General features: G+C 40.0%; 1 protein-coding gene across 2 annotated transcripts; it reads left to right on the forward strand.

The window, feature by feature from the left end:
* Positions 1-4,276: 4,276 nt before the first annotated feature.
* Positions 4,277-38,747, forward strand: mroh1 (maestro heat-like repeat family member 1). 2 transcript variants are annotated; one of them, XM_072679487.1, is made up of 43 exons: positions 4,277-4,541; positions 5,703-5,786; positions 8,346-8,491; positions 9,629-9,760; positions 9,873-10,035; positions 10,369-10,467; positions 10,593-10,744; positions 11,741-11,881; positions 12,584-12,676; positions 13,138-13,216; positions 14,684-14,797; positions 14,998-15,077; positions 15,168-15,290; positions 16,620-16,727; positions 18,436-18,580; positions 19,155-19,198; positions 19,442-19,583; positions 19,833-19,885; positions 19,994-20,101; positions 20,997-21,116; positions 21,661-21,783; positions 22,856-23,002; positions 24,828-24,854; positions 25,776-25,898; positions 26,672-26,751; positions 27,101-27,239; positions 28,376-28,471; positions 28,558-28,662; positions 28,890-29,025; positions 29,320-29,432; positions 29,696-29,848; positions 29,959-30,113; positions 30,256-30,421; positions 31,105-31,310; positions 31,556-31,693; positions 31,923-32,037; positions 32,324-32,470; positions 33,144-33,332; positions 34,491-34,640; positions 34,760-34,894; positions 35,902-36,004; positions 36,176-36,241; positions 36,713-38,747. In XM_072679487.1, exons 2-43 carry the CDS (start codon positions 5,756-5,758, stop codon positions 36,787-36,789), a joined length of 4,962 nt encoding a protein of 1,653 aa, XP_072535588.1. In that variant the 5' UTR covers positions 4,277-4,541; positions 5,703-5,755; the 3' UTR covers positions 36,790-38,747. The 2 variants fall into 2 exon arrangements, with proteins under 2 accessions (XP_072535588.1, XP_072535589.1); XM_072679488.1 differs by lacking the exon at positions 24,828-24,854.
* Positions 38,748-72,089: the final 33,342 nt, after the last annotated feature.

Consider the following 72,089-nt stretch of genomic DNA (forward strand, 5'->3'; position numbering starts at 1 on the left):
CCTGAGCCATGCCGGTTTGCCATCGGCAGCCGAGAGACTCAATTGGCTATGCTCTGTCTGGGTGGGACGATAGCACTCTCTGTCTCCTCATCCCTCAAAAGCGATGTTCTTTCGAGTGTGTCGGCGGCCTGGCGATGCTGCATTAGCACCAGTTCGAAAATAGGTGGTGGCTGGCTTTGCATGCACTGGACAAGATGTTAAGGAGGTGTTAAGTGTTCTAGTTTTGGTAGCATTGCTAGTGCTAGGGGGAGCTATGAACGGGTGGGTCAGTTGGCAGTAACAAAAAAAAGATTTGACAATTTTAAATAGGAGATATCATTATGGTAGAGGAATTTCAGACCCAAAAATGTCATGGCGCATTGAGTAACTTCCCCTTAAAAGTCTGTTTTAGTAAGATTCTAGTAAAGTCTCAAAAATTCTATTTTCGTGTTAGGCTTTAGCTTTTTAATTGTAAAAAGAAAAAACTTGTTTTTGATTAGATTAGACTTTTAGACCTACTAAAATGCTAGTCTCTCATTAGCTGAAATATTACAAACATTTAGCACTATGATAACAAGAATTTAAGGACATCTTAGACTCTTACAGGTATGCCTATTATGTTCTACTAAGTTTGGTTTTGAAGATTCCCGTCCCACTAATCAAGAATTTCTATTTTGTAGATAACCAGCTAGCTGTGGTGATGCACTAGATAGCTTTTAAGCTAGCAGTGAATGTATGGCATAGACACCATAGTCCAGTTAAACTCGGCCTACCTGTGCTTTCCATGTAGAAACCCACAAAAAAAAAACATTGCTAGAGTAACATTTAGACTGTGAATTTGAATTTGGCTAACTGAATTGAGTGGATCACAAAGTGATGCAATGGTGACACAATGACACTTGAAGCCTGAATGATGATTAAGAAGATTACTGTAAATTAATGTACTCTTTGAAAATTATTCACCGTCCAGTAAGACACTCAATAGGTAGAATAGCCTACAGCCCCATCCACCTGTCTGTCTCACATTAGATCGCTATGATAATAACAGATTTGGCATCCTCACACTGTTTACATCACCCACTCTTTTACACTGGCCGTCCCAATGGGGGATACATTGATTGACTGTAATACTTCACATGCACAAACATGCACATGTGCAGGGCAAGTCTTCTCAGTGTTGTTGCATTCCTAATTCAAAACAGTGGCTGCCTGTTGGCCTCACATGTGTTTAATGTTGTTTAATAAAGCTGGAAAATGTGGGCTTGTCTTGTCCTTCACAGTCAAGCTTTTACTCATGTCTCTGGCAGAGCCCAAAAATTGGAGCCTCCAAATATTGCATTAGCTTTGTAAAAGATGTAGTGTGAAATTACAACATTATCCACACACTAGGTCTCGCAAATCTTCTTACATAATATGTCCATTTTAAAAGTAGGCTGTCTTGGATGGTCATTTGCTGGATGGACAATATTTCTTTTTCAGCCAGGAGAAATAAAAACGCACAAGTAAACGTTCTTAAAAATAGAGGCAGAAGGGCTGAGCATAAACGAGCGAGCTACACTTGGAGACATTTAGGTGTCATTGGATAAGGTCTGAAATGTACACCTAGTTCCATAAACATAAAGCGGATTATCCAGAGTGTCACAGTGAGAAGAAGAAAAACATGAAGCTGCCCTGAAGTAAGATTTCCTGGGCAATTTAATGCCATTTGTCACAGTATTTTAGGTTTCAGTCAACCATATATTACAAGGTTTATGTTAAAATACACACACACACACACACACACCTCTCGTTTCTCTCGTTTTGCTTTCTGATTATACAGGTATGTATTGCAGCCTCACAGAAGTTCCCCAGTAATTCCACTGCAAATAAGCAGCTGTAGAACACAGACTTTACCTCGGATGATTTCCATCATTACCTGCCTGTTTGTTTTTTCACCACTGTGTCAGACATTCAGAGTTTTTTTGGAAGTGTTGAAAGCCAGTGTTAATTGTGCATATGCATATTCTGCTTATTTCCATAAAATGGAGCCATATAGACTACACAAAGGACCCAGCCAGGGTGCTGATATTTCACCTTTATTAAACAGTCTCACACCTGATTGAAAGCACCAAACTATGCTAGACACTCCTCCAGGACTGGAGCGTCATGACCCTGAGCTGTGTGTCTTCATGACAAATATAGTAATGAAGTACGGTCACTCAGGCATGATCCACTCCTGCATCTGTGGAACACCTTGGGTTCAGTTATTCACTTAATGCTCACCCTGCTGCCTTCCACTACAGCACCCATAATGATCACCAGTTCAATCAGTGGTATGTCTGTAAAAGGAAGATGCTGAAGGCATATGCTGAAAAGAACACCTTGCCTACAGTTAAGCATGGCGGTGGCTCGGTAAGGGCTTGGTGATGCTCTGGGGCTGATTCGCTTCCTCTGGCACTGGAAACTTGCAGTGTGAGCTGGACAAGCTTCATGTGTTCTGTGAGGAGGCGAAAGCTTGGGCATCACTGGACCTTTTAACATTATAATTATCCCAAGCATACCTCAAAGTCCACCAAGGCTTGGTTTTAGAAGAAGTCCTGAAAGATTCCAGAGTGGTCATCACAGTGGTCTGACTTAAACCCCATAGTGAAATACTGGATAGGATTTGAAGTAGGAGGTTGCAGCAGCAAAGCCAAGACTGTTAGTGAACTGGAGGCCACTTCCCTTGAGGAATAGGCTACAATTCCTCAGGAATGCTGCCAGAAGCTGGTGTCTGGCTATATAGCATGTTTGCAGCAGGTCATAGCAGTAAAAAATGCTCTACTAAGTACTAAAGAGGCTTATCAGGGAGGGTTTGGGTAATTCTGAGATTGCTGTCATCATTTAAAGTGGCTTTTTGTGTCAAATACAGATAAAGCACTAATGTTTGATTGGTTTATTGCAAACAGATAACCATTTGTACATTTTGCTAATAAACTTTTGCAGTGGGGATTAAATAATTTCAATTTCAAGTACAATTGTGTATTTTAAAATGTTAACCACAGCAAATGATGATGATATGGGCCTAACATCAATGAAATTAACACATTGACAAGGAAATAGCATTAAAATGACATTACCCATCTGCAAGCTGTAATGTCCCCAATAACAACCCCAGTATGTGTTCGATTTGACTCTCTTTCTACAGTTATTTATGGCATTGGTCATACAAATAGTCTTTTCTATGGGATGTAGAGGATGTTCCGCAGTCCTGTTCTGTTGAAGGTTTATGTGTTAAGAGCTGCTTAGCTCCCTCTAGTGAAGTTTAGGGGCAGCAACAATGTGTGTTCAAGTTCAGTTCATTCTGACTAGACACTTGGAGAATGCCCTGACCACTTCAGCGTCTCATTATAACCCTTGGTAGGAAACGATTTGTGGGAAATCTTAAGGGAAAACTGTTGTTTTGTATCAAATAGCCGTTTAAATTAGCCGTTAGCAGCTGTGATCATCAAACCAAGCCATCAATTAGGAAACTTTTTGGGAAGTTTAAGGTTGAAGTGTTAAAATATCAAGGAGGTAAGAAGTTCACATGGTTGCTAGAAGTGTGTGGGTATATCCTAAACCCAGCACTCAGGTCATCAAATGCTGCTGATGTTCTTAATTATACACTAAAATGAGCATCTTTTTTTAATGCACCGACAATGCTTCAGACACTGCATTACTGGAATACATATAGTCCTGTCTTAAACAATATTCCTTCATTTATATCTTCTATACATGGAGTTTCCCACAGAAACACACTTCTGATGATTGTTAAATGCATTGTATTTACATACATTTACAATACATGTTTTACTTTGTTTTTAAGCAAAATGGACTTGGTTATATGGAGTTTATGTCTTACATGTGTTTTGTGTCTATTTAGGAGAAGCTGCACTGACTATTACTCAGTGACTTACAAAATAAGAGTTCTAATATGCAAGTAATTGAATTATGAGTGTTGTTAGTGATTATATATATATATATATATATATATATATATATATATATATATATAAGATTGTGATAATATGGTTATAATGATAATATAGTGTTTTACAAAATAAGAGTTCTAATATGCTATTAATTTGATTGTAATAATATAGTTATAGAGATGATGCAATTGTAGTCATTTACAAAATAAGAGTTCTAATATATTAGTAATATATTAGTAGTGTGTGTGTGTGTGTGTGTGTGTGTGTGTGTGTGTGTGTGTGTGTGTGTGTGTGTGTGTGTGTGTTCGCCTGTTCTTCTTCGGTGGTGTTTGGAGGACTCTGGCACGCCCACCTGAGCCGTTCCTGCTGACCAAAAGCACATGATTATCTGTGTTTACCTGCAGTTGCTCTCAGTGCCACGACACACAATGGACCCTGTTTAGGAGTTCTGACCTTTATATGTCATTTCATCGCCCCTTTAAAAGCGCGAACGAGATTTCTGAACATTTTACTGGACATAGTGGACCTGCGAGGAGTCGAGTCGAGGACGTTAACGTGAGCGCTGCCTTATGCTGTGGACCGAGGAGCCTCGCTCAGTGCCAGCAGCGAGCTAACGGGGGAGCTGCAAAGGTAGCTAACATTACAGACCTGGCTGGTCTACTACATTGCACAGTGTTGACATGGTGGCTATGGCTGTGTATCGCTGCTGTCATGAGGAAGACGCTGAAACCTGGCCGTCACATTAGCTAGCTAGCTAGCCGAGGTCAGTGTCATGTTTCTTTCAAGTTCAGATCGACTGACCAGGAAGTCTACAGACTGTCTGGCCACCTAAAGCCTGAGGGGTTCTCATCTAGTAGCTAGGTTCAGTGTTGCTGTGCTGGTCTTTGTACTAATGCGCTATTAAACGTTAGAAAGGTAGCTAGCTAGCATTTAGCCAGCTAAAGCCAGAAGCTCTGCCCTGCATCCTTGGTGTTGATGGTTCTCTGTGGTTCTGCGAAGGGGTTCTTATACAGGTAACGGTGTTATATAAAACCATCTTAAAGGTGTAGCTAAATATGTGGAAGAACCCATACAAGGTTTTCCATCGATTCTGAGAAGTATTTAACCATTTACTGAGCTGTCAGAGCTCTACATAGAAGGCTTACTATTGCCTGTAGTAAAGAACCCTTTGGTTCCTTTTAAAGGCTGTAAGCACCCCTTCAAGAGCTGAATAGCAACACACTCATTTCCAGGATAAATGATGGGGTGGGGGACTGACATTACAATATACTGTATATATCTTGTTGCTGTCATTCAAAAATCTTGCATGTCCATTTTTTGACATAATATGAAGTTGTTTTTTTATATTGTATTGGAATATCATATCCCTCGATATATCCATATCCATATAAGTGTGTGTGTGTGTGTGTGTGTATGTGTCTAGATAGTTAGGTAGGTAGATTGATTTTTACCAGAAGTGATCAAACATGTCATGATATTAATAATGCACTCAGTTGGAGTAAAATGCATGATTGATATACACATGTAATGGAAAATGAGAACATTTTTGCACCAGTAAGTTGTAGCATCACATTGGTTAAATTGGGTAAATTTGTCTTGCGTGACGTTGCACATCCTGCGATGTGACTGTTGCACATGCACACATTGCCGTGACTATGCTGAAACGAAATATTGTGCAACCATAGTGCCAGTGTGTCTAAATCCTTTGCAGAGGACTGTATCTTGTTTATCATGGTATTAATACATGATGTTGCCCATGCCCATTTCTACTTTATTTGTATTTTTTTCCAGCTCCATTATTGGGACTCACACATGCACCCCTGAATTACCTTCTATTGTTTGTCATGGGGGTCATTGAGGAGACCGATGTGGAGCGTGAGTACCACTCTTGTCTACACCCAGTTCACCTCTCATCTGTGTTTAGTTAGTAGTTGCCTTCAGGTTTGACCTGCTATGGCTAGTTGGGCTGTAAAATAACTGGATAAGAGTTGATTGCATTCAGCCACATTTAGTGGTGCTCTAGAACGTCAGAAAATCTGGTTCCACTGCCCCACAGCCCAGTGGCTGATCCAGAGTATCTTTTTCTAACTGTTTTAGTTGTGGTGAGAACCTGATAAAATAATATGGTTTCTGAATAAATATAGGCTGCAACTAACTACTATATTCATCATTCATTAGTTGGTCCATTGGTCCATTTTGATTAATTGGGAAAATAAAACTTGCACTGTCTTTCAATTAATATTTCCAATCAAACAAAGCACCTATACATAAAAAGCTGCTTTACTTAGTATGAAAGAACTACATGACGTTGACGTTGAAGTATGGAGGCTGGCCTAATTCTGCTAGAGCTCTGTATATGTTGTAGCACTTCGAGCCTCAAGTTTGGCTCGGCTTGACCCGCCATCCCATAAGATCCATTGATGACAAACGTCCAGGTTTTTTTTCTGTTCTGGCACCGAAGTGGTGTCGAGCATTGTGGTCTCCATATTAACTTGTGTTTAGTAGTGTCTAAGCTTAGAGGTATCTAATAATTCTAGTTTATTTAAACTATCAGAGGTTATTCTTGAGTAAACAGCGAAGCACTTTAGTAATTTGCTCTGGATAAGAGCGTCTGCTTAATGCCGTTAATTGAAAGTGTGTCCATTCAAACTGTTTTCCAATGCATCCCCATGCAGCTCATCAACAGGCCCAGCTTTTTCACAAACACCCTTCCACATGAAAACACAGAAACACAGAGAGTTCTGAAAACCTGTCTCCTGGAGAGCAGCTCCAAAAGTTTTCAGTGACTTAAAACACATTGTTAATGCGGACAGCATCGGAGCAGAAAAACGGTATTCAGTGAGCGTGTGTATCCATGTACCTGAGCAGGTCTGTCAGCATTAGCAGCCCTGATAACTTTAGCTGCACAGTTTGGCCGAAAATGCAGGCTATGTTTAACAGCAGGTATAGCAGTTATTCACTGTGCGTAACGTTCCTCGCATTTCTGCTGTTGATCTTATAGCCAACCTATAAGTGATGTTAAATTTCTGTGTTTCTGTATTGCTTTTGCACTGCTGTATCTTTCATCAGGTGCTTTCTTCATTCAGTCATTTGATGTTAATGTATAACCCTAACCCTAACCCTAACCAAGCCAACTAATAGATCCTCCATAAACAGAAAAAAGGAAACTAGTTGATACAAACTTTTTATTAATTATCAGTAATGTTCCTTAATTGTTTCATATGTAATCTGGAACGAATTACAGTATTACCCTGGAACACCAGTAAAATTAGCCTGATTTGAACCTGGGAATTGTAGTTTGTTGCTTTACAACAGCCTTTACATTCCTGTAATCTCAAAGGTCTTCTCAAGACATGATGGTAACGGGAATAGTCCACAGTTCTTTTAGTCATGCAGTGTTTTTAGCTATCTAGGCTATGGCATATCTCAGAGTAGTACCAATGAAGGTTTAAATGTGTACAGATTAACCCAATGGACAGAGTGAGTGAGTGAGTATACAAGACCGCACATGTTGAGCCATTTTCCCAACATGGATTAACTGTAGCCTTGGACTTCATTGCCGTGGCAGTGGTGGTTCACTATTGACCCATTCTAGTCTAGGCTTGGGCTTAATCTGGATATGGGAAACCAGCCCATAGCATCCAGGATTGAAGCATTTTTCTGCCACAGGCCAGCATTGTCCTTTCCTTCACCTTGCCAAACAAATGGGTTTGCTGAGTTGCTGTAACGATTTCCTGTCCCTGTGAGCAATGTGTTTAGGAAAGAATTTTCTTAAAGAAGCATTTGAGTGCTATGACTGCTTCTGAAGTAGCAACACAGACCTGAGTTAATTGCTAGAGGTCGTGTTACATACTTGTAATGGTAGAGATTCAGAGAATCCATGTGTGGAACTTTCTAGTTTAGATCAAAGCTTTAAATATTTAGTATTAAAGAACAAGAACAAGTTCTCTCTGTAAAAATGCTGGCTCGTGCCACACAGTTAATCATCCTAATCCATCTAGTTAGCTTGAACATCTAGAGCCTGTTAAAGGGACAGTACATAGAGCCTTCCTGTATTTTGCCTGGCAGCCACTAACCTACAGCACATTAGTGACTGCTAGATGGTCACATGCCTTGTTGTCATGAATTTTGAGCAGGAACTAACATAGTGTTTAAAATCAGATCTTTGTCAGATTACCAGTCAGAGACATTGCTTTATGGCATCTTGTGACATTCTAGACATACTGCTGCATGGTAAGATTATTTTTCTTTACATATGAGTTAAAATGCAGGTGAAGAAGACCTTTATATGCTTTCATATATACTGTAGAAGTCAATTTTATAGAGTTAAATTTCCTAACTGAATATTGAGCACTGGACCTTTAAACTAGGTCATATACTTAATAACTGACAGGCTCGTGAAAAGTGTGTATGTGTGTCTGTTTGCCCAATCAGAGGTGACCCTGGCCCTGCTGGATGCAGCCAATGACAAGGATGCAGGTGTGCAGGAGCAAGTTCGGAAATCCATCCTGACGTTGGGGAACCAGCAGCCAGATAAAGTGCTTTCGATGTGTCAGGACTACCTGGTTAAACACTCCAAGGTCAGATGATTTTATTGCCTTAATGCAGGGCAGTATATACTTTTTTCATTGTTGAGAGCAACTGACTGATGACATTTTCTTTAGGTTACCTAGTAATTGAAAATTAATTGTTTTTGAGAATTGATACAGAATTGCACAATTTATCTTTGTTTTCTTACACCTAATAATACAGTGATGTTCCATTAATGCCATCAGCACATTTTTAAGATCCTAGTTATTTAAAAAGATTTTTTTGTGATCATACTTTATTTTGATGTTTACTGTTTATACTCTATAAGAACAGAGGCTTATTTCTGATATCAGTAGCTGTTACCGCTATAGATGGCTAAATTTCTTATTATTAAGCTGTTCAACACGGATTCTTTTGCTCCAGATTCCAACACACTTAATCTAGGTAATCACTGTTTGATAGCCCTTGATTACCAGGCTCAGGAGGATTTGCCAGTTGAATAAAACAAATGCATCTACAGGCTGCAGTATTTAGGATATATACAGTACTGTGCAGATTTCTTGGCACCTAAGCCCTTTATATAAAAGCATTTCCCTCAGCAAAAAGTGTTTTTTTTCCCAACCAGATGATCAACTGTTTTATTCTAAACCTTAATCTAAGCCTAAACATGGTGTGTCTGTGTGTGTGTAAGCTGGCAGCTCTACCATGAACCTTTTCATGGACACTGTGTCATTTCCTTTTTCTGCTAATGTGACTCAGCATGTGATCCCTCTCTGATGGTGTGACTGATATTTTGCATCACATTAGGCACTATACAGTGATCTGTTTTTATGGCAAAAAGTGATGTCACATGGGGTGGCTTTGTACATCTGATGTTCAGAAATTTATGGCTAGACTGCTACTCTTGCCCTGAGACGACTGTGTAGTATTAAGTGGATGAATGGATGGATGTATTGACAAATATTTAGGCTGCTTGGCAGCACATAGCTTGTGTCTTGTCCCAAAGAAACAACCATGTGGAATTAAAAAGTAAAAAGATAGCCCAGATAGTTAAACATCCAAGAAATTTGCAGAGAAAAGCTCTTGTATATTTTTATGATTCAGGGTTGGATTTAATAATAGCTTTGATGTAGCCAATTTCTATAGAACTGCATGTTATGTACTTAAGATGAATCTCTCTTGTGTAGCTGGTTGCAGGGCACAGAGTGGTGGTTCTGCAGACCATAGAGCTGGTGGTAAAAAGCAAAATTGATGACATCAGTTACCCTAAAATAAAGAGCATCATATCACTGGCCTCAGATGAGATGACCAGGTCTAAGGTAAGTCATTGTTATCTTTCCTGAAAAAAGAATAGGCACTTTTGTTGGTTAGAGAAAGCAAATCAGGGTTTTATATATAACATATTGGTTGACTTATTTTTTTTCTCTATAGGAGGTTGCTGCTGACTGGCAACAAGCAGCCAGTAATATTTTGGTTGCTGTTGGGAACAAATACATCAATGACATCATGGAGGAGATCCTCAGCAAGTTCCAGCCTGGGGTTCTACCTCACTTTTTCGTAGTCCAGACATTAGCCAGTCTGTCTGACTCTAATGGTAAATATTTTCCTGTGCCTCTTTTCTGTTCAATTAGATTTAAAGTATCATCTGTTTGGATATATTTAAATGAATCCATCCGGTTCCTCTACATTCATAATGTAACTTAGCACTTGCTGCACCTGCTCTGACTTGGGAAACCTCAAAGGTACGTTGCTATATTAAGGGGGCCATTCAGTTGGTGGAGCCTTTGTTTCAGTTCCTCTCTCAACCACATGATCATCACACTATAGTTTGGTGGATTTGTTTCCCTATTTTACTTTACATATTGCCCCTTTCACTGCTGTACAAGCATGCTGACTGATTTGTTGAATGTCTTGTTTATACTTTCAGTCTATGGAATGGTGCCGTTCCTCAGTGCAATCTTGGGTACCATGTTGCCAATGTTGGCCATGGCCAAGCAGGACAACATGAAATGGGTCTTCTCCTCTGGTAAGCTTGCAGCATAACTTAAAGGAAGACAGATGCATAGTTGAATCTTTCTACAGTCATATATTCTCTTTATTTAATATATTTGTGTCCTTTTTAATAATAACTAACTAATTTTCATATGTCAGCTCTTTACCGCTTTAGTGAGAGCATTCTAGAGTACTTAGCCAACCTGGACAAAGCCCCGGACCCCACTGTTCGCAAGGACACTTTCTCCAGTGAAATCTACGCTGCCTATGACATACTTTTCAACAGTTGGCTGCAGAGCAGAGAGCCCAAGGTACGCGGAATGAGAGAGAGCAGGGATCCAATTAGCGCTAACTCAATTTGATGGTCAAAGAGAGTCTGTTGTTTGAAAAGAAGTCACGACACTGTGCCCTCTGCGCCTTTTTCCTCTCTGACAGAAAAGGAAGTAAATCTAGTTTAACACTGGAAGCAGATTTGGCTGCTTAAAGGCCGTGGCAAAGAAGGGCTAAAGCCTTCAGCCCACAACAAGAATGAGCAAAATTAGTTATTTAGTAAATCAAGAAGCAAAAATGAATAATTCTTTAATATTAAAACATACAACATTTAGTTTGTAGATTATATACTATGGTACGAATAGGAAAAAATACTAATTCCTCAAACTAATTTTTTTATAAGTTTGTTCTGTATGTGTTCACTCTAAGGCTGCTAGTGGCACACGCCATGACCGGGAATTTGGAACCAGTGATCCTCAGATCACAATGGCAGCGACTCAGTCCGTGCCTCAGTGAGGGGATGTTTAAACCAGAATCATCCCCTTTACCTGTTTAGTTTATAAGATTTGTTTTTGTAACAAACCAAACAAAACCACAAAGTATTTTGATGAATGTCAGCTGCATCGGTACAGGAAAAACTGCTGTTTTTACAGCTATGGTGTAACATACCACGATGTATAGTACAACCACTGGATCCAGTACAGTGTTTCCTATACTTTTGTGTTTTTCTGTAAGTCACCTAACCACACTCAAGCTTAGAGATTACCTTACGAGTTGTATCAGGTGTGTTGGATTACGGGAAATGGTAAAAGATGCAGAGCATTGGATAGGATTGGAAAATACTGGGCTAGACTTTTGGAAATTTGCAATTCTGGACTCAAAGAGAGTATTCTCCCCACTATGGAAGGCCAAAGAGCTCTAGAGGACAGAAATTTCCAAACTCCTGAGCTGTGTGACGTCTTGAAGCTTACATGTAAATTGCTCTTTATTTACTTCACTGGTTAGGTGTGATTAATCGCTGTGTGTGCACATTGCAGTTGCGTCTGACTGTAGCAGAGGCTCTGGGGTCGATGAGTCACCTGATGGCTCATGATAAGCTGGAGGAACAGCTCCCCAAACTCGTCTCCACAATACTCAGCTTGTACAAGAAAAATCCTGAACACTACATCATCAGCAAGGTTCTGCTCCTCTTGGCCTCACTCACAAAACCTCACTTCATTTGAGATGATTTTAACTGTATGTTTACTGTCTCAATCAGTTTCACATTGTCTTACTCATTTGTTTTGCTTTAAGATGTAGAGATGTCAAATTCACTAAAATGGAAAACTATCATGGAAAGTAATCAGTTTTTTATGTATTTATGTATTTGCACACCTTGTTTGGGAACAGTTAGAGACTACAACTCTTCTGAGCACTGTGTGTGTTAGTCCTTCCTTAGTGGTCAGGACCACCATTAGCCGAATGCTTTTGGTTGCCTGGCTATTACAGCAGTGCCAGCTTTTTTATTTTAACAATATTGAACATTTTGTAAATAATTTATAAAATGTAATTAATAGAAACTATAGCATTTTTTCTCTTGGAGGGAAATGTTCTATATATTTTGTGTATATATAAATATAATATAAATATATACTGTATATGTTTTTCATGGAGTGTCCTAATTCTTACATGACGGTGCATGCCACTACCATGTCAGTGCCATTACTGTGCTGAGAGTTCTCCACCACCTAAGTAATATCTGGTCACTACAGTGGTTTATTTCCATTGATGGACAGGGTAGAGGGTGGCTGAAAAATAAGCAGCAACAAATGGGCTACTCTTAAAGCATAATATAAGCTGGCAACTCTAAGTTTTTGTGTGTCATTGCATGTGTGTTTCAGAGCCTTTGCCAGGTGCTGGATGCCTCTGTGAATATGGGCAGCAGAGTTCTTGAGACTCAGATGGACAGCCTGCTCTCTGCTCTGCACCAACAGGTCAGGCAGCCCTTTTTTCTTCTTGCTGTCTTCTCCTTGTGTTTTATGCAGTGCTCTGCATCTCTTGAATGTGCAAAACACACTCAGAGGTTGTGTCAAATTAACTCTCTTTAGCAAGTCGACTCTTATTTAGTCACTGCTGTTGAACAGGTTTGAACTAGTTTTCCCAGTTTAAGTAAGCCCACATAGTCCCAGCCCACATGTGCACACCTGCCAGATCTCAATAGTGTGTAAAATGCAGAGTTTGAATGATGAAATTACTTAATCTCTGCGTTGGTGTAACACAGTATGTAGCTGCAAACAGTAGCTGTTTATTTTTCCTGATTAGGAAGGGAATTTCACATTTCACCTCCACAAGATGTCAAGACTAGAGGCATTGTTGCATTTCTGTCCTCTGTTTTGTGTTTGCTTTTAGTATATACTTTTTGTCCTCAATTTTCACTCATTTTGTTTTCTTTCAGGTGTGTTCACCTGTGGACTTTAACAACCCCCCAACTGTGAAAAATCACAACGAAGTACTGCGATGCTTCACTATCCTTGGTACATCTTTTTACCTTCCTGTGGAAATATAAACGGAAATCCTAAAGACAATATAAAAATGGGACCCTAGAATGCATAGCTGTATTTATCTTGGTATAGTTTATTAATGGAAGTGACATACCGTAAATAAAAACATCCCACTTCCACAACCCTACTATTTCCAAATGCTAAGAAAAGGGGTAAAAGCTAATTCTAGGCCGACCAGGTCAAGCATCGCTCAGTAGAATGGCTAGGCTAAAAGCTACCAATCCAAAGCCTAATACAATCTCTTAAGCTAGATAACCGCAGATCATGTTAAATAAGAGGCAAAAAAGATAGTTTTAATAGGCTTGTAAACTGGATAGAGCATGTTTCACCCCAACCAGAGTTACATACTTACTATATGTACATCAAATAACAGTGTAAAATACAGAATCAGTGTACTTTATGGCACTTTTAACAGTATATTACCACATACAATGACAAATGAACTCTAGAGCTTTAATGACATCTCACTATTGGTGAACAATATTGATGATCCACAGTTTTAGTGGCAGTGAAAATAGTGCGCCAGGATTCAAATTTGTGGTCTTGCACTAATACCTGAATTAAATCCACAAAAACAATAATTTAAATGATTTTAGCACTTATTCACAGTATTGGATATCAATTATTAGCCTAATAACTTAGTCTATGGGTGATTTGATTGTGAAAAGTCAGACTCAGTAAGTCTTTCTTCTGACTGTGATGAGAGTTCCGAGTGTGCTCATAGTCAGGTGATTTGGTCTAATGACTTGGTTGAGGGGAAAGGAGATTAAGTTACAGCCGAGTTAAGCTTTAGACGCCTCGTGTCCTGCCATCACTGAAATTACATTTCACATGTAGAAGTTTGGCTTAGCCTTCAGGCTTTCCTTGAGCTTTTATAGTTTTTTTCAGTGACGACAGCCAAAATGGTTTGTCCTGAGCATATTATGTAAACTGATCGACAAGCACGTAACAGATCTGCACAGCTCTGGCACGTTCTTCTTGTGTTTATTTAGTCTGAGGTAATGATTGTGATTCTTCATTGAGACTCTACGTTAGAGCGCATCATGATAGCTCCATATGCAGTAGTAATGGTCACCCAAAAGCAGGTGAACACACACTATTTATCAAAGTAATAATGGAGCAGTGGAGCACTTCAGACTGGTCACGTATTTCCTCATGACCTTTCACTTAAATGCAGAAGTCCGAATCATGATTTTGATTAATGTGCTGTTAATTTTGTAGACCTATTAAACCGCTTGGGCCTGTTTCCCAGATGAACTTAACGCCTTTTGCGTGAAGGATTGTCACTGACTGTGTTATTTAGTCCAGGGGAGCACTTAATACGGGAAACTGTCTATATGCATTGCAGTCTTCTGGGTTATGAAACACAGCACAGTATTAAAGTTCTTGACCATAATTCGCCCGAGTGTGATATTTTATGTTTGTCTGTTTTTGACACAGCCAACACGTTCCCAGACCGGCTGATGGTGTTTGTCCTGCAGAGGCTGGAAAACAGTAATGAAAGAAACAGAATGGGCTCCCTGGCTGTGCTTAGACACCTCATCAACTCAACAAGTGAGACCCACGTTGCCACTAAATTGCACACTTAAGAGGGCAATTGCCTTTTTAAAGAGTCCAGATTCAGCAAGCCACTGTTATCTGACATGTCGCTGGAAACAGATGTTTTAAAGTTTTACCAAGTATAAATACTTTGTTGTAAACATATTCGTAAGAATCAGAGAATTTGCTTTTTTACTGTTGAAACACTCTGATAGTTCTAGCTTCCATAATGGAAACCAAGAAGCTTCTCATCCTTGCCAGCATCAGACAGCCTCTAGTAGACCACAGCAATAAGGTAAGCTCTCACTAGTATGTTTATATTGGCATTTATTTAACAAAATCATTTTCATCAATTTCAATCTGTTCGTTTGTCTTTTTTGTGCAGGTAAAGAAGAGGGTTGTGCAAGTGATCAGTGCTATGGCTCACCATGGCTACCTTGAGCTGGAGGGTGGAGACCTGCTTGTGCGCTTCATCATTCAGCACTGTGCTCTGCCTGACACCTACTACGTATGTGCCTCTCTTTCATGTGTGTCGTGTAGGCTGGTGGCTAAACAAAATAATCTAACTGAAGGATATAAATTGTACTATGTACAAAGCTAAAACTTTAAGACTGATGTGGTTCTTTAGTTAGCTAAACAATTAATGATCCTGCACGTGTGAAAATCTCTACTCTGCCATAATGCTGGGTGGTCTTTTTCAGGAAGACTTTGGGATTTGATTTGCATTAAAATGTTAATTGTCCTCCTGAACAGTTTTTATTTTTTGGCCTATCTGGAAACTATGTGGAAGATTCATTGGCGATTTTTAAGCAGCCCATGAGAGTTTTCCACAAGGATTACCAACATGCATAATGTTGGATTTTTTGCAAAAGAAGGATATTGGCAGGGATAGTGTGCAGTACCTGTCTCTTTGAATCTATGCTGTGAAAAGTTCCATCATTTGTCAGTCTAATGATGGTAGTGGTGGAAAACTAAATTGCCACACTAGATTTTCCCATCAATCTTCTATGCTTTCTTCTTTGCTAGTTGTCTATTCATAACTTGGAAATAAGTTGGTACATTAACATAGGTTTTAGTATTTAGAATGTTAATATAACAGATCACTTGAGAATATTAGGTTTGCACCGAAATACCTTTTAACCCTTGTTAGTGTAGTTTGTTTTTTTGCGTAGTTTAAGCTCCGTCATTATTTAAGCCTTCCTTTCTTATGTCAGAAAATGACAGACATGCCAAAACAAGTCTAAATATAGCTTGGTAGTTTGGTAGTCTAGCATGTTAGACAGAATTTCTAAACTTCTTTCAATGAGCTAGTAGACATGCAATATGCTTTTATGATCACAATTCATCAGGGTTAAACAAAACCAACTATTTTATTGAAGCTATTTTATGTTTGTGGACACCCCTTCTAATGAATGCTTTCAGCTGTTTTAAGTAGTACCCATTGCTGACACATATGTGCAGATGCACACACACCGCTTGTGTAGCCCCTGTAGAGAAGTACTGTCAATAGAATGGGCCTCCCTGGAGCAGATAAACATAAACCTTTTGGCACCATAGGCAATGCCAGACATCGGCTGGTGGGTTATAAAGCCACCCCCCCCCCCAGCATTGAACTGTGAAGCAATGATGCAGCTCCAGATCACACTTTTGGGATGAGCATTCCCTGGACAGTTTTTTTTATTATTATTTTGGCAGAAACATTAAATTAGCAGGTGTCCCAATACTTTATGGAGTACTCCATAGAGTTTAGTTCACATATAAGCAGTGACTGTTTTGTGCAAGACCGATATTGTTAAGGTCTGTCTGTCTAAGATTAGCTGTTGGAATATATTTGCAGCGGGGGCAACGTCCCTCAGACCCCGAGGAGGTGACCAATGAGGCACTAAGAAGCATGTGTGACAACACGCTTCACCTCTTCACTACAACTGTGGGCCGCCTGACTGACGTGAGATTACACACACACAGACATATAAATGCACTATAAATGACTTTTGTATGTATTTGGATGTATTTCTATTGACATTTATACAGTTTTTGACAAACAAAGGCTGGAGTCTTTAATCCGAGATTGCAGTTCTGTTTATACTAGGCAGACTAATAAGCCCTTACAGATGTGAATTGGGCAAACGTGCCGGCTAATGTAAATTGTTGAAGACTGTGTTTGCATGACAGTATGAAAGAGGGACCTCATAAACACGTTTAGCAGTAAATCAACCATTCAGCCAACATCAGGAGCACCAGACCTGAACAGCAGTGTGTGTGTGTATTTCGTCTGGAAAAGTTTAGCTCTTTCTTGTGTGGCTCCCAACATTAACAGTATGTGGATGATCGGGTTTTGTCATCATTCTAACACTCCATTTTATAGAGATGATTTCTGCTGTCTGTAAATAATGACAGAGGGCTGCACACAGAATTAACTATTTTTAGAAACTTTGTTTTGAAGCAATGTTTATCGATAGATAAAGTTTCTGTTAATTAGTACCTTATTTGTATTTTATGTCTGATTTATAGCATTTAGCTGATGCTCTTATCCAGAGCGATTTACAAGGTTACTCTTCTTATAGAGGTGGGCCAATGTAGTATTAGGAGTCTTGCCCAAAGACTCGTATTGGCGCACCCAGACTAAGACTCGAACCCCGGTCTCCCACATAGCCTCCTATTACAATACGCACATACACAACAACAATACATTTAACAGATTAAAAAAAACAAAAACATTTAACTCTTTCGCAAGCAAGTTCTAGCTACTTGTAGTAATCTGTTTTTGTAAAGATGAGTTTCCTTTCTGTAGCATCTGCACCATTTTAGGTGAAATTGAAGGTTCCTGCATTTTAGGGATGCACTGTATGTTGTAGAAAGACTAAGACTAGTTGACAGATTTGATGAATCAGTAGAATTAAAACTGTTGCATCGGATTCAAAGCTGAATGTTCGGATCTCACGGGTGGAACCGTTCTTGTGTCAAGGTTAATATATATTTTGTGAAGTGTAAGAAAAACTAAATAATCAGCCCCATTATAAGAGCATATAACATATAATTTGAATCTGTTGATATTCTGTAGCCATCATTCTCAAGTCCAGTCCTGCACAGTTTATTCAGTGCCCTAACACACTCATTCAGGCTATTTGGTAATTGCCAGGCTTGTCAGAAGTTAGATCGATGTTGAGGCAAAGAATACTCAAAAATGATCAGAGCAGCCCCACCTAGGTTTGGGCTGTATAACGGTATTACCATATACTACAGTATTTCAAAATATTGACAGTATTTCAAAATTACAACGTGTCTGATTTGTGTCAGAGTTCGTTTCTGTATCTATATAGTATCTATATAAGCTCATTCCCCATGTGCATTTAAGAAACCTACAGGGTGCAGGCGCTGTGGGAGCTTGCTGATTGGTGATGTTCGCTCTGAAAAGCAAGCCTAACATAGTTGCGAGTTTAGCGACGTGCTGAGTTTGAAGGGGAGTTAACATGGAACATGGATAAACTAGCCACTAAATGTGCCTGAAAACTGTCAAAAACACCCCTAAGACCATTCGCTTAACATGCTCTCGGATATGAAGCTTTATCCTCTAAACTTGCTGAGCAGAAGATCGTTAGCTGTATGCTGGCTTTGATAATAGGCTGGTGTTTTGCATCCTGTGTGTGCTATAGGTGCTGTGGCCGATGCTGCTGTGCTATCTAACCCCAGCCCAGTACTGCAACGCCACCACTCCACTCTGCAAGAGCCTCATCCTGCTGGCCAATAAGAAACGAGCAGCCCAGGAGCCTAATTTCAGCATTGACTTCACCGCGCCAGGTGAATACCCCATACACACACATACACACACGGGCACACGTGAGCTTATGATATCACCGATGAGCACAGCTCCAGACAACTTTAAGTGCAGAGGGCTTTTCCACTGGCTGAGCCATCCCGCACCAGTTCATGAGGCCACTGCGTAAACACACTCTGTCTCTTCAGCAGCTCACAGCCCTGGCCAGCTACTTTTTTTGGTACTTTTTCCACTGCCTTTTGGAAGCGGAATTTCACTTGCAGACATTTTGTTTTCATTAACAAACGTTTGCTTGGCCAACACTGTCTGGTTCTAATTAGTCAAATGAAAAGCCATATTTATCATGTGAATAAAGTACTGAGGTCCTGGAGGGGACGATAATTGTTTCTCACAGCGGTGATGATGAAGCTCCGCTCTTAGCAGGACAAATGACATCCCGGCTCGCTAATCATTTACACGTTAATTGTAATACTTTTGGATTGGGTGCCGTTGTTGATGGCTTACCCTTGTCTGCCCTATTTTCCACTAGTCTTTTCATCCCTTTTCCATGTTTCTTTCACCCCCCCTCCCTTCTCTTCTCTCTTCTCTACTCCATAGGTTCCAGTCTTCCATCACAGTATATACTAATGATAAGGCTCTTGGTAAGTCAATGTACATGATGTCTTTATCCAATGTTTTAATAAAGAGTTATTAAAGGGAACTTTTACTAGCAGCACCCAGAGTATCTGGTTTACTATCACTGTTGTCTGTGCTTGAAAATGGGAACTACAGAGTAATATATCTTGCGTGTAAAGAGTCTACAGTTATGCGCTTCTCATGATGGATGTTTTCAGTTGATTTTGTATGAAAGCATGACCTTATTAAAGGTTTTCATTCTGTCCCAGGTGAATGCTGCCTTTCCGTTCCGGTGTCGAGGTCATGGTGCACCATCACTGAGTCTACTACATGCCATCGTACCCAACATCCACCCTAAAGCAGAAGTGCTATGGGGCACAGAGATTCCCCTACTTCTTAGCCGTCTGGAAGGTCAGTGTAACTAAAGAATGTGTATGTGTGGATAAATTATATTCTTGAACTGTCTTAAAAAAAGGGAAGCAAACCTTTCTTCCAGAGTCAGTGTCCTATTGTAATATGCAGAATGACATTTTACCATTTTTACTCATGAAATCATGTACTCTTGTTTTAAATAGTGCTAAAATATTTTATGCTGTAAAGAACTGAGATCACTGACCGGTTTAATGTTTAGTTACCCCCAATCTTTGTTTCCACAATCAGAATCCACACAGGAAACTCTGGATAAAAAAAACTGGGAAGATAGCCTCCTTCAGGTAAACAATTGTAGATCTTTCTCAGGAATCACACTATCAGCTTGCTTGTTCTTGTGTTCTCTGTCTGCTATATTTTGATGACTCTGTTGCTATATGGTTTCTGTAAAGTTCCTGTCCAAAACGCTGGTAGCCATTGACGATGGTCAGTGGAGCTGTCAGTTGGCAGTTGAGGCAACCCGCTATCTTCCCACCTACAGCAACTCTATGGAGGAAAAGGTGAGGATTAGTTGTTCAATTCTCTCTCCTTTTTATAATGCAACTTTGCACCGGACTATGGACCCAGATTATTTAAGTATGTCGTACATCGATTTACAGTTAAGAGCAAATAGCATTGCTATTATAACATTTTGGCATTTTATGTTGTGTTGTTCTCTTGCATTTTCCCTAATCTCCAGGTGCTGTTAACCATATTAAAGCAAAAAATGGATATGAACTTCTTTCAATCTATAAAATTGAGGATTTCATGTAATTTGACCAGGAGTGCCTAAACATTTCCATAATACTTCTAGTACTTTATTAACATGTTAACTTTGTTTATCTTATATGTAAATCATGTGTACAATTACAAAAGCGGTAAGGAGAGATTGGCACAGCACTTCTGGCGTTGTGACCTTTTTAAATGAGACTTATTAGGGCACATTTATGCTGATGTAGTTGTATGCAGAAAATGCCAAAAAAACATGCTTTTTATATAGTCAATGTAAATCCAAAAGTGATCCTGTCACTAAAACATATTAATGTAAACGGGCTCTAACTGTGCACAAATGTTAAGAATCTGGCCCAGTAGTGTGTTGGGTGGAATTCAAATAGTGTCAGAATTGAATGTAAAGAATGAACTGGGGAATAAAACAGAGGTGGTGAGGGATATGCCAGAAATTGAAGACCACCCTCTTTTTAATGTAAGAATAAAATGATATTTGTAAAATATTAACAGTGTACTCAAACACTTATTAACATAATGACATACTTTATCACAATAATGATTTATTGTAATACTACCCAACCCTACCTGTGTGTGTTCTTGTGGAATTGTTCAGTTATCTTGGGCAAGTTACTCAGCTCATTCTAAATTGGTCCATTCTACAACACTATTGGGTTCTTCCCTTTCTAGAGCTTCCTGTACAAGTGCATTGGTATGACTCTCCAGCAGTGCACCAATAAAGAGCTGGTGAGAAAACAGCTTCAGGACATCCTGGTCAGCGCCCGCCATAATGATGCCACAGAGAGAGCGGTACAGCAGAGAAAATGCATTACACACACACACACACACCACTATCACTATGTTTATTTGCTTGAATCTCCTTTATCTGTCAGCATCTCTCTGGCCTCCTGTTCACTATATTGAGCAAATTGAGCAAGATCCTCATTCTGTATTCTTTCACAGAGCCATCTGCTCACATCTACATGTGTACGGTAACCTTCAATGTAGATTCCTGTTAGAACAGCCAAATAAGTACAGGCTCTTCTTTGTGCATTTCATTCCTTTTGCTCAGTGAGATGTGGTCTTGTGACATGAATGCATTTAAGGCTGTCTGTTTATTTTCAGAAGGAGGTCGTGCCTTAGCTCAAAGCCGTAATTTCTGGTCTTGGTTCAGCATTAAGCTTTATCACTGAGAGATTTGATTAGGGGTTGTTGGACTGACAGTTTCTAATTGCATAATAGTGCATGCTGATGATTACACTGGTCCACTGTTTGGAAATCTGAGGCTTAAAAATCCATTTAAAAGCCACTAATAGGTAATAATGGGAGTAATTGGGAATGATTGGTTTCACAGGGAGTAGCGATGGGTATTGGGCTATGTGCCAGCAGTCATCTGGATGGCACTCTGACCAAACTGGATGAGTTCGGGAAATCTGATGCCTTCAAGAAAGCCTCAGGGATCTTTGGTCTGCTCAAAGTAGGTTCTGCTTGCTTGCTTGTTGAGAAAAAAAGAAAGGTCTCCCAGGCATATATGTGAAATTTGTGGTAATATATAGCCATAGTTAGTAGTTAGCTGTTTTGTCTAATAATAAATCACATTTGGTGCCTTGCAAAAATGGTCAACCTCCTTAAAAGTCACCAGCTTTTATGGATTACAAATGACACTTTGCTGTTGTGTTGTCATATTTTATTTTAGAAGTCTGACCCAAGAAATGGATTAGTAAAAAGACATGTTGAATTTAAGTAAGAACATGTTTGTGTGGAAAATGCTGCTTGCCTAAGTATAATCTGTGTGGTGGAAGCTCCAAAAACAGCTAAAAGCTTGTGACTTGGAAACTACAAACAAGCTTACAATCATTTTGAAGGAGCTACAGTTCAGAGCTCAGGGGCTGCGAATAGGGTAAAGGTGTACCAGTCAACCATATTAAGAGCTCTGTATGTAACTGGCCTGAATGGGAAGGCGGCTAGAAATAAACCATTCCTTAGGTAGGCCTAACTAAAACAAATACCATCCCAACAGTGAAGCATGAGGGTGGTAGCATCACAGGGGATTAGTATTTTTCTCACTGGGTATTTTGTTGTAACTGAAGGATGAAAGGATGGTACAAAATACAGGGGAATACTGAGAGAGAGCCTGTTTCAGTCTGCTAAAAACTAAATTTTGGAAGAAACATAACCTTTCCAAAACAAGGTCTAAGCCACACAGGATTGTATGAACAACAGTTCTACAGTAGCCAAGTCTAAGTTCATATCTTCCATACACTTCCAAACTGATAGGAAAACCTTAAAGCTCTTTTTGCAGACAATTGTGGTTCTACTTAGTCTTGAAAACTTATACAAGCTCACATGCTGCTCACAAATGTATACATTTTGACTGAGGTTCCATTTTCAGAGTATGTTGGCTTGCAGCAAAAATACTGTCTGGAACAGTCTACACGATCGCCAAGATCGCTACACGTAATCTGTCTCAGATTTTGGTTGTGTGTGTTCTTAATGGTGCTGTTCTTGTTACTACTGATGTTCTGTTGAATGCATCCCTCATCAAACAGGATAAAAACGATGTGGACGTGGAGAAGATTAAGAGCACTTTGATTTTGTGTTACGGTTATGTGGCACTGCACGCCCCAGAGGACCAGCTTCTTAATCGACTCAACAATGACATACTACGCAACATTAGCAAGCACTTCAACACCAAGGTAAAATGGCAAGCAGCTTCAGTCTGAGCTAGACCTCTGCAACTTGAGCACTTTGAGTAGAAAAGAAAGAAAGGGACCTAGACTAATACTTTTAGACAGTTCCAGAGTAGAACAAGGAACAGGGTTGTGTCTGTGGTGTGCTGAAGAACTACACTTATCTAGAAACAGCTCCCATTCAGTTTATATGTGCAGGCCCATATCCTAGATCAGCACTCCAGCAGGCAAATAAATTGCAAATATAGGCTTTAAAGCCTTGTCAACTGAGAGGTTTCAGTATGAGTCTAAAATTACACACAATTTTGCTATCTGTTTAATCATTAATAGTCTCTTCAAATATTACATTTAAAGCTTTCATTTTATGTCCAGAGGGTACTTCTGTGGTTTGAACAATCTTTTTTTCTTTAAAAAAAAATGGTGAGGTGTACAGTGGTTACCACAGAGTTGTAATACTTTCCTAAATGGAATAGAAAAAAACCCTCTGTGGTTCAGCATTGTACTTGGAGAGGCAGCCATGCTTAGCTTGGCACTCACCCTGAATGACCTCATGTCAGTGGGATCCTGATTGAGCTAGAACCCACTGAAAGCCCTGATCAGAAATTCTGCAAAGCTCACCCTTTTCAAAAGGAAATTGTACATTTTACTTCTAGGGCCGCTTTCCCGGACCCAGATGAAGTCGAATCACCATTACAACATCGTTGCTTTTACTAATTATACCAATACTAGGGTTAATCCATTAGCCTGCCCCAAATGTAATGCTTTTTGTTTTTGTGTACTGGTGTGTGTTCCTTGTATGTGCTTTCTAGTAAGTGTTCTATTGTGTTGGGGCTGTGCGATATGGTAAAAATATATCACCATATTTAAAGACATTTTGGCGATACTCGATAATTATTGTAATACATGTGATTGCAGGTCACAGAAGCGACAGATTCTTAAAAGCTACTATGCAATAATCATCCAATTAACCAGGAATAATTACACTCCCTGTAATAAGAACATAGAGCTCATTAGGATTCTTGTATATTAAGTGTATACAATTTTGCAATGTATTACAGAAATACACTGATGTACAACATAATCACAAACCACAGATGTGTTGACTATGGCCCCCTAAATTTTGAGTATAATGTTTATAGTGGGTAAAATGCTCTATCTTTAACCTGTCATTGTTCATTGGTGCTCCATACATTGAATATATACTATTTAGTATCTACACAACTGTTTAGAAGTTACAATGTCTTTTACAAGAATGAATTTATAATTAGTTTTATTGATTTGTTCATTAAGATTAGTCTTTAGTCATTTTAATATATGCATCTTATGTGTAGATCTTATGCCAGTAGATCTTAGTCATTTCTGCATCCTTGTTAACCATCTACTACTTTCACATCAAATATGTGTATGCCACAGCTACAGAAAATAAATTAGATGTACATTAGAGTCTCAAGCTTAGATTTTTGTACTTATGTTATGCCCTGTGAGATGCAATAGCCTTTAGGGGTACAGCACAAATAATGTGTAATTGTTAATAGTGTAGAATTAATTGTATTCTTTTACAAGATTAAAAACCCTAACTAGTTTTGTTTTATACTACAAGGTGAGTGGGGTATATACTACTTTGCTTTCTTGTGTTGATTTTATGTGTCCAGAACACTATTATTTGTAGTTTTTAACGAGGCATACATATATCACAAATCTGCCAAACTTAATTGAACTTCTACTAGCTATGTGATGATCCTTGCTGGAGGAAAAAAGTTATTATTTTTTTTTATATTTGTTGAGTTTTATACTGCTCGTATAATTCCATCATTACTTTTATGTTGCACAGGTTCTGGGAATTAAAGTAGAGACCAAGGTATCGACCGCGGAGCCTCTTTCTTTACTTTGCTCTATGAAGCTTACACTAAAACCATTTCTTCTTCATTCTCGAGGTCTCGATTGAAACTTCCAAGGTCCAAGGCTTTCTGAACTTCTCCAAAGTGAGACAGAAAAATAAAATAAACTTTGTAATTGTATCTGTCTGTTCAAGTGTGGTCCAGTCTCCTCAAACAAGAGAACATTTAAACATTACAATCACCAAGACCTTCACATGTTTGTGTATAAAAGCTCAGGTACTGAGTGCAAAATCATCTGAGGATTGAGTTCTCTTGGCATCTTAAAAGCTATTTAGAAAAAAGTGGTTCTGTTGTTTAGAGAAGTTCAGAAAGTTTAAGAAGGAACACCTGTCTACTAACCCAATAAATGTCTTCTCTTACTAAAACATCACTGTGGTGGTTCTGTGGACTTTCTGAGCTTTCTGACCAGATTTGATTTCAGCAATTTCAACAAATGATTCACTCAAATAACGTCTTGATCACAATTTTAAGATTGCATATTGTGATTTCCTCTCCAGCTTCTGTCTACAATTAATCAGATTACTGTTTTGAGTATTCATGCTGAACTGAAAAGCTAAAATTATCTTTGTATTGAGCATGCTATGGTGGTCACTGAGAAGTGTTGTGACTGGGGGGTCTGCCCACATTTGCTTTGGGCCAATTTAAGGTATTTAAGGTGCTCCAGAGTTGAAGCCTAAGGTTGATGTAGGAGTTTGTGAAGGAACTTGTAGCATGCCAGCTTGATCTGGTCTTGACCAAATACTAATCCTGAATCACTATTTGGGGTTTTGATTACTTAGATGGGTGCAATGTTAAGTGATCTACCTTTCATTTGTTGACAGTTTGTACTTTACACTCTAAGACTTTGTGTATATCTTTGTGTTTATTTGGGATATTTGCAGGACCTGACAATGAAGCTGAGTCTAATTCAAAGTGTTGGGCTCATCGCTAAAGCCATTAATACCTGTGTTCGCAAACAAGGGTATCTGTTCAGCCGCAAACAGGAGCTCATGGGAGTAATGATGGTATGTGAAAGAGTTAATGTGCTGGAAACTTTTACATTTACCTGAACATTCATTAATCCTACATGAAAGGAATTTTAAAAAAGATTGCATCACAGTTGACTCTAAATGTCTCTAAGTTAAAATAAATAAGCTCTCCAGTTGCAAAATTAGTCACCTTGCGTGTTTAAGGTAGTCTTACCTTCGGACAAATACCTGTAGGGTAGGCACCTGGATTCATAGATTGATAAGAAGTGGTAAAGTGCAGTGAATGTCTTTGTGGAAAATGGATAAGTGCTTTTGGGTGTGCCAAAGGCCATAGTGTGGAAGGAAGTAGCTGAACTTGCATGTATATTGAAGTGTGCGGTCATACAGGTCTACCAGCGATGGCAAAATTCCCAGGCTACAGGAAGTTCTCGTCAGAATTGTTGGTGAAAGACAAAACTGACTGTCAGGAACCGATTCAAGTCTTATGAATGAAAATCAGTTGTCTTCCAGGAAAGAATTGCATCTAGTAGTCAATGAACATTGTTCACAACCAATTTCTGCATACCATGCATATACTCTATTAAGCAGAGTGGTACGCAAGAGGCCTTTGCTTACTTCTTCTTAAGAATGATGAGAATTTCCTGTAGACTTGGATTTTTGCCACTGCTGGTGGACACCCACAAATTCAGCTATTTCCCTCACTCTATGGTCGTTGGCACACCCAAATGCATTCCCTTTTGTCCAGGGAGCTTGATCCTGTATGTGAACTTTTAAATCAAAGTAAATGTTATGTGTTTCGTTTGGGACAGGATTTCATTAAAGCGGAATCGCCCGATGTTCTGCGCACTCCTGTACGGCACCTTGTTATGACCACTTGTGCCAACCTCATGTATCCTTTCTTGGCTGCAAAGTCTAAACTGCTCTCTAGTCGGTCATTGATAAGGTTGCTTGATCCCACAAAAGCTCAGGATACTTGTGACTGATGTGACCTAATTATTTCTCAGTAAGTATTTTGGATTTTATTTTTTTATACATGATGAAAGTGATGCTCTTTTATGAAAGTTTGGCGCTGGGTATCCATTTTCAGAAATGTCTACCAATGAACGTTGTATTGAAAATGACAACTGCAAGAAAATCAGAGCATAAACAGAGCAATGTGTTGTTAGGGTTTTTTATTTTTATTTTCATGAGATGTTACATGGAACTGTCCTCCTTAAAACCTTAACCCCAAATTGTAGTAACCTGGATCCTCCTCTGACAGAAAATGAAAATTTTGACATGCTGAAAACATGTATAAATGGGGTGTATGGGCTCCCTACTTTAGAAGGAGCAGAAAAAGGCAAGGACGAGGAGACTTTAGACCCCCAGCAAAGAGAAGTAAGTGTGAAACCTGCTTTAGAAACACGCACATTCATACTGATTTACCTCCTCTGCTTTTTAGATACTGGTGCTCATGGGCTTTCTTGGTTAGTTATGGCTCTTCTAGTCCAACAGAGCTTGGAATATTGTTTTGCGAAGTGCTCGCTTGTAAAATATGAATAATGGGCAAAAGCAAATTAGTTTCTAAGAGACGTTTTTCCATCTCAGCTTTTCGCTTTTACTGTCATCATAGCCTAATATATATTGCTTTTGGGAAACTAGACACATCTGCAACACGAGACATTTTTCTTATCCAGAGTGAAACAGCCACACTCACAAGACAGCACAACATTTCGAAGTATATGAGATGGGCTATATGAGACTGGCTATTTATCTCTGCAAATCAAAATTGGCTGGACTACTTGGACTACTTTGGATCTACTTTGGTTTTTCGAAACAGTTAGGTCACACCAAATCAAGTCTGATGGTAGAGGCTGCATGATACAAAACTGTTTCTCCACCATTGTACAGTGCTAAGATCCATTATGTTACATTGTAGAAATGTTATGAGGGTGCATATAGATTTTTATTTCCAGTATATGCCTGTATTTGCCTTGATTTTTATGCTGTAAAAATACACAACAATATACACAAACCTTTTACCCCTTTACATCTAAATTTTATATGAATGTGCGCTGTTTTAAACCCAGTCAGTTAACTGCAGCATATTACAAATGGATACTTTTCAGGTAAATAGTGTCCATCTTTTTTTCTTTTGGACTGCTTTTCTACTAGAGTTCACGCTGACTGAGCGAAATATTATTTGCATATGTAATTTATTTAAATGTATTTGTCTTCTAAGAGTTTTGGCAGGTGGAATTCTACCTAAAATATACCATCCACATACAGTGGGGTTGTTCACAAATGCTTGCTAATTACATAACTATCACTTGCATAGTTTTTTAGGAAGGGAAATATGTGTTCAGTGTACCTGTCTTGATGCTTAATACTGTTTTATCATTCTACCCTTTTAATGTCACATTTTACTTACACCTTCTTTAAGACCACTTGTAGTCTGTGTTTAATAGATAAGCCCCATCTTGCAAAGCCAAAGCTGCAGCAGCACCCCTCTAACAGTCTTTGGTCTGTCACAGGCACTGTACTCCGAGACATTCAGTGCTCTTAATGAACTCCTCCGCAGTGTGTTGGCCAGAGATTTGAGTCCAGACGGCCTTCAGGCTGTGTTCAAGGTATGCTACACCTGCTATGGTAATTGGCCATTGGCATTTACCTATTTCTGAACCGCACTTATTAAGATTTTTGCCTTTTTGCCCAGCATATAGAGAGCTGGTTAAGCTCTAGGCAGGACCATGAACGAGAGAGAGCGGTGAGAACTACAGCTGAGTTGCTGCAATTCTACCTGGATAGTCTCAGTGTCAAGGTACGACATATAAACAATAGTGCTGCAGTAGATGATGGATGATGTAATTGAACTTGGTTATTTCTAAATCCCTTCATTCCGTTTGGCAGTCATTGTCAAAAAAATGTAAACATGCATCTTGCAATGTAATTGTGACGCTTTTTTCCACCTGGTGATGTTATTTCATATTTGTATACATGTAAATCCCAATGTAATGAACCTTACAAACACCCTCTATTACTGTGCAGAATTTGGTGACATTTCACAACCTTGGAGCACTTTTGGGGCGTCTGGCCCCACGCTGTACAGACCCCAACCCTGGTGTGCGCAGAGCGGCAATAGACTGCATCTACGTACTGTTACACATTCAGCTGCGTTATGAAGGTGATACCCCACTACTCATATTACTGCTGTTTTAGACAGATGCTATACATTTTTGCTTCAACTTAACACACAACACATAGGGAATTATTAAATATGTGGCCTGTCTAAAAAGACCTGAGGACCTGTTTGACCTGTTTGGTTTGTGGAATGTTCCTCTGTGCTCCTTTTGTTTCTGCAGGTTTTGGCACTGTTTAAGTTTAAGTGTGCATGTAACCATTTAGTTTGCTTTAGTTTTGAATGTAAATGACCCCTGCATGTATGCTTGCTTCTTCATACCTGTTTTATGCCCTTTAGGCTTCTCACTGGACTATAGAGATGACTCAGTTGAGGGTTTGTTAACTGTCCGAGAGAAACTTAACGATCCTGACCACTCGGTGCTCTACAAATCCTGCTCTGAACTCACTAAGGTATATATATCTAGTAAGGGTTCACACAGTTTAAAGAATCCTGGAGATAATTAAATGTTTAAATGTTTTCTACATTTTTCCAAATATAAATAATGCATTATTTAAAACCAGACTCCATTGTTTGTCTTTTGATATATGCAGAATACGTTTCAGGTTACCGTTTCATTAATACATTAAACACCATGGGAATCGTAGTTATGATTGATATTTCACTTAAAGTTAGTATGTAAGTGTATAGTATGTGTATCTCTTTTCTGTTGCAGATAATCAGTAAGCGCCTGCCTCCGCAGCAGCTGAACACACTGATCTTCATGCTCTTTGAAGGACTAGTAGATGCTCAGTCCAACTGCTCCAGAGCTTCCAGTGTCATTCTCAACACTCTTCTCAAAAACAGAGGGGCTGGACTGCAAGACCTGGTAGGTTCTTCAGTCATATGTGGAATATCCTTATTCTCACTAGATCCGTGCTTTACATTGTTTGTGTTTGTGTGTGTGTGTGTGTGTGTGTGTGTGTGTGTGTTTTTCAGGTGCCCGAGATGTTGGAGGTGTTGCACAATCGGCTGCAGGTGATAGCTGAAGAGCAGGTGAAAGTTGCAGTTGCCCAGTCCATCCTCATTCTTGCCACACAGCATCTGCAGGCAGTCATCACGACCCTCATCTCTTATCCTCTCCCTTTTGACAGGTAGAAAACCATTCAGTTAATTGAGTTGTTAAATGGCTTTCTGTTTTTCTGCCTGAAAGGAAACGTATCAATTCTGAAGGTGTGTGTGTGTGTGTGTGTGTGTGTGTGTGTGTGTGTGTGTGTGTGTGTTCTATGTCCTCAGCTGGAGCTGTGAGATGTGGATTGCTCTGGGAGCAGACAGCACTGTAGCTCGCCAAATCATGGAGATGATCATCGAGAAGCTGAATGTCATAGTGCCGTTTGTGGATAAGAAAGAGTCCATGCTGAAACCGGGCATGACTAAAGTGGCTACCAGTCAACCTTTAGCTGTGAGTGACTGATTTGAGTTTTATTTAAAATCACAGGGAACCTAAACCCAGGTTTTCTTTCCAGTGAGGTTATTATTGCTCTTATGGACACACAATATACATACGCAAAGTATGCCACATTAATAACTTCCCAATGACCCATAAGTGACCAGTATATTTAGTCATATTTCTTCCTTTTAGTGTAAACTGGGTGATCCAAAAAGTGGTTAGCACTAACATAAGCAGTAGCCTTACTAATCGCAAGACTGATGTGGTTTGTTCTGCCCTTTAGATTCATGGCATTTAGCAGACTTATCTTATGCAAAGTAAATTACAAAAGACTTACAAAGAATATTTTACTCAGAATATCCAAAGCTAGTGTTGATAGACCCCAAATTCAAGTACTTTTGAGCTATACTTCTGCCAGGTCCACCAAAAGCTAGCAGATTAGCTCGTTTCTCTCTGCTGACTTGTTGTCTCTTCATCTGTTTATTTGTTTGTTTGTTTGGCCATCCATCACTGTGTTTCCTAGGCCTTTAATTCATGCCTATGTTCATCTTAAGGGAGTTAAAACTCCATTGTAGTAGAGATGATCAGCATGTTATGGCATTAAATTCACTTTTTAAATGACATGTTTGTGAATTTGAGCTTTCTGAATGTGATCTCTCACATCGGGCCACATCTTTGTGTCAATCTTTGAGTAGATGACATGTGCCCTGCGTGAGATGATGTTGAACGGGCACACTGAAGAAGCTGTGATAGCCCTGTTCCCACAACTCTTCAGTTCTTTGCTGGTGCGGATGGGTTCCAGTGTTGGGGTGCAGCTGCCCAAAGATATCAACAGCAACTGCATTGGAGCAGAGCGCAAAGCTAGTAGTAAAACCACCGCTGCTAACTTCGATGTCTGTGGGTGAGTCACATCAAACAAACATGGGTAACATACTGCATAGTCAGCTATGTCATTCTAATACGTTAAAATAAACCTGTTGAATATTTTGGCTTATAGTTTTACCATGGGCATGTGGTGGAAATATTTATACAATCTTATTGTGCTTGTGTATTGTGATTCAGTGGCAGGAGCCAGTGTATTTATGTGTGTTTGCACTATTGGCCTATTCATTGTGGTGTTTTTGTGTTTTCTTCCCCCAACCCCAGTGTGCCCGTTGAGGCCTTACGCATCCTGCTGGCTCGAGCTCATCTGGATGCTGTAGTGAAGGTTCTAGACCAGGACGCAGCATGGGACAAGATGAAGGACCCTCAGCAGCACACTGCAGGGGTTACTCTTCTCTCCAGGTGAGCCCCATTAGAGACACTAAAGACATGCCTACTTCTGAGGTCTCGCTGTCTTCACAGTTTCTACAATTAGCTTCGTAGTTCTGCTGTCAGATGCTCTTTTAAATTACTTGCACAGTTAATTAGTTAATTGCATTGTTAAATTGATATTTTATTTTGACATTTGGTATTGGTCCAAGTAATGAAACAAATGCTAATTTATTAACCGTTTCTGACATTTTTGTATCAGGGCGATGGCGAAGCATGCAGGTCCTCGTCTCCCCATGATAGTGGAGAGTTTGTGTCCATGCCTTAACAACATCTATGAGTGCCAGAGAATTACAGTCACTGCTTTTTTCTCTGAGGTAAAATTACTGACATTTTGTGGATTGAGTGTTTCTAAATGAGCTGGCTGCTTAAAAAAAATCCTCCCAAGCTAACAGTAAGATCTAGATGTCATTGGAAGTCTAAGAACTGAATTTAGCATAATGTCACACCACAATCAACGGTGCCGTTACTATTATTATTGTTATAATGATGATATTATTATTATTATTAATAATAATAATAATAATAATAATAATAAAAGGATAACGTAATAATCGGAATAAACCGACTTGCTTCTTGCTCGGTCTCTCTTTCCTAAACCAGCTGCTAAACCACCATGTGGTGACAGAATTGATGATGATGGATGTGCTGATGAATAACATGATGGAGAGGATTTCAGACCCCTGTTGTACTGTCCGCATGCTGGCTGTCAGAGGCCTGGGGAATGTTGCCATCGGCTCACCAGAAAAGGTACAAGACAGAATCTTTTGAATAAATACAGGTTACCATATCTGCTGACCGTGTAGCTGTAGAGAGGTACAGTCTATATAATGCAGCAATAGTTACATTTTTACAGGCTACACATGTCCATCATACTGCACATTCAGAGCTCTACTTTCGGTTAATAAGGTTGAATATGTGTTGTTTTTACCACAATTAAGGGAATAGGCTTGATGGGCCTGAAGTAAGATTCAAATTCAAAATTAAAGTGACTTTTTGGTTTGTTTTGCAACTATTTTCTGAAACTAGAATGTTTATTTTTTATTTTGCTTTTGTTGTGTGAAGTTGGCCGGTTTTTAATGTAGAACGAATGGGGCAATACATTGTACTCATTGTAGCTAAGGCTAGAGGCTTGTGTGACTCAACACTGCATTTTCTTGACCTTTTCTTGACCTATAATACGATTTTTTGACATATTCATAATCCTTTTAGTCTTTTGGATATTCAAAGATTTTTCATGCTGGCATACTTAAGCATTTTTCCCCATGTTTTTGTTCATATATTACATCTAGTAACACATTAGCTGTTACTATAGTTCTCCTATAGTGTTTCTGGCAGTAGAAGTCTGTAGTAGAGTCTGCTGAGAATTCAAATGTAGGCCATTTCGTTTTTCATTATATTCTCTCAAATTCTCCATATCTAGGTAAATAAGTATGCGAAAGAGCTGCTGGCAGCGATGAGTTCAGGGATGGAGGAGAAGGACGACCCTGGGAAACTTATCACTCTGGAGGCCATGTCTGGCCTATCCAAGGTACTGCTCTACCTGGACCAGAAGAATGTGCATCTGCTAGTCGTTTACATCTTCATGAAAATCAAACCTTTTCTGGAGAATGTGAGTATAAACCCCAGTCGTTAATGTGATTTAACATGAAATGTATATTTATTTTGTATACACTATATGGACAAAAGTATAGGGACACTTGCTTGTTCTGAAATAAAGGATATTAAGAAAATTAAGTTTATCTTACTTTTGTCTTAGCTGTCCATGAAAGGCTTTTTGTTAGATTTTGGAGCATTGCTGTGAGGATTTGATTGACAAGAGCCTTAGTGAGGTCATGGTGTGTGATGGTCACCACCCCACCTCAGCCATAGCTCCTCAACCCAACCCAAAAGTATTGAATGGAGCACCATCAGTTCAGAGAACACAGTTCCAGTTCAAGTAGTTGAATGCACTTATACGAAAGGGTGTCCACAAACATTTGTACATACAGTGTATTTTGGTAGCTGAAGGTGCTGTGTCAAGAAATTCAGTTCTCAAAAGGCCCTGACTAAACCTTGATGGTAATACAGAACACTGAAAAAGTAGTCAAAATATTCAGCATATCAGAAAAAAAATGGACTGCTGTTTTTCTTTAGCATGGCCTTAGAGCATTCTTATTTGACTTTGAAGGCTTTGATACTGTTAATTTCTAGTAGGAATTCAGACCATTATTCAGATGAACAGACCCACTTTCACGTTGTGCAGTTTGAGAGCGATGGGGTTGGAAGGCGTCCTTTGATGTAGAAGTATAAGAAAAAAAATGTGCAACACAAGTTGCCAGACCGTATTCCTTTTTACACTGCTCGGAAATTTTGTGCTCATTACAGCAACTTGAGTTGGTTATAAATGGTTTCCAAATGGCAACCCTGTTATGAATAGCAACTTTGTAAAGCTAATGAGCTGATTGAGGTCGACGAGTCTGTTGTGATTTTAGCACATGAATCAGTGTTGTAGATTCTATTTATTATTTGACATTTCTGTTCTCTGGCTGCATAAAATGTTCATGTTTAAAAGTCAAACCTCAATTATTATTTGAAGTCATTGAATGTATTTCTCATTCATTTTAATTGAGATTTGATCACTGTAAAAGGCTGGAAGTTTTCATTGTGCTTCCATTATCTTTACCATGTGCAAACAGTAATGCTGCAGAAAAGCGACATTATCTTACAACTGTTAAAATGGATCTGTGATGGCCTGAGCTGCTTTGGTTGTGTCTTCTGTCTTCTGCAGGAGAATGATGAGATTCGCTGTGCTTCCATCATGCTCCTGGGGAATCTGTCAAAATTTGGCTCTGGGGAAGCAGTCTTTAAAGACCAGATCCACAATGTTCTAGTTAGTCTGCTCCTGCACCTTAGTGACCCAAACGCACAGGTGGTCAAGGTCAGTGTTTCAACTTTTGTCATTCTGTTTCTCTGTCTCTTTTATTTACATAACCCTATATGTAGTTTATTTGAGGTTAAAGTCTAAAATTGTCCTTGTATGTGTGTCTGTCTGTCTAGGCTTGTAAATATGCCATGCGGGTATGTGCTCCAGTGGTGGGTTCTGAACAGATCAATGCCATGTTTCAGAACCATCTACACGAGGAGAAGGGTCTCCACTATGGCGAATTCATCAATGACCTCATCAAATACATAGTGAGTGAACTTGGGCAGGCTAGTTTCTGGCTAGTTTTTTTAGTTATTGGCTCGCAGTCTGCAAATGAGCTTCCTGTGCTTATGGTTATGCAGTTTCACTTGCAGCATTTGCATGTGTTACCAATTGCTATTTTTTAGCATGAATGTACTGTGAAGAATGTTGGCTTTTGTTTAAATTTAGCAAATCAAGGCTAATTCAAAATTACATCGTGTTGTTTTACACATGAAGTGCCCAGCCAGGGCAGTGTTTCCAGATTTTTGTGCAATATCGTTTGGACTTTAAAAGTCCACATGGAATTATACAAAACATCTTTTGTAGGGTTTGCCAAAAGGGAAACATTGGTGACCAGTACAGTAAGTTTTTAAAGGGCTGAAATAGATAATTGATCATTATATTTATAATCCGATCCTCAATTAGTATTTAAACAAATCGAATGTATTTCTGACATTTAACCACTTATTGATATTTAACCTGTTTTCCATTGTGCTTCCAGTCTCAGCTTTTTCACTTACTGTTTAAATGGATCTGTGAAGGCCTATGCTGCTTTGGTTGTATCTTGTGCAGGAGAACTATGACATGCTCTGTGCTTCCATCATGCTCCTTGGACATCTGAGCCAAATAACTAATCATTATATGTTATCCCATAAACAACAAAGCTCACCATGTTAAATAATAAATGTAGCACTCGTGGTAGACCTACCTAAAATTCTTTGCAGATACCTCTTATTGTTCAGTTGTTTGCTTAATCACAAATGTCAGCATCTATGTACATAAATTCACTGGTTGTAGCTGATATCAGATCCTGCTACTTAATGAAATCAGGTTCTATGTTGCATGAACAAGACAAAGAAACTGCAGCTGTTGGTTCAGGCAAATTCAGCACTTTTGAATCTTCCACATGTCCTCAGTGATGGATTCCTGTTTTGCTCTGTTGTGTCAGTCTGCAGTGTCCTTGTTAATAATAATGTCTCCATGTGTGTGTGTAAATTCTGTGGTTCTCTCAAAGATCCAGGACTTCCCTGGTATGCTCAATTTCTACCATGTCACAGTCGTCCAGTTCTTTAAGAGCAACTGGGCAGAGATTCGGGCAAGTGCTGCCATGTTCATAGGTGAGATTTTTCCTGTTCCTTTGTATTTACCACATGTTGTAAAACCATGGTTATATTGGCAGAATGCATCCACAGACTCTTGTGCATGCTGTGTGTGTTTGGTTAGATTCCCATAATTGTGTCCACAGGTGAATTCCACAGTACAGCTAAATCCACTTTTTTTGATGTTAGGATTTCTACTAGGAAATTTGCCCGAGGAGTATTTCTCCCATATGAACATGGCGACAGTAACTAAAGGTAAACCGCTTATGTCTGAAGTTTTCTTAGTAGCGTACTGTAGTGACAAAATCATCTTTATGTTGTCCACCAAAATATTTTGAAAAGCTGTTTTATCTACACCATATAGACAAGTATAGGGACATCTATTTTTTCTGAAATCTGAAATATTAAAAAAAAAAGAGAGAAAAGAAAACCCTGCTTTTGTAACTGTCTTTACTGCCCAGGGAAGCCTTTCTGCTAGATTTTGGAGCATTGCTGCTGTGATTTAATTGCATTCAGCAAAAAGAACATTAGTAAGATCAGGTCATGTTGGAAGATCACCACCCCAACTTGTGTGACAGTTTCAGTTAGTTCATTTAGTTAAAACCTTTTTATGGAGTAAAGTACTTTGGATAGCTAGCAGATCAAAAATGATTGTTTGTCTGGATGTATTTGTAACCTGAGATTGATTTTAAACCCCCCCCCTTTCTCTTTCTGTTCCTGTCCTAGGCCTAGTCATGCTACTGCAGGATCCAGATCCTTTAGTTCGGGCGAAAGCAGCAGAAGCCATGGGCCAATTCCACTAAGCCTTTTTCCTTCATTTAGCCGTTTTTTTTTTTTTATTAGAGTGGAGAAAAGCCTCGGCATGTCGTACTTGAATTAGCCTTTAAAGCATTTTAGTGACCAAAGACTGTGCTCTAATAGACTCTAAATGACTAGAAACAACAATGCAGAGTAATAGAGACTCTGACACTGGTGAGTCAGTCCAGAGCTTTGGGGTTATTTGGGAGAAGTGTAATTCTGTATTGTGTCCCAGTTCAGACAGAAGTTTGTAAATTTACAAGAAACCCTTTACAAGATTGGCTTTCAGAAATGACGTAATCAGCCATTATGAGGGTGTTCATTTCAGTCCATGTATAACTTACATTATGTACAGTTACTATTAACTGGACCTACAGAATTCAGCTTGAGCTGACCGTCTGCTCAGTAGGCCTAATGCATTTTCAGGATCAAGATTTTCTTCCTAGTTGGAAACAGTTACAGGCATTGGTAGACTAATACATACTGTACGTCCTGTCGACCTTCACTGCAAATATAGCAATAAGTGTAGGATGGGTAAAACCAGAGTCTCCCTCTTTGTCTACAGTTTGAAACGGTAAACTCAGCAAATGAGCAAACCAGCCTATCGTCGCATAATGCTGTTGATGTGACCAATCCTAATAAATTCACCTGCTGAGGTGAATGATTAAAGTATGTTGTGCTTCCTCTAGACCCCAGGTAGAACTTGTAGACAAACCTGGCATAGGGATGCCATAACAGTGCCAAATTGCAAGATTTGTGTAAGATAAAATTATTGTAAACAAAGGAAACAAAGAATGTTTCATATGCATTTGTAAAGTACCTGAGCTTCAGCCACCACTGTTGGAATTTCAGTAGCACTTTCTGCCCTCTGTTTTTTAAAGTCCGGTCTGGAGAATGTAGAACAAGGATGTCCAGTCTTATCCACTGTCTGTGTAACTGCAGGTTTTCATTCCCCACAAGCAGAAGCTCACCTGATCTGAGACAAAGATACTGAATACATAGAATAGGGTGAGCTCCTGCTCCTGCAGCCACAAAGACACTTTGGAGATGATATGTGGAAGGACGTAAGGTCTTTTATGTTCTTCCTGGTTAACTATATTCATGAAAGCATTTTGTGTATAATTATGTAGTGGTTCTTTGATGTTTCTGGACTCGGCAGAGTTTAGTTCCAACCCTAATCTAATCATAGAGGTCTAGAATATCTGAAATTTGGGGGGTGTTGAGGTTGGAACTAAACTTTGAGTTGATGTCCAAGAGCAGACTTGGGCAGGGTTCTTGGTGTTGGCTATGGTGAAACTAATCCTTGATTGGATCCCAATATTCCTGCAAAACAGCTAAATGTTTAATGAACAAAATTCTTACATTCTGCACTGTACGGTGCAACTCGTTGTGTGATTGGCATTAATAATGTCTTGGTTTTTATCATGATTGTTTTTCTTTTGTACATGTTCATTAGTATTTCCATTCCAATCGGTTTAAACAGCAACTGTGTGTGTTTGTATGTGTGTTTAATGTAAAGTATGGATGTTGTCAGCTAATAACTCTAAACTGGTCTCAAATAGTGAGCTAGACTCTTCAGACTGATGTTTGTGGTTGTGGGTGGCGTACTGAGTTGAGGCCGGGGTGGTTCAGTCTGGTTGTGGATCTCAGGTTTAGGCAAGAGAGATCATTGCAAGACTGCATCTTCATCTGCTTTTTCCCGTTAAAAGAGATCATTTTAGCTGGGAGATTCATGAAATGAGTGCTGGGAAATTTAAAGTGACTGGGGGAAATCATTTTATTTTAAAACCGATTCAAGTTCTTACGCACTACACACCCAGTCATAAGATATTCATTCCAAATTGTAAAAAAAATGCAAGCTTTATTTTCTGTGTCCTCTTTTTCAGTCTTTCATTCTTTAACATTTCATGCTGATGTGCCCTGCAGGGCAGTGTTACAATAAAAATAGACTGCAATCAAATTATATTCTATGTGTGGGCTCATTGCAGAGAATGGAAGTTAAAGACAGAAAGACAAAGAGTGTATTTGTGGGGCTCCAAGTGACTCAACTGTTTAAAGGCGAAAGGAGGCAGTGCTGGCTTCACATGTTTCAGAGGACACGTGTTAAGTCCTTACCCTCCTAGTGCTAGTGCTGAGGGGAGTTACGAACAGGTCGTTTAATTGGCAGTACCATTTTGAGGGGGACAAAAATGTGTGTTCATACAAGGCCTGTGCTGAGATATTTTTAGTACAGGAAACTGAATTAAACCTGTCATTCAATGCCCTTTAATCACGAAGACTTGATGAAATCTTGGCTAAACATAGGTGGACTAAATTTAAGTGACAATGGAAAATTCCCACTGGAAATTCATTTCTGACTTGGCATAATCAGGGTCTTGGAAACTAGCCCCTAGTGTTTGGAGGATTTTGTATTTCAAGTTAGGTTTGATTTTTAATTAGACAGTTGGAGGTGTGGAGCACCGCCATGATAAGTGAAGCAAGATGGGTTTGAATCTGGGGACGTTTGGCTCTGAGTCAGTTTGGCCTGTAGTGGTGAAGCAGCTGACCCTGCTGGTGCACAGCTCTGTTAACAGCATCACACAGGGCAGCATAATAAAGCCATGCTTTTCAGTCAAACCTGTTAGAATAGACCCACCTAATAGGCATGCCAACCCCCACACTTCATTGCACCTGAAGGACACCGTTTCTGTCGAAGCCTCACAAATGCTTTGCCTCGTATGGCCTGCGAGCGTTTATATGGAAATTTGGCCGATTTCAATTCTTGGTTGACCCTCTTTACATAATGACATTGAGGGTAATTTGATCATTGAAAAGCATTTGGAGGAGCTTCAGTGAAGTAGATTTGACATGCGGAGCATGTAGAAGTGACCTGAGGGGGAAAATTGGTATTTAGGCTTAGAATTGATTAGATGATATGAGTAAGCAGAGAACGTAGCTTAAATATACTGTGTATGTGCGGAGCACACATCTCTCGCTTCACTTTCTTAAAGGACCCATAGCCTACATTAGTCTTGTTTCCTTACATGACTATTTTCTGTCCTGACTTTAGCTCATAGCATAACAGACTGGTTTAGTCATTGTACCTGAATCTGGCAGTCATTCTTTACATTCCATCAAAATGTAATGATTAATGGACCAATAGACATGCTCCAGAATTACTTGTGTGTTTTTTACATTTAACTACTGTTGAAAGGATTTTCACCTCCTCCTTTCCCTGTAAAGTTGCTATTTTGGAGATACAGGTTTTTCATGGCAGCAATGATATGTAAATGATCTTTGCTCTGACTGGCTGGCCTGTGTTGCCAGGGTAGCAGTCCTGGCTCAAACACTCATAATCTTCAGTGTGGATGGGTGTGCTAAACTACTGTAGGCGGAGTCAAACCTTTATATGCAAATGTGCTTAATAAAAAGTGGGTTGTCTTGCAACTTTAGCTTCTGTATAAGCAACAGTATAAGGCCTGGAAAGTAATTGGTACGTTTTGAGACAATATTTAGAAAGAGCTTTTTCTTTTAACCTTTTAAGTCTAAGTTTATTAATCATATGAATGTTTTACTACTGAAAAAACGAATACATAATCTACTGCTGACAGAGGCTGAGAGCTTTAAATAAAATATGAAGGTTTGTTCTTTCCATAGTACAATAGTTTACAAAAGCAAGCTCTCGCCACTAGATGGAGCTAGAGCTCACCATTCAGTACACTTCAGTCTTTTTCTCTTTTAACTGTTCCTCAACGTCCAGCTGAAGTGCAGGGCTCTAAATGCTGCCATTAATGTGAATCAGATTTCTCGTCCACCAATAACACACTGGGCCAAAAGGTCAAGCTATTCGTGATTAGGCACAGATTGCGCTTATTCAAAGCCATTATCATTTGTTGGCAAATAGTGAGGTCTTTTTAATCCTAAATGAGAGGGTAGAGGAGATTAGAGGATGGGTGTGAATAGAGCACTACGTGAGGCCAGACTGCAGAGTGGGCTTTAGGGGAAGTTTCTCTGCTGCAGAGCCTCACTGTCCTTCGCTGTAATCGAGCTGATCTTCCCCCTCAGCGTCATATTGACTCCTCTTCTGCTCTTTATAGCATAGAGATTAGGGCTCATTCATTTGCACCTTGATAACGTTTTCATTATGTACCACTTTTAGCATTAACAGTGACCACATTTACTGGAGAGTGTGTGTGGGGGTATGTGTGTTTACAAAACAGGACAGATCCTAATTCAACAAATCGGTTTCTCCTTCCAGATTAAACAGCATAAACTCATTTTACGAGGTAGATGCTCTGGGTTCTATTTCTACACCGTCTCTGAAAATAAACATTGCATTTGCTGTCAAGGGCTCTCTAAATGCGGCAAAACAGATCATCTATCTTCTCGTGTCAAAGTTGGAGCTAAATGTTGGGTTAACGGTGATGCTGCCTGTCAGTCTGAACCGAGATGCTGTTTCTCTGAGGTCATTAAAAAAGCCTGGACATTTTTCACTAAGCACAGGTGTGTTAACCCCGACATCCTGCCCATGTTTCTCTCTTTGGCCCTTATTAGCCTCTCATGGCCGAAGACAGGCATACACTGGCAAACCATTGCATGGCCATGAAGGTGCTTCACATTGCTCCCTATTACCTGTAGAAGCTACCTGGGTGTCTAGGAACGCTCTATACAAGCACACTGAGTCATTCAGGCATAAATAGGCCCAGATCTCCGCAACGTCACATCTGTGTGACATTGCAGCTGTCAAAACTTCCTTTTAAATGCTTTATTTAAGCATTTAATGGTTAAGCATTTATTTTATCTAAACTTAATGAAGTTCTGAAATAAATGGTACTTTGGAGATAAGCTATGCCTGAAACTCCGGCTCTCACATTCAGTACTGTACAAAAGTCAGAGACCACCCTTGTATTCATTTCCAGTTTAACATGGCCAATAAGTACAATGAGCTTTTATGCTGGATTGTAATTGATATTATGTACACTATATGGACAAAAGTATTGGTGCACCTGCTAATTCGTTGTTTCTCCTGAAATCAAGGGTATTAAAACGAGTTTATCTTGCTTTTGTTGGAGTAACTGTCTCTACTGTCCAGAAAAGGGTTTCTACTAGATTCTGAAGTATTGTTATAATTCCAGAGAACACAGTTCCACTGCTCCACAGCTCAATGCTGACGGGCTCTACACCCCTCTAGCCCATGCTTGGCATTCGGCATGGTGCCAATAGGTTCATGTTTGTCTGTTCCAGAGAATTGTATTCTGTTTGGCAGTACTTCTCTACAAGGACTAGACAACCTGCATGTGTGTGTATATTTGCACATGTGTCAGCAACTTATTAAGTTAAGTAACTTAAAGTTACTCAATGTGAAAGTGGTGTCCGCAAACATCTGGGCATATAGTGTACAGTATATTTAAAAATACAGGTTCCCAAGTTTTCTACACGCAAGCCTCAGGGGGTTTAAATTTTTATTACATACTCCCTCTAATCTCACAGGCGCACAAGTAATTGGACAAACTAACGGTCTGGAACCCATGAACATCACCAAATGCTGATTCCTTCCTTGAGATGCTTTGCCAGACCTTTACTGCCTTCAGTAGCTGCTTGTTTGTGAGTCTTCCTGCTCCAGTGACTGACCTGGTCCAGTGATTGACCTGGTCATCTAAGGTCCTTCCACATCTTTGTCTTGAGAAGCTCTTGGGTTTCTTTTGTGGTGGTTATTCATCTGTGCTGTGAAGCACTGTTCTGTCAGTTTTACAGCACCTGACTGAAGAATGAGCAGTAAGTATAGCTTCACACACTCCTGCATGCATTCTGCTGCTCAAATCTTGTTCCAGAACCAGACCGTCTTTCTTTAGATGGTTCCTAACAATCTAAACGGACCTTTCTGTTCTTGAGTGTTACTGGTGATCTGCATCTTAAAGTAAACTCTCTCTGTTTACTTTGATGAAGTCATCTGTTCATTGTAGATGTTGATGCTGATACACTTGCCTCTTCAAGAGTGTTTGACTCAATTAGAGAAGAGGTATTTCTTCCCAATGTAATTCTCTGATCATCTCATTTAGCTGTTTTCTGTGATCTTATGGATTTTTTTGTGTTGCAAAATTCACCAGTCCATTCCTTATTTAAAAAAATTTACAGAATTGTTTATTCTGAAGTTTCTGCTCTCTCTGATGGGTTTGTTTAGTTTTTCCAGTCTAATGTCTCTCTCTCTCGCTCTTGCTCTCTGTGTCCTCTCTCTCTCTCTCATTGGAATTACACTCATTCATTCTCACATGTCAGCGGAGGAGTGTGTGACAGAGTGTGTGTGTATGTGGAGTTGACCCGGCAGTTTGAGGACATATGGGTCTAATCTAGAGCCCGATTGCTTTGGCTCACATGTGATGGTGCCCATCAGTTCATACACTGGTGCTGAACATCCTTTTTCGCAGTTCAGACCCTGTTGTATTTTGGAGCTGCTGCTCTGCTGCTTATCATGGTGCAGGACAGTCCTGGCCAGAACAGACTGTCCTCTTCTCAGGAGTGGTAAATTACTTCACTTTAAGAACAGTTTGAATTTGGCTACCTAAAGTAACTTGTTTAGTCACACTTACTTGTGCCGGGCTGCTGCTGATCCTCACTGCTCACTTAGATTTCTCCACTTCTCTGTGGACAAGGTCTTTTCTTGCTTTGTTTGTGCTGTGGGGTTTTCTGCCTGAACTCAGTGAACAGCCTCTGAATGAAATAAAAGGCCTTTGTGTGTTTGCAGAAAGTTTCTGGGCCTGTGGTACTTCTTCTGTTTTAATAATCAGATGATCCATATGCATTATTAGCAGCAGCTTAGTATTAAATCGAGTGCATCTGTACTTGGCCTTATCTAGTTAAAAACGTCCCACTCTTAATGAGGAATCACCGGCTGTTAATGCTGTCTTAATTAACTACCAATCACCCACTTCTTTAAACTAATTAAACGCCACTTGAACCATTTAATCGTAACGGCTCTTAAATTGTTTTTAGTGGATGGAGAAAAGTACTATCCCTCAGGGAGCGTGGGGAATTATTTTGTCAAGAGGACATTCGCAGAATTAGTCTGCGTCTTCAAATTAAATGTCTGCTTGATCCACTCAGAATCAATTTAAAGTGTCATTGCAGTAGAGGACATGCCGCCGCTTGTTAATAACTGTCATGTAATGAATTCAGCCCTCAGATGGCCAAACCCATCGTGGTTCAGGAGTGTTGCCTCATGGTCCATCATTAATACTAATGGTGTCAAGATCTGAGGAGGGCAAGTCATAAATTTGTCTTTAAATGACATCAGATGTGACAGGAAGTAGTATGTGCAAAATTGTTGCTGTGTTGGTTGGATGAGTGCCCTCAGAGCTCGTCTTGGTTCTGATCCAAGAATAGACCAACCAGAGGGTTGCTATAGTTTGCTTTCAGATGTAATGGACTTTAAATATTATAGTTTTAGGCCGTTTATCTTCTGCCTTGATAAATCTTTACTTAGCTAAAACACTTTGGCTTTTACCATAGATTTAGTTTTATTTCAGTAATGATAAAAGGATGGAAAATCCAGTTAATAAAAAAAGAAAACAAATTAAATGTTTAATTTAGTGATGATGAATATATGACAATCCTTAAATGACATTAGTATTATCTAGTTCTGCCTTATTTGAGTGAGCTAATTACAGACATATACACATATACACAGAGCAGCCATAACATAAATAGCAAATATTGAGTAGATCCCCTTTGGACATGGACTCCACAAGACCTCTCAAGGCATCCTGTGGTATCTGGCACCAAGATGTTAGAGATCCTTTAAGTCTTGTACGTTGCAAGGTGGGGCATCCATAGATGGCATCAACAAGCCCTAGGTGCCCATGCCCCTGTTAACAATTCACCAATTTCTTCCTCGAGCCACTGTTGGTAGGTACTGACCACTGCATGCCAGGAAAAACCCCACAAGACCTGCTTAATGTTTTGGAGATTCTCTGACCTAGTCGTCTAGCCATCACAGTCTGGCCCATGTCGAAGTGGCTCAGATCCTTATGGTTCCCCATTTTGTCCCTAAATAGGGGAACTTCACAACGATAAAGTGAATTAACCATTAATGCTATGTTAGCACAAAGATAGTGGTGTTGTAAGATCACGTTCCCACACTTGGTTTAAAATTAAGTTCTAACTAATTTGAGGCTCACCATAGCCACGTTAAAACACTGGTATTGATGCTTGTCTCTAAATATAATAGGAAGAATTAACCTGTTGCCTTAGCCTGTTAGTTAGGTACCTCATAAATAAAGAGGTGTGTACAATGCAGAGCTGACTAACTCCTGGTTTACTACTGTTCCCCAGTTATTGACCTTTGCATTGCTAAACAGAGTAACCAGAGCGGTCTTCCATTAGTTGAGTCTCTAATCTTGGTTAATGTATATGACAGTAAACAGAATGCAAATGTTTGGCCACCACTGGTCAAATGATGTTTCATTGATTTTGATCTAAGAGTAAATAAGTTCAAATCCTCTACAGCAAACCCAGGTGAGACTAAATTCTAAATGTTGTACAAGTACAAAGGTATCATACAAGGTTAACAGTGTTGGGAGGGGGAAAGATAGTAGAGTAGAGTCACACAAAGAGCTACAGCATCTCTTCAAACTGCTGTTAAAGCAACAGCTGAATGTCCTTGGAGGAGAACACTAACCACCAATTCTGTTACATCAGCTGATAGACACCCTTTTTAATTGGCATCATGTGAGGAGAGGAGAGAGGGAAGGCCATCCTACCCACCCAGAGGTACCCTTGGCCTCGGAAGTCACAACAGACTAAATTAAACAAAGTTAAGCCAAATAAAATATGACTCAAGTCAAAAAGATTGAGACACCTGCTCATTCAGTGTTTCTTCTTAAATCAAGGGTTTTACTATGCAGGGAAGGCTTTCTGCTAGATTTTGGAGCATTGCTGTGAGGATTTGATTGCATTCAGCTACAGAAGCGTAAGTGAGGTCAAGATATTGGATGATTACCACCCCACCTTATGCCCAACTCATCCAAAGAGTATTGGATAGGGCCCACTCATTCCAGAGAACACAGTTTCACTGCTCCACAGCACAGCAAGGCTTTATACTGCTCTAGCTCACACATAGCATTAGGCATGGTGCCAATAGGTCCATGTTTATCTGCTTCACAGAGTTGTATACTATTGACAATACTCCTCTACAGGGACTAGACAAGCTGTGTCTGTGCTTTGCACATTTGTGTCAGCAATATACACAAAACAGAAATGACATTAATACCAAATATTGGGTAGGTCCCCTTTGGACATGGACTCTACGAGACCTCTCAAGGTGTCCTGTCGTACCTGGTGTTAGAGATCCTCTAAGTCCTGTATGTTGTGAGGTGGGGCCTTCAACGAGCCTTAGGTGTGCATGACCTTGTCGCCAAATCACCAATTTCTTCCTTGAACCACTTTCGGTAGGTACTGACCACTGCATATGCAATGTTTTGGAGATGCTCTGACCAAGACGTCTAGCCATCACAGTTTGGCCCATGTCAAAATGGCTCAGATCCTTATGCTTCCCCATTTTGGGTGCAGCTTAACATAGCTGAATGCATTCAGTAGAAGGGGTGACCAAAGATATTTGGACAATATAGTGTAGCAAGAGATCACAGGTTCAATCATCAGTAGTGCCACAGATATCCATGACTTTAGATATCCAGGAGTCCCAGAGAGCATAATTGGCTCTTCCCCTCCCCCATCACTTAGTTCAGTGCTAGCCAATGCATCATCAATTAGCTAATGCAACAGAATTGGCAGCTAGCACTCTTATCCAAGCATGTTAAGCTGTCCAGTGATTTTAAGTTAGTGCCAGTCTTAAAAGATACCATGTCTCGCTTCACGTGCCTTGGGGAAAGCACATGCTGGTGTTCACACACCAGCGTTGGTAGCATCTTGTGATGAAGGCAGATTCTAGCTAGGGAGTGGAAACTGGGAACAACTAAATGGGGGAGAAAATACATAAATACATCTCAACCTACAAGAGACAACCTCCAGTGAATCTTGCCTCGTTTCGCAAGTAGCCCTGTGTGATTTGAAACCGACACAAGTGGAAAATTGCAATTACTGGACGCAAACAGAGAAGCAAGTGGAGCAGCGAGTGGAAGAGGATTAAAGGAAAGCAAACAACATAAGAAGTTGGTGTGGATGATACCAATGACTGTGGGTATGTTCTTATGACCAGCGTAAGGGGAGCATGTGCCAGAGAGGAAAGAGAATGAGTTAGTGAGGCATGGCCTGCTCTTTCTGATGCAAGAGACCTTGTCTGGCTGAAGCTGCTCAGTTGCTGTAGTAGCAAAGAGAGACAGTGGTCGTGTCAGATCTTCTTCAGTATAAGCCATCCTCTCATTGCGAGTCAGAGAGAGGGTATATGTGTGAATATGTGGAATGAGTGAAAGTCAAGGCCGGTCAGGCTGATGCAAACAACCTTTGGTTTTCACAGCTGATGGTTGGTAGTCTGCAAAAAAGACACAGAGAGACACATACTAGGTCCATGAAAGTGTCCAAGAGTGTGAATGCGAAAAATATGAGGTCACGTCTGGTGCTGCCCATACTGGCTAACCTGCCCTTCCAGTCCAGCTGCTTGTTAAAGAGAGAGAGACGAGGAAAAAAGAACAGGAGTGAATGAATCCCATCTCGGTCTGGCCAGTGCCAGCAGCTTTGCATGTCCCAGACTCCCTGCTTGTTAGTGCACTAAGACCTCAGTCTCCCCTCCTGCCTCCCCCTCCCCACCTCCCTCCTGGCCCTCGGTGCTAAGCCATGACCACAGGTCACTCCACGCCAATTTAGACTGATGCATATCTGCCCTGTCAGCCGTCAGCCTCCGAACAGGAAATAATTACGGTAGGAGCATCTGCTTTCCCTGCGAGGCTCAGACAGACAGGTTGGAGACACCAAATTCTGCTTCTTTTGCAGCACAAAATGGATAGAGAGTGAAAGAGAGAGAGGGAGCGAGAGAAAGTGAGATGTATAGGGAGAGGAACACCTGGTGAAATCTTCCCTCTGTGATAGCTGCATATGTTTAATCACTTCACACTGGCACTAATTGGAATAATTGCCCGGAATCTTGCGAGAGAACCAGAGTGAAGGATATCTTGCAGAGAGAGGAGTCAAGGCAGGGAGGCTGCCGTACGCGCACACACATCATTTAATTGTCTATCACAGCAAAAGACTCGAGAGTCTATTTGGGTAGAGATGGATGGTAATTGTTCTCTGATGTTTTTTTGTTGTTGTTTTTTTTAAAGCAAGAACAACGAAACTCTCAGAAACAAAGGTACCCAACTGTCCTGTTGGTTGTACCCAGTAGAGTATGTCATCAGTACCTTTAGTAAGGAACATAACCAAATCCTACTACACATGCAACTTTGCAGTTGTTTTTGCAGTTGCATTGCACTCATACAGCTGTTTACACCCCATCCTTAAAATATTTACATATATATATATATTCTTTTTCTATATTTTATTTTTCTATTTAAAAACCTTAATACAAATGCACCTCAACAGTGTATGAATGAGTTTTAAAATGACTCAAGTAAAGCCAGCGTGTATCCAGACTGCACTTCTTTCAAAGGCCTGTGGTCTTAAATTGATACTTAAAAAAATAAAATAAATAAATGATGGTCATTCATTTAGGAAAGGTTCTTGAACTGAACTAGGCACCACAGGTAGTGAGTGTGCTGCACAGCTCCAGGGGTCCAAGGTTGTAGGTTCAATCCCTAATCCCAGAGTGTGTGTTCTCCCTGTGTTTGTTTGGGTTTCTTCTGGGTACTCAGAGTTCCTCACGCTGCCCAGAAATACACATGGTAGAAGAAGTGGCTATGCTAAATCACCCCTAGGTGTGAGTGAATGGTTGTGTGAGGTACCCTGCAGTGCAGTAGTGGTTATTTCTGCCTTGTGCTCAATGATTCTGGATAGGCTCAGGACCCACCACAACCCTGACCAGGAAGGAGGGAGGAGAAGATGGATGGATGTTGATACCACTAACACATCTCACTAGCACATTATAAACACTCCAGATCTCATTAGAACAGATGCGCAAAAAAACCCAAATAAATGTAATTACAGTAAAAAAAATCTAATTTTGAAAAAAGCAGTTGATACCATGTGAGCTAGTCTAAAGAATAAACCTTGGTTATTTTTTTTTATGTGATTTGAGTCTGGCAGCTGTTGGGTCAGAATTTCACGGTGAAGGGACCAATAGAAACGCTCCACAATGACTAAGGAATACAAATATTTTTCACTTGAATTTCATCAAACTTTTCCTTGTAATGTTGCCCAAGGTTTTTTTGGACAAGGTTTTTGTTTGTCACCATTGCTTTAAAGAATCATCTACTGAAAGTGCTTTCTCTCAAACGACAGACAAAAGAACACTGCATAGCTACAATAGTAGCAGCATTCCTGAAGCTGGAATGTTATTAGTTTTTCTTAGTTTTTATAGATAGCAGGTCTAGACAAAGCAGATCATGCCATGTCTGCTCAAAACTTGCTGTCTTGCTGTCCAGAAAAACAAAAAACAAAACAATACACACATTTTGTCAGTTCACACTTCAAGTGCAGCTCTACAGCATCCACTGTGTGCTTACTGACTTTCACTAGAGACATCAAAGTGTTGAGGGGAGAATAAGCTCTAGATAAAAATAAATGTGATGAGTCCAGATGCTGTGCCAGAGGAAAGCTTATTAGCAGACTCGAGTGTGTTAGCGCCACCGCAGGTATTAAAACATCCCCGAGCTCTGCAATATTGTCCACAACTCACACTAATTATGAAAACACACAGCTTTTTGCTCCTTGCCGGCTACAGCAGAAACCTCCAATCCGGGTGTGTGTGTGTGTGTGTGTGTGTGTGTGTGTGTGTGTGTGTGTGTGTGTGTGTGTGTGTGTGAGAGAGAGAGAGAGAGAGAGAGTAGGAGAGGTGCAGAGAAAAAGGACCAAGTGCCGTCTGCTGAGAACACAACAGCTGACTAGTAATGGCTTCCCTTGATGAGGACCCCAAATGTCTTCACAGCCTGGCTTAGCGTCCTCAGAGGTCACAGAGGTCTTGGCCTGTTTTTTAAGTGTCTTAGATTTAAGGCATCAGTTTGAGATCACCGAGAGTAAAACTGAAACGAAATGATACAGCACTCAGTAGAGGTGTCTGATATTGAGGCGGCTGACATTTTCCACTGATAAATTGAACATTTTTATATTACTATTGGTGTAATGTTGGAATTGCAACCCACAATTACAGCCAACAAGTTCTGTTGTTAGCTAGTGAACACACTGCTTCAGAAATTTCTGCCAGTGGTGGGCATTTGAACCTTATTTAAAGATTTGTTCAAGAGTAACTCACTTCAGTGAAGCACAGAAGAAAACACCTGAATGAATCAGGTAAATTAAATGAATGCCGAAACTGGACGGTTTTGGGGGGGCTTAGAATGAGGGTTAGGATTAGGATATTGAAACAATTACTTTAAATTTGTGGTCAATACATGCTAAAGGGATACACACTTTTGTCAACAAGTAACACGTTTAACAAGTCCTCAACAAGTCCTCCATCTCACATGTGGACTGCCTACAAACACCCATCAGCCATAACAATACCACTGACAGGAGAAGTGAAACCATGAATCATTTTCATCTACAGTGGCATCTGTCAAGGGGTGGATATATTAGGCAGCAAGTGAACAGTCAGTTCCTGAAGGTGATGTGTTAACAGCAGGAGAAATTATGGTGAAGCCACTTAAACTGAGCTAAACTGTGATGGCAAGAAAACATGGCCAGTTGAGCATCTCTGAAACATCAGGGTTTGTGGGGTGTTTCCAGTATGCAGTGGATAGTACCTACCAAAAGTGGTTCAAGAAAGGAGCCACCTGTGAACCAGCCCCACCATCTCACAGGACTTAAGGTCTGCTAACATCCTGTTGCCAGATATCCCAGGACACCTTTCGTCCATGTCTCGAATGGTCAGATTTGTTGTGGTGGCACAAGGGAGTCCTACTCAATATTAGTCAGTGGTGCTAATGTAATGGCAGACTGGTGTATGTAATGTTGTTTTTCAGTGTACCAAAATTGATTAGAAACTGTCCACCATCTACTGCACAGTCTATGTCCAGTCATGTACTTGCATATGCAGTTCTGATTACATGCGTAGTGTTTACAGTGCCCTCTGATAACTCACACTGACTCACACACAACTCTGCTTCACTATAGGTAAATCTGCCAGTGCTCATTATGAATGTGTAAAAAACATTTTAATTAGGGCTTTGTGAGCGCATATGTGCATGTTTGTGTGTGTCTGTATGTATGTGTGTGTGTGCATGCATGTGACACCCAGATCTTTATGTGAGGGAAGTGCTCGTTCATCACTGTCTCTGAGAACAAAAGGAACCTGTAGCGCATGCTAAGCGGCCCATCCTTCCACATGGCGGCCGGAACACAATCAGCGGCCACAAACATGCACACCCGTGCACACACTCGCTCACCCTCACGTACATACACATCCCTGCCTTTGGCTGCTGGAATACATTAGGGTTCAGACGCACAGTCACACTCATCCACATGGCTGGATGAATACATTAAAACACAAACGTCTGATAATGAGCAGTGGATGCCTGATGTTTCCCTGTCACTGTAAGCCATCAGACCAACACACACACACACACACATCTCAGCACCAGCACTGCAAGAATAAATGGCTCTCGCCTACTATTCTTTGGAGCCATAATTGCCTCTTAGTTTTCCATCTTTACAATAATAAAAGGAATGTTTTAGGTGTCTGTTTTTACACAGTTGTACCTATGTTTTAGATGTAGCCCCTCACCACCGACAGCCTTTCTCTAACCTTTCCATGATATAGTCCTGCATCTTCAACTTTCAGATCCTGGCTTTTGTGTTAGACTAGTCTCGGGCTGATAATATATATGTGTGTGTGCGTGTGAATGTGAGTGCACAAGCGCATGTTCATGAGGGGGTTCCGTAATCAGGATTAGCGTGGAGCTTATCAGGCAAAGTCAGACCTCTAGGGCTGCAAATTTGTTTGGGGTTGATATAGCGACTAAATTAAATCTAGATACCCCAACAAATATTCACCTCATGGTGCCAATAATCAGCTGAGTTAATGCCCACTACCTTTTCCCTTAAGAAGATGATTTGCCAGGAAAAAAAATTATAGCCACCCTCAGTCGCAACCAACCCTGTTGCCCGAAGCCCATCTCCAAATCTCCCCACGTATTTTTGTCTTGAGAGTAATTGGTGCCTGCAAGTGAAGTGGCTCGCTTTTAAAGTGCCAAGCTGCCTGTTTGTGGCTTTGAGGCCAGCCTGCTTTTAAACCACGCCGGCCTCTTTGTCATTAAGCGTGTGTAAGAGGCTCTCGCACTGCCTTTGTAGCTCTCTACTTTGTAGGTCTATCACAACATTAAGATGTTGAATAGGCACTTCAGTGCAATTTGGGCTGAGAGCTCTTGAGGAGTGTGTAAAGAGTGAGGAGAACAGGATAATGAGCTGCAGTCATACAGGGTACACTAAACTAAGAGCCAGCCCAGAAAGTATTCAAAACGACGGGGCTTACGGGACTGCAAATTTTACTGGGCTGTAGATGTGTTTCATAAAATGCGACACAAGAGTAGTTTTGATACAAAATGATTAGCTAAGCTTGGTTTCAGTAGCTCTTCGAACATGTTTGTCTTCTTTTATTGCTTGAATTTTTTTACATTAATTGAATAACGCAGATTTAAATCAGACATATGCAGGCTTGTCAAAAAGCATAAACCTCTTTTTGATTTCTGATGTCATGGATCTATTCAGCTCAAAACACTCATGCATATTCACAAAGCCCACCACCTCATCATATTTTTTGGGGGGGTGTGTGGCGGGGGAGGGGCAGACACGACAAGGAAAGAGTACACAGAAAATCTGGTGCATGTGTGTGTGAACAATAGGAAAGGGATTTAGCTCTCTGCTTGCCACGGCTGTGCACTTGAATAATGGTGCCAAAAGAACAGCAAAGAGAAGACAAAAACACCCATAGACGGAACCCGTCTATGATGCCGTCTACAGTTGCTCCTCGTGTACAATCCCGCAGGTTTGGTGCTACTGTATTTCCATATGTGGCTGTTTGAATGCGCAATAATGCCTTTCGGCCAAGGAGACGCTCCATCATCACTGATGTCAGTTTAACCTCTGTGTTTGCATGTGTGTTCTCTTGGATGCCACCAGTTTGTCATAAAATTAAGAAAGACCTTGCATTGTCATAAGAAAATGTAATTACACACATGCACACACATACACACACATATATACATACAATATATAAACTGCGGCCATTGCTGAAGCCATGCTGTAATAGCAGTGAAAGCTCCCTTAAGCCGGTAGACAGTGGAGAGGGAGATAAGCTGGGTGAGAGCAGTCCAAAGGCAGCAGGTGGCCTGTATCAGGCGCACCAGGCACTTCTCCCTCCTCATACTCCCCCACTGTCTGCTACCACTGTCTGAGCAGTGCTGGGATGCACAGCCTGAGGAAGCTCATTGGGACAAAGCAAAAGACAAAAAGTGCTGTGAGGAACTTGGTTGGTCCCTTAGGGTGTAGGTTCCCACCCCAGTGTTAAAGGACCTCTAGGTGGTTTATGTTTTTGTATTATTCCAGCTCACAGCTCAGCCAGGTAATCCAGTCATGTCCACACAATATATGTATTTATTCATTTTATTGGGTAATACCACCATAGTATAGCTAAAGGGTGATAAACCTGAGAGTCTTTCAGTTCAGTTCCCCTCTCACATAACTGTACAACTTACATATTTGTTTCATGATAGTTAACATTTTATAGTAATTATTTAATAATAAGCTTTAAAATCAATGACCAATCACTGAATAACCAACAAGGGGTTTCATATGTATCTTTAATTCTTAGCCAAACCTGCTAAAGGTAGGATGAGGTTCTTCCCATCTGTGTTGTTTTCTAAGTATAGTTTACTGTGATGTCTCTGTTTGGAAGCACCTCAGCCAAAATGACATCATGGGGGCTGTAATGGATAGGCTGTGCTGAAGGCAATCCGGTTTTTCTGTCATTTTAATGGCTTTGTCTCTCAGTTTATTACATCAGGAGGAAATGCCCTCTCCTTGCTGCTGAAGTTTTGTTCATGTCCCTGGGTTTGTGCCCAATAGCTAAAATCAATCCCAGAACCAGAACAGGATGATGATATTCAGCACCTTGGGAGGAGCGATTGGGTGTGTGGAGAGGGACGCGGCGGAGATTCAATGCTTTGCTCAATTCTGCCCCCTTTCTCCTCCCATTCCACTTCTCTTTCATCCTGGCAGCTTGTCACACCACCTTGAAGAGATGGAAGGAGGGAGAAAAAAGGAGACAGGGGGAGGGTAAAAAGAATGAACGGGAAAAAAGAGCAAGCAAGATGAGCATCAGATAAAGAACAATTTCTGAGCTGGTTGTAAAGCTGCTGTACAAGCTGTTGATGGTGGTGCAGGACCTCACGGTCAACACTGTGGGAAATCATGCTCACACAATCACCAGCTACTGCAGAAATCAGTCACAGCCTACTAAGAACTTATTCTCAGAGCTTCAATAAGTGTGCTAGAGGACCAGAGGTGTACAGCATTTAGAGGACATCTCTAGGTGAGAAATGGTTCACCACCGATACTAATATACATGCCCGCTGCTTAACCTAGAGAGTGACTTGATGTTTAATGCCTTTACTGCAGCTGCCTTCAGTTGCTGCTCGGCTGTGGGTCTTTCTGCCATTAGTTTTGTCTTCAGTCAAGTAAAACACATACTTAACTGGGATGAGGTCCCTGACATAGAATTGTCCATGCTTTTTCAGTATGTTTTGGTTCATTATACATGTGTAAAGTACCATCCTACCAGCTATGCAGCATTTGATTGAATCTGATCACAAAGCACAGGTCTGTACACTTTAGATTTAACCCTCCTATTTCTATTACCAAACACCCTTTTCATTGGCAGCCTTACATACCATGTAGTAACAGTCCCTCCACCATGTTTGACAGTTGATGTGGAATGTTTCAGATCATGAACGCTTAATTTCTCCAAACTCAGGTTAATCTTGGTTTCATCTATCCAAAGAATCATGTTCCAGAACTTTAAAGTTTTCATTGAGAGTGGCGAGAGAGAGGCCTGACTAGAGGCCTGACTAGATGCTGTATATGGTTGTTTTTTCACCAAGGAACAAATTCTAAGTTCATCTACTTTAGGTGTCTTCCAGCTCACACCTGCATCAAATTGTTGACTTGGCCAATCACCAATAAAATCACTATAATAGAAGGATTTGGAATCAAATCCAGAGTTTTCATCTTCCTAATTTGTCATTGAATAATTAGGGAACAGGTCACCAATGGTCATGAGGCTTCTTATCAGGTAATTGTCCCATTACTTTTGAGCCTGTGCAGATGGAGGGACTATGTGAAAATGGCTGTAATTCCTAAACGATTAATGTAACATTTTTAAATTAATTAATAAACTCTTGAATTAAATCAAAATGATGCAAATAGTGTTTGAATACTTGTGTATTAGACTATATGTGTTACAAGTAGACAATACTAATATGTAGGAAGCATGTTTTTTATTATGATTTGTTTTATCTGAAGGTTTTATTGCTGATTGTTACTGATCTTACTTTGTCAGAAACAAACATCTATAATGAGGTTTGGCCTCAAACAGAAGCAACTAATTAGTGCATGTAACAGATTTAGACCAATCTCAATTACCACTACTGGGGTTTAATCAGCTTTTGTGAATGAGTTTTATAAACCCATTAGAAAGTGGCAAAATTCTTGGCCAAACTCTTGGCCAAAAATTTTGATTCCTATAGTATTGACCTTTGGTTTACTTATGATTTACACCCCCCTCCAATCCTCCTAAGCATTTAGATTAAAACAAAAGGAGTATGTCTGGATAAAGCATTTAGAATTAGATAAGGATTTGATTATTGTACAGTCCTTTTCTTTGTGTATGAGTATTGCTGTCTGTCAGAAATTAGATTGCATTACCTTTTCTTTCATGCTCCAATCTAATTCGATTCACCGTCTCAATATTGCAACGTCCTTTCCTTCAAATACAGTCAAATTTGATCTGCAACTGTGCCAGCTAATACAGCTCATGTTGGTTACTCAATCATTCGTTATCTAGACTTAATCCGTGTCACCTCGCAAAGCTTTGCATAATCAGGTACAATCTTGGGGCTGCAACCTCATCACCATCACCACTCAGCGGGCCGGATAGAGAGCGCATTAGTATGGGCCATGCTGCCCGCTTCATGAGGAGGTGCAGTAATGCGTTGCTTTGCCTAGAATCCCGATAATTAGCTTGAGCTCAAGTGATCAAGGCCCCTGCAGTCAATGCAAATCACAGCAAGGTGACTTCATGGAGATTCCACCCATGTCCTTGCTCTTATTCAAAGTGTCATGATAGCAACAGTTTGAAGCTTTTGCATAGAGCAAAGATATATAATTCTACTGCCAATTACAGTTAATGTTTATCTGTTGCAGTGTAATAAGCATTGGATGCAATATTCATACAAAAAAATAATAATCCAATATTCTTGATTCATATTCAGAACTAGAAGTGCTCTATTCAGAGATGACGTAATGCCATTATGTAAAAATGAAAGCAACACTGTAAACAATGTAAAGGTTCCACTTGCTATCTAAACAAAAGTCCTAGCAGTTATGAAACATGGTTAGGCTATGTCTCCGTACAGAATAGGTAGTGTATACAATAGTGCAAGGTTAAAAGACAAAACACAAGACAGGGTGCATAGACACACACAATAAATACAAAATATACAAATTAACATAGGTGGAAATGTGTGCATGAAGGCTGGGTGATTATGGTCCAAACTAAATTACTATAAAAATAGTAAAATTGAATAAATATGTAGAGAAGGAATGTGCTGGGCGTGTAAATGAAGAGTAAATCAGGGAGTGCAGGAGTGTATGCTGAGGTAGACCAGTCTGGTATTGTAAACAGCATCTCGTACGTAAACAGAGTGTACAGTGCAGGAATAACTATAGCACCTAATGCTCAGGTAGAGAGAATAGTACACAGCTTATGTCCAGAGAGTAGCTTATTTGTATCTTATTGAAAAAAATAAAAGACATTCTTTTGAATTAGCATGCAAAAAAAAATGAACCACCAACATGCAAAACAATTCTTTTACATACTTGAAAATGTGCAAATGTAAATACTTTCATTGAAAGATACAGTGCTGAAAAAGTTTTTTCCTCTCTCAATTTCTACGAGTCAGGCTTCCCAGGAGTGTACGCCCTCCCCAAATCTCTCCAAGAGCAAAGCATAAAATGATCCAGGAAGTGACAAAGAACCCAGGAAAAACTTCTAAAGTATGCTGCCTGTCTTGCCACAGCTAAGGTCAGTGTTCAACCATCAGAAAACCATTGGGCATGAATAAGATCCATGGCGGAACAGCATTACAGACACGATCGCTAACCAAGAACAATATGACATCTTTTTAAGTTCACCATGAAACACCTAGATATGTTCTGAACTGATGGAGCTAAAGTAGAGCCTTTTGGCCAACGTGGGCCCTGCTATGTCTGTTGAAATCCTAACATTGCTTTTCCAAGTAAGAACATCCTACCAACTTTGAAGCATGGGGGTGGTAGTGCGATGATTTGGGGATGCATTATTGCATCAGTAACTGGAAAACATGCTATTATCAAAGAAACCTCCAGTGCCAGTCCAGTGCTCTGCTGAACTTGTGTCATGGATTTCTTAAAAATATTTAGAATAAAAAGCAAGACAAGACAAGCGCACAGGCAGGTTTACCACACAATGATAAAAAAAAAACAGAAATCCATACTGTTGGAATGGCCTAGTCCAAGTCCTGATCTGAACTCTACAAGTTATGGCACAACCTGAAACACACAGTTTATACCCAAAGACCTACAAATGTCACTGATATGGAGCAGTTCTACAAGAAGGAATGGGCCCAAATTCCTCCACAGCATTGTGAGACACTGACCGATACAAATACAGATAGCATTTGTTTGCAGTTATTGCTGCTAAGGTGGTGTAACCAGCTATTCAAAGAAAAAGGGCAATCACTTTTTTACACAGGGGGATTGAATGTTGATCTTAATAAATACATAAAATGTATATCACATTGTTGTGTTTTTGTTTCCTCAGGGTCCCTTTTATGAATTGTTAGGCTTTGATTTAAGATGTAATGCCATGCAGGGTTTAAAATGAGAGCAAATTCATGCCGGGATCAAATGCTTTGTCTGGCTTCATATTTTCATTTTACTTAAGCACAGTTTCTCCTTACGTTTCGTCACTGAACTCTACTGTTCACTGGACACTACTGCTTAGAAGATGTAAGCGCAAACAAAAAAACTTCAAAGTGGATAGAACCTCCATGTATTATGAAGGTTCTACATCAGTCATTTGTTTTTCTGGAATCAAAGCTAAGAAACATTAGAAAACCTTCATTTCAAGAGCAATTATACAGGGACATGTATTATTCCAGCTTATGCTGCTGTTCCTCCTGTGTTCTTTGGCCACTGTCAACTCATGAAAGAAACTGATATTTCCACTTTATTATGTATTTGGCAATCTGACGACACGTCTTGAAATCAAGGCGCATCAAATATTTCTTCTCTTTTCACCTGAGTGGTAGGAGGGTTGCGAAAGCCACACTGCTCTGGCGCCTCTCAGCACACTCTCATTCAAAGAGCATTAGGGAATTCTCCAGCAGCCTTGTGCAGACACACATGTTAATCAGTGCTGTTAATGTAGATCTGCTGCAGTGAGGCCTCGCTGATTCACAGGCTTTTTCTAATCCACTACATTCACAAACACACTCACACACACACACTGCTAAGCAGGTTTGTGTGAGAGGGTTGATAGATGAGCATGGCTTTGACCTTTTTACTGCGAGAGGTCTGCCTGGCGCAATGGCCATCACACCAAACAGACTTCTCTTATTAATTAGTCCCAGACCACCATCATCTGTCCAAATTCTCTTTAAACACCACTATCAAAGAGAGTTTGCAGAAAATCCACTTTAAATTCCTCATCAAGGGCATTCTTATCAGTCAAGACTGATGAGACGCTGATGAGGTTGTAGTGATGCAGTTGAATGGCTCCTGCTGTAGCGTTTTGTCAGGGATGGAGACTGTCATGTTATATTTGCAAACCACACACAAAGAAGTGATACTGTGTACTGTTAGACATAATGGTGGCAAAAAGAACCATTGTAGGATCCTTAAAAACCCTGCATTAGTAATCTGTGCTACATCCACAAATGTGATCTTAATCTCAGAGAGAAGTTTCTTTTTGGTTAAAGTAACATTATGTAGCATTTTTGCCTTAAAATAGCTTCAAGATCATGTTGAAGCTCCACCGACTGTCATAGGGAGAACAGCCTCTCTGTCATTGCTATTCCGGGCTCGGCACGTAACTGCTAACCGCAGTAGGTAACGTTTGAGAAGCGGGCAGGATAACACTGAATGACTCTGGGACGACCAAAAGACTTTTCAGCCTCTATGTCTGGAAACACTGCTTCATAAAAAAGCAATGAACATTTGTATAAGGCACTCATATTATGGCGCATAATAATTAAAAAAAACAACATGACTGCCATATGAACTGTTGAATAGTAGTTAGCCTGTTGCTAATAGGAAATACATACCATAATTAGTAATTACATTTGAAAATAAGTCTTTTTATTGGTTGGGATAATAAGTAGGGACTGTCAGTTTACTAATATAAGCATTGCTAAATTACATCTTTCATATACATTTTGTATATTTTGGGGTCATCTCTGTATTACTGCTACTCTGGGATGTATGCACGTGCAAACAAGAAATGCTTCAGGTGACCTGCTCGTCTAGAGGTTGACATTGAAAATTGGGTCAAAGGTAACAGGCACTTTCCTAATGGTCATGTTAATGTGCAGTGGAGGCCGTCTGCATACAGTACGTGGAAGCAAATTGTCATTAATATTATGATGATGTTGTGCATTTTCCCCCCTCCTCAGTGCGCGTTTATGACAAATGTTGAGTTTGATTAATGTAAAAGTGGCTTGAATTCAGATCTGTCTTTTTTCACACAGAATCTCATCGGATATGTATCAGATTTCAATACTGTGTACTGTCGCAGTCCAGTGGAAGACATGTATCTCCAAAATTGTTCTTAACTCTGAATGGAAGTCAATGTAAAACAAGGTGTTTATTCCGAATACTTTTAGAGCATTTTTATTGGTCTATTCATCCAGAATTATGCACACAGTGCATAGAGCAGCTACAGGGAGAAACTTAAAACAGACAAAAATGGAAATACATTTTTTTTTTATTGGACAGCAGTGATATGAAAGAACTGACTGATCACACTGCCACACATAACATGTCTGTGTCACATATGACAAAACTATTGGATTTGAGCCACTTTTACCTGCTGTGTGAACGTAGCCTTGGCTATCTGTACCCTCAATGACTTCTTTTAAACATGGTTACTTCATGCAACTAGTATCTGGGTTCTGTTCTGATAAGATTTAAGCCACATGCATTTACACTCGCTAGTCAAATGCGTCTCTGGTTAGTCAGGGTGAAATCCCATCGCTATGTAGAATGGAATATGCAAATCTGCTCGTTGTGCGGCAATTATTACTGTTGTTTGGGTTGTACCAGGAGGGGTTTTGAGTGTCTCTGGGTGTATCTTGCAGAGACTGATTAGTTTCTACTGCTATAAATACTGCCATAATGGCTGACAAATGCATCTCAGACCACCTCCTGAAGGGGTTTGAGTGGTCAGATTTGTATCTGGTTTAAATGAGTCCTGCAATTTATGTGGCTTGACCTTATCCAGATGTTATTCTGGTACTCAAGACGCATGAAGTGGCCAGGTGTAGTGAGAGGTAGGGTTAGTGAGAACAGTCTACAGACTTAAATTTGTGGTCAGAGGAGTGGTTTTAACTGAGAATTAACCACTTATATATTCCTTAGGGGACTGAAAGTGTTCCCTTAGTGTCACTCCAAAGCACTCTTTTAAATGTCTGTACCTTTAGTTTTAAGGATGTAGGTTTAAATCGTGTGTTTTTTGGCACAGTTTCATAGCTAAGCTAGAGTGTGCTATGAGACAAAGTCACAGAATCATATAAATATGAAACAGCCGGCACTGGGTAATCATCATCAGTAGCTTCAGTGCTCTCAGCTCAGCAGATACTGAACAGAAGGCAGAACTTCTAAACTCTACCATGCTGTTAACATACACTAGTATTAATCTACTGCTGTCAGAGGTCTGAGGTTTCTTTAGTTTGGTTTACACTGCAAGTGCAGTTCAGTGCTGGTGATGGTGTGTTTGTGCGTGTAAACAACAAGCAAACAGATTGTGTCACCTGCACCATCTGGAGTTGAAAAGCACGCTGATGCACCGTGGGAGTCTGCGCGTGAACCACGCCTCGACAAAACAACTCACATTACTTATCAAGGAGTTTACCTTTACATGACTCTTAAAAAAGGGTATGCACCTAAAGCTGCCCCAGTGCCACGACAGAGCAGTAATTGGTCTTCTTTTCCTAAAAAACATGTAAGACCAGTGAAACAGTAATAGATTCATGCAGAAAACTGTTTCATTGTCTTCTAAGCAAGGGCAAGATTATGAACATATTGGAACATTTATTCATGGATACATGTTTTTCTTCCCGTTATTGTGACTAATTTCATCATCCATATTCACCCTCATATTCATTATACTCCATGCATAATCAAGGCAATCATTCATTAGGCAAATCACATGCAGACAAACGCAGCATGCTCTCTCAGTCCAAATGCTGATTGTTTATGGCAACAGGGACGGCGGGCCACCACTGCACAGCGAGGATGAGCATCGTCAAGAGTGACGGAACCGTGCATGTGGTGTTGGAGAACTAGAGGAAGGTATTTCACCAGTTTCTCAACCCTTTACTCCTCATTGCAGAGGTGGGTTGTAACAAGATCATATTTACTCTTAGTTTACTCTTACTTACTTAGATGTTCTCAAGTAAACAACAATCCTTTTATCTCTACTCAAGTAGATTTGAGTCATTAACATATCACCAATAAGTAATTTTGTGTTTATTATTTATGTGTTTAAATGAATTGTTAGATTGGTAACAGCAGCTGGACTTCTTTGTGACTGGACACACCAGACGTTCAGCATTTTATTTAAAACTGAAAACACATACAATCAGAGCAGAGCCTCAATGCTCAAGATTCAAGTTCTATGCAGAGACATAGGGCCTGTTTTGTATCCAGATAGTATCTGAATCTACTTTGACCGGATTCTGTTTACACTTGTCATTAAAATGTGTTTATCTCCCGCATAAAAAACCCACCAACACCTAGATATGTGAAAATGGTGCTGCTATGGAACACTATGGACAGTTTAGAGGAACGATGGTGATTCTACAGCACAGTGGAACAATAGATGGTTCTTGGATTTCCATATTCTCTATAAGAAAATGTAATGCACTGTATAAACCGCAAGGGAACAAAATCTGTAATACTTCTCCCGTCTACCAATAGAGCACCAATAAGCACCCGTGCAAGCATGCACACACACATACACAAGAGAGAAGCCAAGGTCCATAGTAATTATTACTCAAATTAACATTTTTTTCCTGACAGATGTATTTCTGCTTGCCTGATCACAGAAAATGCACTTGTATTAAATGCGGACAAGATCCATCTCTGGCCACCTCTAAATGTGGTTTTAGTAATCCGATTGTAATCTGATCACAATGCATCTTGGGAGTGTTTACCCCTGGCTTTTCATGGGGGCAAGTGAAACCTGAATGTGATCCGCTCTCCAAAATGCATGTTAATGTCAGGTGTAAACAGGTCTGTAGATGTAGCTGAAGAGGTTCACTGTAGTTCTAGAAGTTACTCTCATTCTTAATCAACACATCAACAAGCTTCTGGCTGAATTCTGGTTGGATATGTCCAATGAAAATATCTCTTCCTGGCAGAATTAGTAGACTTCAATTAATGTGTTTGTGTTTTCTGGCATGGACTCGAAGCACTGTTAATAAATTTCCAATAGGGTTGAGGTCAGGACTTTGGAAAGGCCATTCCAAAAGCTGCTTTATCCCTTCCATTCAGTACAACACAGAACCCTTTTTTGCTTAGAGTGTAGTTTCATAAGTGTAGTTTTTTGATCTTCTGCATTTTTCTTCTACTCATGCTGCTCCTACCAGCTGGCCTTTTTTGAACAGTGTTCACCACAATGTTAATGATATATAACTTGTAATGCTAACCTTTAGGAAAGTTACTGTTACCACTCATTATTCATTCAGAATCAGTATCAACACTTTCACTTGAGTATGTGTTCAGGCTATGCCATCAAGAAGGGGCCCTGATGTAGTGGTAGTAGGACGTTTAGATCTAGTCATTGTTTAGTTATCAGAAAATGCTCCCAGAAGTATTAGGAGGATATTTAGACTAATTCACTGTATCAAAGGATGAAGATAAGGTAATTGAGGCGATAAATTCAGCCATGTCTAGTAGAGTGGTCTCCTTTCTGACTTGTGTTTAGTAGTGTCTAAACTTACAGGTATCTTTTAATTTAAATTCACTTTTGTAAGTCGCTCTGGATAAGAGTGTCTGCTAAATGCCTTAAATGTAAATCCTTTATGACCTTTTTTGATTTTTAATTTGTTTAATGTGATTGCACATTAGCGCATGACTCTGTTTGTATTTTGTCCTTGCCTCTTCCCTAGTCTCCTAGTAACCTTTGTCCCGCCTTGTCATTTGTTTTCCAGGTGTTCTCCATTCTTGCCCGGCCCCTTCATTAACTCTTCTCAGGTGTTCCTCGTTTGTTTCAGTGTATATAGTACAGTGTATGTAGTACATTTGGTTGTAGAATCCGTGGTTCTTGTTGGTTATTGTGTTGGAGGGTGCATGGCTTTTGTGTTTCTCACTGCTCGCATGCTTGGTCTCCGGTTTGTTCAGTTTTCTTTAGTTTGCTTGTTTTGGTTTAGTTTAGTCTGTTTGCTTTCTGTTTGTTCCAGTGTTTGCTTTGGTCATTTCCTGCTTACAGCCTCCTCATCCCTGCCCACGTTTAGTGACAGTGATTTACCATGTACACAGTTAGAATACCCAATCAAATAATAACAGTGTTGTATAACACACCCAGTGATAATGTGATACTTGAAACATGATAACGTGGTGAAAAGACACTTAAAAAGATTAAAAATATTGTGGGTCTGCACATGCGCAGCGCCGCTAAGTAGCTCACATCAATGAGTAGGACACTCATCAAAACACCCGGCTGCCAAACGACCCAACTAATCTGCAAAATAACACACTTGCATAGTCTCACTGTTTAGCTAAGAACTAGTTAAAGACTACTGTTGCCTTTGCTGAGACACTGGTCTGGCAGTTGAGCGGAAGTCTCACGGGTCCTCTTAGAAAAGTGTTTGGCTGTTTGTAGCCTTCATCACATAAACCGAGCTCAGCTGTGTATTTTCAGCGCATTCTGCTGCTTTATTAGCCAGCATGGACTCATCAAATTAAAGACAAGTATGTGGATTTTGCACCCTGACATTTAAACTAGCTACAAAAACAGTTGAAAAAAGGCCAATGGGAAAATCTGAACGCAGCGTTTAATTTGATGCATTGTGAATCACTCACACAGCTAATGACGGGTACTCCAGCTCTTTTCAGTGAGTCAGATCAGATGAGTCCAGTGTTCTTTAAAGTCATCATCCAACATCTGGTTTGGTAAATCAGTGAGTGCTTAATGATGTTAAATCAGGTTAGCTGGTGATGGAATTGAACACAGGCCAAATCTATGCACCCAGGAGAACCCTGGAACTAGACTTTGTTCTTCAAACTAGCTCAGAGGATCTCAACTACTTTCTTCAGAATGAGAAATTCTTGCTTTTTACTGAATTTATGTTTCTTTGCATCTGTTCTAGTGTGATCTGGAGTTTTACTGAGAGTCATTGCTGAGATGAATGGTTTAAATAATGTGCTTTTTCACAGTCCTGTATAAATTGTAAGTCATATATCATAACAGCCTGTAAGACTCGTAGGCCATGATGAGGTTGGATTCTTTTTCAGATTTTTTTGTTCCACCTTAATGGTACAGAAGTTACACAGCTTCTTATACATATTACTGTCCAGCTACCAGAATGTAACTGCTGCACTGTTTAAAGGTGGATAAGCTTTAAGTAATGGCCTCCAGTGCTTTCACTACTCTGTCTGTATGCTATATCGGTGTGTAAAACAGGCTTCTGTAGAGGAACTCATTCATCCAGGGTCAGTGTTGTGATTTTTGTTTGCATTAAAAAGGAAGACTCTTTTTCTGGGTCATTTTTAAAAACACATTTTGTCGGTTCGTAGACTTTGAAACCCATTAAATTGCCATTGCCTCTCCATTTATACAGTCCTAGAATTGCCACTGGTGCTGGGAGAAAAAAGGAGGGAATAAAAAAGTACATATTAGGTTGTGCTCATAGGTTTATCTGTTTGCTTCTCTTAATCCAAAATCAGGAGCAGGTGTCAGGGGGTAATAGTTTCCTGGGTTATATATTGTAACATATGTTAACAAAAAGGGACACATCTAAACAGAGATATGAGACAGTTTCACACACAAATATGAAAACTGTTGCAGTGTAAGTTGAGTTATCATTCTGTAGGTAAAATGCCATTGTGTTAAATGACATACACCTAAAACAAACGTTCCTTAACAATGCCCCTAGCTGCCTGGCACCAGCCAATAACTAAGGTCCACTTACCATGCAAGTGCATTTTGTACATTTTGTAACCCATCTGTTTCCCCTCCCTTTACCCCATTTATCAATAGCCAGGACCCCCACGGGACCACCACTGAACAGGTATTATTTGGATGGTGGAGCATTGTCAGCATTTCCTTCCTTGGTGCACCTTGAAAAGTTTGAGACCATAGCTCATAGTCACCCTTCACTCCTTCATCACTGGTCAATGTTTTGGATTTGGTGGATTATTCTCCACCCAGCAGTGACACTTGAGCAACCACTTGGGATACCATAGCACCCACCTAGGATCCAATAGCAACCACCTAGCAACATCATAGTTACACTCTGGTATACCATAGGAACCACCTAGCCGCACCATAGCAACCACCTAGCAGCACCATAGCAACCACTTAGCAATTGCATAGCAACCAGCTAGCACACTTAGGAACCGCCTGGAATATCATTGTAACCACATAGCAACACCATAGCACTGTCCATAAGTGGGATCCACTTCAGCTGTGCAACCCTTTCCTTCGGGCAATGCGCTTTTGTATGATTCTGCCCCAGCACTGACCCATGCAGCCTTACACAACACTGAACATGACTGCTTTTACCACTATGGCAACCAACACCGAAAATCTAAAGTAGTCTCCGTGGCTTTCATCATGGAGACAAGCATTTGTCTTTATTGCCCGTAAACTCTTCATCTCATGTTACCCTTGATGAGACGATACTCTCTGAGGAGATAGATATCATTGAGCCAGTCCACAGCGATAAGGCATCAGCTGTGTGCCGCCATCAATCTCTAAGTGAGCTTATCAGTATAAGAGAGCAGCGCCAGTTCATTCTTCTCCATCTGATGGCTGCCCGCTGACAGTGATAGACTCTATCACCCACTTAGAAAAGAATGAGAATGTTTTTGTTTCTCTCTTTTGGCTGCAGGGGAAGGAGAAGGTTCAGCTGGAGGTGCAGCGTGTGGCTTACTGGTGCATCAACCTGGTTCTTATGAAACTTGCATCAAATTGTGGCTGCAGTTGTGCACTGGAAAGGTGATGCATTGAATTTACTTGATTTAAATGTGTGCATCATTTTCACCTGGATTAAAATACATCACATCAACACACTTTTGTCTTTCAGTCACTTTTGGCACACACTGTGTTGATGTGATGTGATCTTTTATTCATGTGGAGATGACAAGTAAACAAGTACATTTCAGTGAAGCGAATTCCATGCATCTCCTTTCAGCAATCACTGGATTTGTTTGCTGATGGTGCTGATGATATCGGCTTGTGAGGGTTGGAATAGATTGAAGGTGGAGAGAATGACAGCTATTAATTCTGTCTGGCAGCTAGTCTGTGGATGGGCTAGCAAAGGCAGTGTCTTCATGAGCACAGCTGGAAGATGAAGTCATTTGACCTGCAGGTTACCCCTGATAAAATGAACGGCTTCTTCGCAGCAAATGAACATCTTCCAAACTTTCTTCGGATGCGCCAGACTTTGTAACCAAATTGCTAAATGAAAAGTGCATCCTTATTTGATTTGATGTCAGTGGCCTGCGACTGCTGGTGCGAGAGAAAGTCATGAATGCGAGAGTGATATGAGTATTTACTCACAGCTCAGCGGTGTCATCATCGTGTAGAAGCACAAAACATCGCTCCTGCATTAGCAATAAACGCAATAAAGAGGCACAACTTTGCCAGCTCATTTCCCATAAACTGCGTGCCAGCATGCTCAATGAAGTTAAATGAACTAATTATCTCGCCCAGATTTCATGCTCAGGAGCAAAGAGGAGCGGCAGACAGGCTCCAACTGGGCCGAGAGAGTTGCAGTGTCAGAATGGTAATAGGCTGCACGTAAGCCCACACACACACACAGAACAGAAGTAAGCAGTATGATTTGGCCTATGGTTATTAGATACACTACCATTCACATTTTGGATTCAGATGTTTACCAACTTTTACAACATAGATTTAATTTAGACCCCAACAGAATTTATGAACATAGATTTCTGATAGTGTCCAAAATTTTTCTTATCATTGTTTAAAACAAATAATTTTACATCTTTTTACGGTGAATGGAGCGGTCAGTCAAGAATTGAAAGTAGGGCAGGCGTTCAAACTACAACAGACACTGTGATTATAATGTTGAAAATACAGCTCTCCCAGCTAGAATTTTGAAAGTCTTTCCATTTAGTTGCAGGAAATGAGTCATTCTGCGAAATGAGTGCCATGTCCACAGCAAACCCTTTTTTTTTTATCCATAAAACAAAAGATGCTCATCCTCCAACAACACATTTTTATATATCTATTTTCTGACAGTCTTGACTGACTTGATACAGCAACAAAAAAAACAACATACAAATGTCATACATAATGTCAGAATTTACATTTTTTGTTCTTAAATTGTGTCACTTACTCTTTGTGAGGTCATTTAAAGCCACAGTACATTATTATAGACAAAACAAGTTAGCGTGACGGGGTGGTACGTTTTTTACTGTTTTGAAAACATTTTGTGGTGACATTTTACATAGAAATGTCATGTTAGTGAATAAGGACATGATTGTCCATGTACTAAAGACAAACTAAAATATAAATAAAATACTCTTCAGAGGATATTCCTGCCTTGCATCCAGTGATTCTGGGTAGGCTCCAGACCCTGGCCAGGAAGAAGTGGATAAGAAGATAGATGGATGAATGGAGTATGGTATTTTCTCAGCACTTAAATTAATAGCTTTACATTTTGAAAACAAACTTTTGGCACATTATTGTGCTTATTGCATCTCATCAGAAATTGTGGATGCAAATGGCACCTGTTTCATAGAATGACTCAAAAACTAAATACTAAGAGATACATGAATATTTACAAAAAAAGAAGAAATAACAAAAACAAATTCATTGACCTTTCTGACAGCTAAACAACAGAGATATTAGGAACATTATATTGTGACTGACCTACTTGGTCAGCATAGCTGAAGAGCTTAGAGATTAGTCAGAAAGTGGGAAACAAAGAGATAAAGGTTTAGTTAACCAGTACAGTTATGTTTTAAGGCTACAAACTTACATATAAATATACAAGATGCATAACTGTGTAAAACAGTTTAAAAATGTTCATTGTGCATATTGCAAATCCAGACCTGGAAAATTGAAACCTTAATATAATTTGTGTCAATTTGCACTGTAATAATTGTCTATTCAGTCAGAATTTGCCATTTCAGTGAAATGCAATATTTACCATTAATAATAATTTCTATTATTTGCCTTAAACTAGTTATGAAATCTGAACATTCTGGATGTTAATTTTCTTATACCTTCATTCTTTATGTTACTCAGCTTCTCAGCTTCTTATGAACTGTGTGTGTGAACACTGCTGCAGTTCACACTCGCCTCCTCTCTGCTGTTTATCTGTTGTACAGCGGAGGTGAGCAGTGGGTGTTTGCTTAGAGCTCTGCTTCTATGAGAGAGGCTTGGTTTAGCGGCCTTTCAGAATGAATACGCTAATCAGGCTAATTCCCCTGACCACATGCTCCTTGTCAACAGGCCGGGAGATCTCTGCCAAACGCGGCTCTTGTCAAAGCACCTCCTCCTCCTCTCCCTTTTCATGCCTCTCTTTATTCCGACTTGCTTTTCGTTTCATTAGGCAGCCCTTATTATATAGCCGGTCATGAGTGTGCCTGTGTATTGTGTCCTATACAGCTAGCATGCCTCACACACAGCGACCTGCAACCTGTTCAACACTTGAACATTTTCACTGCGAAACACCTACAGCGTTTAATCAACACTTAGAACACAGACGACAATAAGGTCCTTCAGGACCCGGGTGAACGCTAGAAAGAGTGAATTCAACAACGATCCCATAAAATGACCACTTTCGGTTGGATGGATCAGCATTCATTCATTTTACACATGTTCACACATCCCACACGCTATTTAAATGCCCTGTGTTTCCTGAGTTCATTTCCTTATTACTCTATATACAGTATGACTATTGAAATCCTCCCCCCTCTTTGCACTGTTTGTCATGTAACTACTCAATAATGAGCCTTCTGAAAATGTGTCTGTAAATTTTTAACCTCAGGGGTTTACATTTTTCGATCAACGGTCAGCAATTTTGGCAAAATTATATTATTAATAGCAAAGTTTTAGGACTAAAATGATCATTTTTCCCATAGGTCTGAATGTTAAGAAGTGATGTCCCAGTGGGCAGCTCTCCCACACACAAGAGAATGCATCTGCCCGGCCTTCTCTCCAGTGCTGTAAATAAGTAAATATGGCAACCATATTTTTCACAATGTTTTGGCACCACACATTTTAGCCAAAGGTTTGTGTACATAAGCCAAATGCATTGGATGTGCTTTTATACCAAATGTATTTTGGGCAAACGTTTGTGGACACAACTTTATTAGCCAAATGTATTGGATGAGTTTTTGGACCAGCCATATTTTGTGCAAATAATCTGTCACCCCACATTTACCACATACCTATACCCACAGCAACACCATAGCAACCAATACCTAAAACATAGCAACACCATAGCAACTATCTAGCAATGGCTTAGCAACCAACAGGTATATCAGAGAAACACTATAGCAACCACCTGGGATACTGTAACAACCAATCATAACCACTTTATCTTATCTCTTCTGTCTTATCTTATTATACCTATACTCACAGCAACACCATAGCAACCAATACCTAAAACATAGCAACACCATAGCAACTATCTAGCAATGGCTTAGCAACCAACAGGTATATCAGAGAAACACTATAGCAACCACCTGGGATACCGTAACAACCAATCATAACCACTTTAGCTGTGCAACCATTTTGCGTTTCCTTTATGAAATGCACTTTTCTAGTTGTAATTGTACTTGTTTTTCATAGTTTCTGGAAAAATAATGGTTAGTTGCTTTTTTCAGGCCAGGGTCATGGTGGGTCTGGAGCCTATCATTATGCAGGGTGCCAGTCCATTGTAGGGTACCACAAATGCACCCATTCACAGACAAACTCATATCTAGGTGTAATTTAGCATATCTACCATGGAAAAGCACACTGACATAATGAGAACACTGAACTCATCACGAACAGACAGAAAAAGACCAGAGTGAGGATCAAACACACAACCCCATTAACAATACTTAAATGGTCATCACTTTTTTCCCTAGAAATGGTTGACGGTGAATGGCTGTTAAACATGTGGCTCTACATGTGTCAAGCTTGTGTTATGAATGTATTTCCTGTCCAAGCAAAGTATTTCTGCGTTCCTGTACAGTATTATACTGTGTATGTGTGAACTGCTGAATTATAGCGGTGATAATTGTTGAAGTCTTTTTTGTGTGGCTTTGCCTGGCGTAACAGGCATTTGACTGGGCTGATCTCAGTACAAATCCCCTGTGCCTTTGGAAGACCTACAACACACACACACACACACACACACACACACACACACACAGCCTCTCTGTTATAAAACTATTTCCAGCCAAAGTGTCCAATTATCAGACTCACTCAGCTGACTCTTCACACATGGAGGGCCACACAGTGAGCCCCCCGCTCCAAGATATTCGCTCTTTTCTCTCCTTCTTTTTTCACAAGCCGGGGACACAGTGTGAAAAGAAACAAAGAGAAAAAAGCGAGCGTTAGAGAAAGTGAGAGATGGAGGAGAGAATAGGCAAAAATCAAACACCATTTTGCATAATGTGGCTTTTGTCCCCATTTTCAGTCGCTTCAACTTTCACATTTAATTAGGGCTCCAGACTGCCAGCCTGAGATAGAGGTATATATGTGTGTGTGTGTGTGTGTGTGCCTGTGTGATTTGGTGAGATAAGCAGGGTTTGCTGAGTCTCTGGCTGACTCGCTCTTCTCTCCAGAGACTTCTATATGACAAACAAGATTAATGCAGTCCCCCTGCACCAGCCACTCAGTCCAGCATGCACACGGACTTATGCAAAAGTGTGGGCACCCCTGATCAGATTACATGTGTTGTTGATTTTTTAAGTGACACCCTAAGATGAACCTTATGAGACCCTGGGAGAACCTTCTCAAGTTCTCGTCCTTCTTTAGAGAAAGCACTCCTGCACAGTCTACAGCAGAATCACAGTTTATTTCCATTACTGATCATTGAATATATTATATTATATATGATAGTTAAGTTTGGTACCAGTTATATTTTCACTTCGAAAAATTTGTCATTTGACCAGCGGTCAAACGTTCACTGGTGACTTTCTCAGTTGCCACTGCCCATAAAATACATGCTGAACCATGTAAAGGAGGAGATGCTGTTCCAGTGGAACTCAACAGACCATGGACAGTAGCCAAACATACTGGTCACATGGAAATATGTCACATGATAGGGAAAAAGGCTTCAAGTCAGTCAAGTTAGTCAGACTGTGGGATTTTTGACACTTACTTGAGCCCAGTAGCTGGAACATTTTCTACTTCTCACCATCCCAGTCATCCAAAACACATTCAGTGATGTTGAGGCCTGGATCCTGGGGTGGTGAATCATTTGTTTTGGGAACACCAGCAGTTTGATAAGATGAATCATTCTTCCTTTTTGTCTAATTCCTTTTGTCAGTAGTGGCTCAT

This window comes from Salminus brasiliensis, chromosome 5, assembly GCF_030463535.1.
Source record: "Salminus brasiliensis chromosome 5, fSalBra1.hap2, whole genome shotgun sequence".
Taxonomy (NCBI): Eukaryota; Metazoa; Chordata; class Actinopteri; order Characiformes; family Bryconidae; genus Salminus; species Salminus brasiliensis.

Coding starts and splice junctions, on each gene's coding strand:
- mroh1 (XM_072679487.1), top strand. CDS start 5,756: ATGGGGGTCATTGAGGAGACCGATGTGGAGC. Junction 34,641..34,759: donor CAAACGCACAGGTGGTCAAG/GTCAGTGTTTCA, acceptor CTGTCTGTCTAG/GCTTGTAAATATGCCATGCG. Junction 34,895..35,901: donor ATGACCTCATCAAATACATA/GTGAGTGAACTT, acceptor GTTCTCTCAAAG/ATCCAGGACTTCCCTGGTAT.